The sequence below is a fragment of the Hyperolius riggenbachi genome, chromosome 10 (assembly GCF_040937935.1).
Source record: "Hyperolius riggenbachi isolate aHypRig1 chromosome 10, aHypRig1.pri, whole genome shotgun sequence".
NCBI lineage: Eukaryota > Metazoa > Chordata > Amphibia > Anura > Hyperoliidae > Hyperolius > Hyperolius riggenbachi.
The window spans coordinates 206,840,845-206,902,841 of NC_090655.1; the positions used below are offsets into that span (position 1 = coordinate 206,840,845).

The 61,997-nt window shown below is 48.6% G+C and overlaps 1 protein-coding gene across 1 annotated transcript; it reads right to left on the bottom strand.

Annotated features, from left to right (window-relative positions):
- Nucleotides 1-26,638: 26,638 nt before the first annotated feature.
- On the bottom strand, nt 26,639-59,158 carry LOC137534266 (oocyte zinc finger protein XlCOF8.4-like). The gene is made up of 7 exons (XM_068255675.1): nt 58,897-59,158; nt 52,889-53,006; nt 49,273-49,464; nt 39,514-39,637; nt 39,304-39,398; nt 32,598-32,709; nt 26,639-29,195 (listed from the first exon to the last, which is right to left on the bottom strand). Exons 2-7 carry the CDS (start codon nt 52,964-52,966, stop codon nt 28,360-28,362), a joined length of 1,437 nt encoding a protein of 478 aa, XP_068111776.1. The 5' UTR covers nt 52,967-53,006; nt 58,897-59,158; the 3' UTR covers nt 26,639-28,359.
- Between the last annotated feature and the right edge of the window lie 2,839 nt (nt 59,159-61,997).

Here is a 61,997-nt window from a genome sequence, read left to right on the forward strand (position 1 = left end):
AGACGCCCGGGCCAGGCTCAGCTGACGCCTGATTACATCTGCATGGCACCGCCCACCGCCGGAACAGCCGTCGAGCCTCCGCGCCGAAAAGAAAAGTAATGCAGGCTTCCGGCTCCCTGCATTCCGGCAACACGCTAGGAGAGAGTGTGGAGGGCAGAGGAAGTCAAGTCTCTAGCCTGGCAGGCTTGCTCTGGCTGTTTGAAAACACAGTGCGTTTATCTGCGTTCATCCTCTTTCCCCGTAAAACAGAGCGTCTGGACGTGCGGTTTGTGCCACAAGAGGAAGACACAGGCCAGGAAGCGAAAAGCCTAAACAGGAGATGCCATCCTACTAGCCTGCTACACATACACTCACTGCCTGCCACTGATGCAGGCACCTGAGCAGCAGGTGCTCACAGGAAGTCACCCGATGATGTCACAAGGGCTTGGGCACAGGCTATATAAGGGGCTGCAGCCAGGGCTCTGCCTGCCAGTCCGCTGGCAGCTCTCCAGGGGAGGGTTGCTGTCGCTCCTTTTCTTGCACTGAGCAAAGTGCAAACATGTAAAAAGTGGCCCGGTCATGGATTTTTTTGGGACACAGCAACTGGGTAGCGCAAGTAGAGTTCATCCAAAGTAAAATTTAAAAAAAAAAAAAAAAAAAAAAGTTTCGTTTTTTTTTTTTTTTTTGTCGTTTTTTTTCCCTACCTTCTTTTCTTGTCTGTTCTCGGGTTCTTATAGCCAGGCGAAATACAGACTCACTTAATAAATGACACAGATGCAGAAACGGAAGCAGACCAGACACGACACAACTTGCGTTTTTCCTATACTTAACATTGAGGCAGAAACGCATCCGCAATCCAAAATCTGCAGCAGCCCGGGAGTATGCGTTTCTGCAAAACGCCTCCCGCTCTGGTGTGCACCAGCCCATTGAAATACATTACCCTAGCGGATCCGCACCCACAAGCGGATCGTAAACCGCAGCAGAACCGCTCTGGGGTGCTCTGGTCCTGGAGGTACTGCAATGGGAACTAAGGCAAACTACCCTCAGTCTTAATGCAGCAGCGGCAAAAAGCGCACAGGACAGCCCTGCACGGCACAGCCGGCTAACCCCGGCCGGCTGCCAGGGGGGGCCCCCTTCCCACTGCCTCTGCAGGCCTGCCGGGCCACCGGGATGGGCGCACCTGTGCTAAACGCAGACGCCCGGGCCAGGCTCAGCTGACGCCTGATTACATCTGCATGGCACCGCCCACCGCCGGAACAGCCGTCGAGCCTCCGCGCCGAAAAGAAAAGTAATGCAGGCTTCCGGCTCCCTGCATTCCGGCAACACGCTAGGAGAGAGTGTGGAGGGCAGAGGAAGTCAAGTCTCTAGCCTGGCAGGCTTGCTCTGGCTGTTTGAAAACACAGTGCGTTTATCTGCGTTCATCCTCTTTCCCCGTAAAACAGAGCGTCTGGACGTGCGGTTTGTGCCACAAGAGGAAGACACAGGCCAGGAAGCGAAAAGCCTAAACAGGAGATGCCATCCTACTAGCCTGCTACACATACACTCACTGCCTGCCACTGATGCAGGCACCTGAGCAGCAGGTGCTCACAGGAAGTCACCCGATGATGTCACAAGGGCTTGGGCACAGGCTATATAAGGGGCTGCAGCCAGGGCTCTGCCTGCCAGTCCGCTGGCAGCTCTCCAGGGGAGGGTTGCTGTCGCTCCTTTTCTTGCACTGAGCAAAGTGCAAACATGTAAAAAGTGGCCCGGTCATGGATTTTTTTGAGACACAGCAACTGGGTAGCGCAAGTAGAGTTCATCCAAAGTAAAATTTAAAAAAAAAAAAAAAAAAAAAAAAGTTTCGTTTTTTTTTTTTTTGTCGTTTTTTTTCCCTACCTTCTTTTCTTGTCTGTTCTCGGGTTCTTATAGCCAGGCGAAATACAGACTCACTTAATAAATGACACAGATGCAGAAACGGAAGCAGACCAGACACAACACAACTTGCGTTTTTCCTATACTTAACATTGAGGCAGAAACGCATCCGCAATCCAAAACCTGCAGCAGCCCGGGAGTATGCGTTTCTGCATAACGCCTCCCGCTCTGGTGTGCACCAGCCCATTGAAATACATTACCCTAGCGGATCCGCACCCGCAAGCGGATCGTAAACCGCAGCAGAAGCGCTCTGGGGTGCTCTGGTCCTGGAGGTACTGCAATGGGAACTAAGGCAAACTACCCTCAGTCTTAATGCAGCAGCGGCAAAAAGCGCACAGGACAGCCCTGCACGGCACAGCCGGCTAACCCCGGCCGGCTGCCAGGGGGGGCCCCCTTCCCACTGCCTCTGCAGGCCTGCCGGGCCACCGGGATGGGCGCACCTGTGCTAAACGCAGACGCCCGGGCCAGGCTCAGCTGACGCCTGATTACATCTGCATGGCACCGCCCACCGCCGGAACAGCCGTCGAGCCTCCGCGCCGAAAAGAAAAGTAATGCAGGCTTCCGGCTCCCTGCATTCCGGCAACACGCTAGGAGAGAGTGTGGAGGGCAGAGGAAGTCAAGTCTCTAGCCTGGCAGGCTTGCTCTGGCTGTTTGAAAACACAGTGCGTTTATCTGCGTTCATCCTCTTTCCCCGTAAAACAGAGCGTCTGGACGTGCGGTTTGTGCCACAAGAGGAAGACACAGGCCAGGAAGCGAAAAGCCTAAACAGGAGATGCCATCCTACTAGCCTGCTACACATACACTCACTGCCTGCCACTGATGCAGGCACCTGAGCAGCAGGTGCTCACAGGAAGTCACCCGATGATGTCACAAGGGCTTGGGCACAGGCTATATAAGGGGCTGCAGCCAGGGCTCTGCCTGCCAGTCCGCTGGCAGCTCTCCAGGGGAGGGTTGCTGTCGCTCCTTTTCTTGCACTGAGCAAAGTGCAAACATGTAAAAAGTGGCCCGGTCATGGATTTTTTTGGGACACAGCAACTGGGTAGCGCAAGTAGAGTTCATCCAAAGTAAAATTTAAAAAAAAAAAAAAAAAAAAAAGTTTCGTTTTTTTTTTTTTTTGTCGTTTTTTTCCCTACCTTCTTTTCTTGTCTGTTCTCGGGTTCTTATAGCCAGGCGAAATACAGACTCAATAAATGACACAGATGCAGAAACGGAAGCAGACCAGACACGACACAACTTGCGTTTTTCCTATACTTAACATTGAGGCAGAAACGCATCCGCAATCCAAAATCTGCAGCAGCCCGGGAGTATGCGTTTCTGCAAAACGCCTCCCGCTCTGGTGTGCACCAGCCCATTGAAATACATTACCCTAGCGGATCCGCACCCGCAAGCGGATCGTAAACCGCAGCAGAACCGCTCTGGGGTGCTCTGGTCCTGGAGGTACTGCAATGGGAACTAAGGCAAACTACCCTCAGTCTTAATGCAGCAGCGGCAAAAAGCGCACAGGACAGCCCTGCACGGCACAGCCGGCTAACCCCGGCCGGCTGCCAGGGGGGGCCCCCTTCCCACTGCCTCTGCAGGCCTGCCGGGCCACCGGGATGGGCGCACCTGTGCTAAACGCAGACGCCCGGGCCAGGCTCAGCTGACGCCTGATTACATCTGCATGGCACCGCCCACCGCCGGAACAGCCGTCGAGCCTCCGCGCCGAAAAGAAAAGTAATGCAGGCTTCCGGCTCCCTGCATTCCGGCAACACGCTAGGAGAGAGTGTGGAGGGCAGAGGAAGTCAAGTCTCTAGCCTGGCAGGCTTGCTCTGGCTGTTTGAAAACACAGGGCGTTTATCTGCGTTCATCCTCTTTCCCCGTAAAACAGAGCGTCTGGACGTGCGGTTTGTGCCACAAGAGGAAGACACAGGCCAGGAAGCGAAAAGCCTAAACAGGAGATGCCATCCTACTAGCCTGCTACACATACACTCACTGCCTGCCACTGATGCAGGCACCTGAGCAGCAGGTGCTCACAGGAAGTCACCCGATGATGTCACAAGGACTTGGGCACAGGCTATATAAGGGGCTGCAGCCAGGGCTCTGCCTGCCAGTCCGCTGGCAGCTCTCCAGGGGAGGGTTGCTGTCGCTCCTTTTCTTGCACTGAGCAAAGTGCAAACATGTAAAAAGTGGCCCGGTCATGGATTTTTTTGGGACACAGCAACTGGGTAGCGCAAGTGGAAACAGTAAATTCGGGCGCCTGACGCTAGTGGACAAATCGGGCGCCGCCATTCACTCCTATAATAAATATCGTTTAATGGGCGCCCGATAGGAAAAAAGGGCGCCGGTGAAAAATAACGTTTTAAAAGCGGCGCCCGGAGACTTAATGTTTTATTACTGCTTCTCATGATTACACATTATTTAATGATTTATACATTTTTAAATATTATTTTTAAACGAAAAACAGTACAATATTTTTTTCAAACATTATTTTTAAACGAAAAAAACAACAGAGGGGTCTTAGGTTTAGGCACCAACAGGGGGGGTCTTAGGTTTAGGCACCAACAGGGGGTCTTAGGTTTAGGCACCAAAAGGGGGGTCTTAGGTTTAGGCACCAACAGGGGGGTCTTAGGTTTAGGCATCAACAGGGGGGTCTTAGGTATAGGCACTAACAGGGGGGTCTAGGGGTTAGGGGTAGGTACAGGGAGGGTTACTTAGGCACCAACAGGGGGGGTCTTAGGTTTAGGCACTAACAGGGGGGTCTAGGGGTTAGGGGTAGGTACAGGGAGGGTTACTTAGGCACCAACAGGGGGGGTCTTAGGTTTAGGCATCAACAGGGGGGTCTAGGGGTTAGGGGTAGGTACAGGGAGGGTTACTTAGTATTTTTTTTTTTTTAACGTTATTATACGTTTCAGTATTTTAACGAAAGATTAACGTTTTTACAATTGCCGATTTAATGCACATTATTTAATGATTTATAACTTTAAAAAACATTAATTTTAAACGAAATACCGTACAATACATTTTTAAACGTTATCCATGCTTATCGTTAAAAACCCGGCGCCCTTTTTTCCCAGCGCCCCTTTTTAACGTACGCAGCGCAAGTAGAGTTCATCCAAAGTAAAATTTAAAAAAAAAAAAAAAAAAAAAAAAAGTTTTTTTTTTTTTTTTTGTCGTTTTTTTTCCCTACCTTCTTTTCTTGTCTGTTCTCGGGTTCTTATAGCCAGGCGAAATACAGACTCACTTAATAAATGACACAGATGCAGAAACGGAAGCAGACCAGACACGACACAACTTGCGTTTTTCCTATACTTAACATTGAGGCAGAAACGCATCCGCAATCCAAAATCTGCAGCAGCCCGGGAGAATGCGTTTCTGCAAAACGCCTCCCGCTCTGGTGTGCACCAGCCCATTGAAATACATTACCCTAGCGGATCCGCACCCGCAAGTGGATCGTAAACCGCAGCAGAACCGCTCTGGGGTGCTCTGGTCCTGGAGGTACTGCAATGGGAACTAAGGCAAACTACCCTCAGTCTTAATGCAGCAGCGGCAAAAAGCGCACAGGACAGCCCTGCACGGCACAGCCGGCTAACCCCGGCCGGCTGCCAGGGGGGGCCCCCTTCCCACTGCCTCTGCAGGCCTGCCGGGCCACCGGGATGGGCGCACCTGTGCTAAACGCAGACGCCCGGGCAAGGCTCAGCTGACGCCTGATTACATCTGCATGGCACCGCCCACCGCCGGAACAGCCGTCGAGCCTCCGCGCCGAAAAGAAAAGTAATGCAGGCTTCCGGCTCCCTGCATTCCGGCAACACGCTAGGAGAGAGTGTGGAGGGCAGAGGAAGTCAAGTCTCTAGCCTGGCAGGCTTGCTCTGGCTGTTTGAAAACACAGTGCGTTTATCTGCGTTCATCCTCTTTCCCCGTAAAACAGAGCGTCTGGACGTGCGGTTTGTGCCACAAGAGGAAGACACAGGCCAGGAAGCGAAAAGCCTAAACAGGAGATGCCATCCTACTAGCCTGCTACACATACACTCACTGCCTGCCACTGATGCAGGCACCTGAGCAGCAGGTGCTCACAGGAAGTCACCCGATGATGTCACAAGGGCTTGGGCACAGGCTATATAAGGGGCTGCAGCCAGGGCTCTGCCTGCCAGTCCGCTGGCAGCTCTCCAGGGGAGGGTTGCTGTCGCTCCTTTTCTTGCACTGAGCAAAGTGCAAACATGTAAAAAGTGGCCCGGTCATGGATTTTTTTGGGACACAGCAACTGGGTAGCGCAAGTAGAGTTCATCCAAAGTAAAATTAAAAAAAAAAAAAAAAAAAGTTTCGTTTTTTTTTTTTTTTTGTCGTTTTTTTTCCCTACTTTCTTTTCTTGTCTGTTCTCGGGTTCTTATAGCCAGGCGAAATACAGACTCACTTAATAAATGACACAGATGCAGAAACGGAAGCAGACCAGACACGACACAACTTGCGTTTTTCCTATACTTAACATTGAGGCAGAAACGCATCCGCAATCCAAAATCTGCAGCAGCCCGGGAGTATGCGTTTCTGCAAAACGCCTCCCGCTCTGGTGTGCACCAGCCCATTGAAATACATTAGCGTACGTACGAAAAGGGCGTCGGGAAAAAAGGGCGCGTGGTATAAACGATAAATGGAAAATATCGTTTATAGAAATATTGTGTAGAATTTCGTTTATAAATAGTGTTTTAAGAATTTATAAATCACTAAATAATGTGTATGAGATCGGCAATTCTTAAAACGTTAATCTTCCCTATTTGTAAAGTGAAACTTATATTTACGTTTATTAAAAACCCTCCCTGTACCTATCCCTAACCCCTAGACCCCCTGTTGGTGCCTAAACCTAAGACCCCCCAGTTGGTGCCTAAACCTAAGACCCCCCTGTTGGTGCCTAAACCTAAGACCCCCCTGTTGGTGCCTAAACCTAAGACCCCCCTGTTTGTGCCTAAACCTAAGACCCCCCAGTTGGTGCCTAAACCTAAGACCCCCCAGTTGGTGCCTAAACCTAAGACCCCCCAGTTGGTGCCTAAACCTAAGACCCCCCAGTTGGTGCCTAAACCTAAGACCCCCCTGTTGGTGCCTAAACCTAAAACCCTCTATGGATAATAAAACAGACATTAATAAATAAAAAATGTAAAGAAAAAAATGTAAATTATTTTTTTGGGTGGATAATAATGTTTTAGAAATGTTTTAGAAATAGTGATTTAGTATCTTCATAAACGTTATTCGTCACGGGCTCATTTTGTAAACTTAAATCATCACAAACATAGTTATAAATCCTTAAATATCTCCGGGCGCCGTTATAAATCCTTAAAAATCTCCGGCGCCTTTTTTTCCCTGTTCAGCGCCCATTAAACGATATTTATAATGGAAGTGAATGGGGCGCCCTTTTTATCCACTTGTCTCATGCGCCCAAATCTACTGCTTCCGCCAGCGGATCCGCACCCGCAAGCGGATCGTAAACCGCAGCAGAACCGCTCTGGGGTGCTCTGGTCCTGGAGGTACTGCAATGGGAACTAAGGCAAACTACCCTCAGTCTTAATGCAGCAGCGGCAAAAAGCGCACAGGACAGCCCTGCACGGCACAGCCGGCTAACCCCGGCTGGCTGCCAGGGGGGGCCCCCTTCCCACTGCCTCTGCAGGCCTGCCGGGCCACCGGGATGGGCGCACCTGTGCTAAACGCAGACGCCCGGGCCAGGCTCAGCTGACGCCTGATTACATCTGCATGGCACCGCCCACCGCCGGAACAGCCGTCGAGCCTCCGCGCCGAAAAGAAAAGTAATGCAGGCTTCCGGCTCCCTGCATTCCGGCAACACGCTAGGAGAGAGTGTGGAGGGCAGAGGAAGTCAAGTCTCTAGCCTGGCAGGCTTGCTCTGGCTGTTTGAAAACACAGTGCGTTTATCTGCGTTCATCCTCTTTCCCCGTAAAACAGAGCGTCTGGACGTGCGGTTTGTGCCACAAGAGGAAGACACAGGCCAGGAAGCGAAAAGCCTAAACAGGAGATGCCATCCTACTAGCCTGCTACACATACACTCACTGCCTGCCACTGATGCAGGCACCTGAGCAGCAGGTGCTCACAGGAAGTCACCCGATGATGTCACAAGGGCTTGGGCACAGGCTATATAAGGGGCTGCAGCCAGGGCTCTGCCTGCCAGTCCGCTGGCAGCTCTCCAGGGGAGGGTTGCTGTCGCTCCTTTTCTTGCACTGAGCAAAGTGCAAACATGTAAAAAGTGGCCCGGTCATGGATTTTTTTGAGACACAGCAACTGGGTAGCGCAAGTAGAGTTCATCCAAAGTAAAATTTAAAAAAAAAAAAAAAAAAGTTTGGTTTTTTTTTTTTTTGTCGTTTTTTTTCCCTACCTTCTTTTCTTGTCTGTTCTCGGGTTCTTATAGCCAGGCGAAATACAGACTCACTTAATAAATGACACAGATGCAGAAACGGAAGCAGACCAGACACTACACAACTTGCGTTTTTCCTATACTTAACATTGAGGCAGAAACGCATCCGCAATCCAAAATCTGCAGCAGCCCGGGAGTATGCGTTTCTGCAAAACGCCTCCTGCTCTGGTGTGCACCAGCCCATTGAAATACATTACCCTAGCGGATCCGCACCCGCAAGCGGATCGTAAACCGCAGCAGAACCGCTCTGGGGTGCTCTGGTCCTGGAGGTACTGCAATGGGAACTAAGGCAAACTACCCTCAGTCTTAATGCAGCAGCGGCAAAAAGCGCACAGGACAGCCCTGCACGGCACAGCCGGCTAACCCCGGCCGGCTGCCAGGGGGGGCCCCCTTCCCACTGCCTCTGCAGGCCTGCCGGGCCACCGGGATGGGCGCACCTGTGCTAAACGCAGACGCCCGGGCAAGGCTCAGCTGACGCCTGATTACATCTGCATGGCACCGCCCACCGCCGGAACAGCCGTCGAGCCTCCGCGCCGAAAAGAAAAGTAATGCAGGCTTCCGGCTCCCTGCATTCCGGCAACACGCTAGGAGAGAGTGTGGAGGGCAGAGGAAGTCAAGTCTCTAGCCTGGCAGGCTTGCTCTGGCTGTTTGAAAACACAGTGCGTTTATCTGCGTTCATCCTCTTTCCCCGTAAAACAGAGCGTCTGGACGTGCGGTTTGTGCCACAAGAGGAAGACACAGGCCAGGAAGCGAAAAGCCTAAACAGGAGATGCCATCCTACTAGCCTGCTACACATACACTCACTGCCTGCCACTGATGCAGGCACCTGAGCAGCAGGTGCTCACAGGAAGTCACCCGATGATGTCACAAGGGCTTGGGCACAGGCTATATAAGGGGCTGCAGCCAGGGCTCTGCCTGCCAGTCCGCTGGCAGCTCTCTAGGGGAGGGTTGCTGTCGCTCCTTTTCTTGCACTGAGCAAAGTGCAAACATGTAAAAAGTGGCCCGGTCATGGATTTTTTTGGGACACAGCAACTGGGTAGCGCAAGTAGAGTTCATCCAAAGTAAAATTTAAAAAAAAAAAAAAAAGTTTCGTTTTTTTGTTTTTTTGTCGTTTTTTTTCCCTACCTTCTTTTCTTGTCTGTTCTCGGGTTCTTATAGCCAGGCGAAATACAGACTCACTTAATAAATGACACAGATGCAGAAACGGAAGCAGACCAGACACGACACAACTTGCGTTTTTCCTATACTAAACATTGAGGCAGAAACGCATCCGCAATCCAAAATCTGCAGCAGCCCGGGAGTATGCGTTTCTGCAAAACGCCTCCCGCTCTGGTGTGCACCAGCCCATTGAAATACATTACCCTAGCGGATCCGCACCCGCAAGCGGATCGTAAACCGCAGCAGACCCGCTCTGGGGTGCTCTGGTCCTGGAGGTACTGCAATGGGAACTAAGGCAAACTACCCTCAGTCTTAATGCAGCAGCGGCAAAAAGCGCACAGGACAGCCCTGCACGGCACAGCCGGCTAACCCCGGCCGGCTGCCAGGGGGGGCCCCCTTCCCACTGCCTCTGCAGGCCTGCCGGGCCACCGGGATGGGCGCACCTGTGCTAAACGCAGACGCCCGGGCCAGGCTCAGCTGACGCCTGATTACATCTGCATGGCACCGCCCACCGCCGGAACAGCCGTCGAGCCTCCGCGCCGAAAAGAAAAGTAATGCAGGCTTCCGGCTCCCTGCATTCCGGCAACACGCTAGGAGAGAGTGTGGAGGGCAGAGGAAGTCAAGTCTCTAGCCTGGCAGGCTTGCTCTGGCTGTTTGAAAACACAGTGCGTTTATCTGCGTTCATCCTCTTTCCCCGTAAAACAGAGCGTCTGGACGTGCGGTTTGTGCCACAAGAGGAAGACACAGGCCAGGAAGCGAAAAGCCTAAACAGGAGATGCCATCCTAGTAGCCTGCTACACATACACTCACTGCCTGCCACTGATGCAGGCACCTGAGCAGCAGGTGCTCACAGGAAGTCACCCGATGATGTCACAAGGGCTTGGGCACAGGCTATATAAGGGGCTGCAGCCAGGGCTCTGCCTGCCAGTCCGCTGGCAGCTCTCCAGGGGAGGGTTGCTGTTGCTCCTTTTCTTGCACTGAGCAAAGTGCAAACATGTAAAAAGTGGCCCGGTCATGGATTTTTTTGGGACACAGCAACTGGGTAGCGCAAGTAGAGTTCATCCAAAGTAAAATTTAAAAAAAAAAAAGTTTCGTTTTTTTTTTTTTGTCGTTTTTTTTCCCTACCTTCTTTTCTTGTCTGTTCTCGGGTTCTTATAGCCAGGCGAAATACAGACTCACTTAATAAATGACACAGATGCAGAAACGGAAGCAGACCAGACACGACACAACTTGCGTTTTTCCTATACTTAACATTGAGGCAGAAACGCATCCGCAATCCAAAATCTGCAGCAGCCCGGGAGTATGCGTTTCTGCAAAACGCCTCCCACTCTGGTGTGCACCAGCCCATTGAAATACATTACCCTAGCGGATCCGCACCCGCAAGCGGATCGTAAACCGCAGCAGAACCACTCTGGGGTGCTCTGGTCCTGGAGGTACTGCAATGGGAACTAAGGCAAACTACCCTCAGCCTTAATGCAGCAGCGGCAAAAAGCGCACAGGACAGCCCTGCACGGCACAGCCGGCTAACCCCGGCCGGCTGCCAGGGGGGCCCCCTTCCCACTGCCTCTGCAGGCCTGCCGGGCCACCGGGATGGGCGCACCTGTGCTAAACGCAGACGCCCGGGCCAGGCTCAGCTGACGCCTGATTACATCTGCATGGCACCGCCCACCGCCGGAACAGTCGTCGAGCCTCCGCGCCGAAAAGAAAAGTAATGCAGGCTTCCGGCTCCCTGCATTCCGGCAACACGCTAGGAGAGAGTGTGGAGGGCAGAGGAAGTCAAGTCTCTAGCCTGGCAGGCTTGCTCTGGCTGTTTGAAAACCGCTCTGAAGCTTCTGATGAGGAACTGTTACACCAGGGTCGCGTCACGTCCGGAGCGAGTGAGCGACCCGGAAGCACTAGGGAGGAGTTTCCACAGAGACGCCGCTTTGCTCAGCGGCAGGGCGGAAGAATCAGGATGGAGAGAGGCAGAGGAGGAGGCCGTGGCCAGCAGAGACACCGCGTACGCCGTGGACATGGCGGCGCGAGGGGCGCAACATACAGACAAACGGCCTCCTCAGACTCCATGACAGATGACTCTGGTGCTGAATACGAAAGAGTCACCCTAGGGAGCCAGACGAGTCGGGCCGTCATTGGTGCCAGCACTGACCCCACGGAGACACTGCCACCGCGAGAGGGCTACAACACGCGAAACCGGCCGAAGGTGAGCAATGTGATTAACATTTCAAACTATGCCTTATCTCCAGCTGAGGTGTCAGTGCTGGAAAAGGGACTAGGCTTTGTTCCTGTATATAGTGATCAGTTATTTGAGTGGGAAGTGGCTTTCTATAAGTTTATACGCACGTTGAAGCTGAAAGTGCACTTTAAAGACCAGCCACTAAGTACTGAACACAAGCATATGAACGTTACAAAGTATTTGAATAGATCAGATTGGATGCCGGATGTCTGTTGTCCAGCTATTGATGCGTTCGATAAGGCAGTGAAAAACGAGGTTAAAGCAAAGTGGGACAGTAAGAAGGCACACAGCAATCTTTCCATGGCAGAAAAGCAGGCACTCTGCACAATCCGAGATAATGACAGTATCATTATACTTAAAGCTGATAAGGGGGGTGCAACAGTTGTACAAGACAAGGACAGCTATGTACAGGAAGGATTGAGGCAAGTGGGTATCGTTGAGCATTACGAGTTATGTGATGATGATCCAACCATCAAGGTTAAATCCAAGGTGGACTTCCTATTAACATGTGCAGTTGAAGATGGGACAATCTCACAACAAACAGCAAGGGGCCTGACCACTGACCATCCTTGTGTCCCGTTGCTATACCTTCTCCCCAAGATCCATAAGGGGTTAAAGGACCCTCCTGGCCGCCCGATTGTGGCTAGCCGGGGGAGTGTCCTGTACCCATTAGCGGGGTATTTAGATGGTTACCTGCAGGAGATAGTAAGATCTTTCACTCATTGCCTAAAGGACACTACAGATTTATTATGCAGATTGGAGTCCTTGGAGGAGGTCCCAGAGGAATTGATTTTCTGTAGTCTTGATATACAAAGCCTGTTCACTGCAATTCCACAGGATGAGGCTATTAGCTGTGTAGAAAGTAATTTGTTAGATATGAATTTGACCAATGCTGAAGTGTACTTTCTTGTGGATGTGTTGGAGTTAATCCTCAAATGCAATTATTTTAAATTCCATGGCAGGTTCTATTTCCAGAGACAGGGGGCCAGCATGGGTTCACCAGCTGCCCCTTCGGTGGCTAATATATTTGTGGAGTCCCTTGAGAGGAAATTCTTTTTTGAGAATCCTAAATACAGTGAGCACGTCTATCGATATTTTAGATTTGTTGATGACGTGCTCATCCTTTGGAATGGTTCTAGGGAGCTTTTGGAGGAGATGGTAAATGAGGCCAACTTAGGCCACAGCACCATCAGGTTCACTATGGAGACGTCAAGTGAGATGGTTAATTTCCTTGACGTCACCATCTCCAAGCATGAGAACAGTTTGAGCACTAAACTTTTTAAAAAACCCACTGATCGCAACAATCTACTAAGGAAAGACAGCTATCACCACCCCCACACCACTAAAGCTATACCCAGGGGCCAATTTTTAAGGGCTAAAAGGATCTGCTCTACACCAGAGGATTATGCTCTGGCTGGGCAGGACCTGGTTGATAAATTTGTCACAAAGGGATACCCTAGGGAGCAAGTAGTTAGAATTCAAGAAGAAGTTGGGGTATTAAAGAGAGAAGATTTGCTGCGAGGTAGTAAGAAAACAGTGGGTGGAGGTAAACGCATACCATTTGTAATGCAGTTTGGGAAAAACACACCCCTAGTTAAAAAGGTAGTCAGGAAGTTTTGGCCGGTTTTGAGTAGCGATCAGGGGGTAGGAGATCTCTTCCGAGAGGAACCGTTGTTTGCCCTAAAAAGAGGGAGAACGATCCAGAATACAGTAAGGAAGGTGGACACGGCCACCATTACTAAAAAGTTGAACAAACAGAGGAATGGTACCTTTGCCTGTTGCAGTTGTAATGTGTGCTCAGCAATTGTGGGAGGCAACTCCATTTCCCACCCTCACACGGGTAGGCAAGTGCAGATCCGAGGTAGATACACCTGTGCCAGTACCCATGTGGTATATGGTTTAAAATGCCCGTGTGGTATGATGTATGTTGGCATGACCACACGGGCTGTGCGGGTACGAATCCAGGAACACAAGCGATTTATCAGTGGGTTCTTGGAAGGCAAAGGAATATATGAAACCTCTGTGTCCAGGCATTTTTGTGAAGCGAGACACAGGGCCTCACAATTAAGATGGATGGTGCTTGATTCCCTAGATTTAGAACGGTGTGGGGGAGACAGAGAAAAGCTCCTACTTCAGAAAGAGGCACGATGGATTAGCTACCTTGATGTGATGTCCCCAAGAGGGATGAATGAACATATGCAGTGGAAATGCTTTATATAGCAGCTTTTAGTAGCAGTATGGCAGCATGTTTGCAGCATTTTTACAGCATTTTTCAGCTGTTTTATGGCATTATGGCGGCATTTTTGCAGCATTTTTGCAGCATTTTTGCAGCATTTTTCAGCTGTTTCATGGCATTATGGCGGCATTTTTTCAGCATTTTTCCAGCCTTTTTCCTGCATTTTGTATAGCACTTATAGCAGCTAGGGTGCTTTTTTCAGCATTTTTTCAGCAGTGCTTTTTTCAGCTTTTTTCAGCATTTTTTCAGCATTTTTATAGCAGCTAAGGTGCTTTTTTCAGCATTTTTTCAGCAGTGCTTTTTTTCAGCTTTTTTTTCAGCTTTTTTCAGCATTTTTTCAGCATTTTTATAGCAGCTAAGGTGCTTTTTTCAGCATTTTTTCAGCATTTTTACAGCATTTTGTATAGCATTTATAGCAACTTAGGTGCTTTTTACTGCTATTTGTAATTAGACCAAGCTAAGCTAGTGGTGCAATGTATGATGGATTTTAGTGGTAGTGACTATAGTTACAGCCTTTTGCCTTTCTTTTTTTAGGTCGGAGTTCACGGGTAGCCCTAGTGGAGTGCCCTGGGATCACGGTCAGTTATAATATTTGTGTAATGGGTAGCCATATTTTGGAGTTCCCCTAATGTGTTACTGTGTGTAGAATTACAGAGATGCTAATGTGTAATAATGTGAATTTTTTGTAAACATTTTTTGATTGATTGTTCTATCTGATAAGTGGTGAAATGAGGAGTTGGAGTGTAATTGTGATAGCTAGGTGTGGTCTTTGTCTAGTTAAGATCACCACGCCCCCGGGCTAAGGGGTGTGGCTTTGAACTTGTATAAATATGTGGATTACATTTGGTTTCATTTTACACCTGATGAAGAACCGCGATGGTTCGTAACATGTAGTGTTGCTCCACCACCAATATACGCTTTAAATAGCAAAGCCGTTTGTGTGCCGCCTCTTCACTGTTTGCATGACTTTATCCTCAGGTGGGTGACCTGGGTGAGGCGTAGCACCGGCAGTTCAAGGATTTGTTTCCCTGAAGGGGTTCCAGGACCGTGGTTGTGTTCACAGGAGATGCCATCCTACTAGCCTGCTACACATACACTCACTGCCTGCCACTGATGCAGGCACCTGAGCAGCAGGTGCTCACAGGAAGTCACCCGATGATGTCACAAGGGCTTGGGCACAGGCTATATAAGGGGCTGCAGCCAGGGCTCTGCCTGCCAGTCCGCTGGCAGCTCTCCAGGGGAGGGTTGCTGTCGCTCCTTTTCTTGCACTGAGCAAAGTGCAAACATGTAAAAAGTGGCCCGGTCATGGATTTTTTTGGGACACAGCAACTGGGTAGCGCAAGTAGAGTTCATCCAAAGTAAAATAAAAAAAAAAAAATAAAAAAAAAGTTTCGTTTTTTTTTTTTTTGTCGTTTTTTTTCCCTACCTTCTTTTCTTGTCTGTTCTCGGGTTCTTATAGCCAGGCGAAATACAGACTCACTTAATAAATGACACAGATGCAGAAACGGAAGCAGACCAGACACGACACAACTTGCGTTTTTCCTATACTTAACATTGAGGCAGAAACGCATCCGCAATCCAAAATCTGCAGCAGCCCGGGAGTATGCGTTTCTGCAAAATGCCTCCCGCTCTGGTGTGCACCAGCCCATTGAAATACATTACCCTAGCGGATCCGCACCCGCAAGCGGATCGTAAACCGCAGCAGAACCGCTCTGGGGTGCTCTGGTCCTGGAGGTACTGCAATGGGAACTAAGGCAAACTACCCTCAGTCTTAATGCAGCAGCGGCAAAAAGCGCACAGGACAGCCCTGCACGGCACAGCCGGCTAACCCCGGCCGGCTGCCAGGGGGGGCCCCCTTCCCACTGCCTCTGCAGGCCTGCCGGGCCACCGGGATGGGCGCACCTGTGCTAAACGCAGACGCCCGATTACATCTGCATGGCACCGCCCACCGCCGGAACAGCCGTCGAGCCTCCGCGCCGAAAAGAAAAGTAATGCAGGCTTCCGGCTCCCTGCATTCCGGCAACACGCTAGGAGAGAGTGTGGAGGGCAGAGGAAGTCAAGTCTCTAGCCTGGCAGGCTTGCTCTGGCTGTTTGAAAACACAGTGCGTTTATCTGCGTTCATCCTCTTTCCCCGTAAAACAGAGCGTCTGGACGTGCGGTTTGTGCCACAAGAGGAAGACACAGGCCAGGAAGCGAAAAGCCTAAACAGGAGATGCCATCCTACTAGCCTGCTACACATACACTCACTGCCTGCCACTGATGCAGGCACCTGAGCAGCAGGTGCTCACAGGAAGTCACCCGATGATGTCACAAGGGCTTGGGCACAGGCTATATAAGGGGCTGCAGCCAGGGCTCTGCCTGCCAGTCCGCTGGCAGCTCTCCAGGGGAGGGTTGCTGTCGCTCCTTTTCTTGCACTGAGCAAAGTGCAAACATGTAAAAAGTGGCCCGGTCATGGATTTTTTTGGGACACAGCAACTGGGTAGCGCAAGTAGAGTTCATCCAAAGTAAAATTTAAAAAAAAAAAAAAAGTTTCGTTTTTTTTTTTTTTGTCGTTTTTTTTTCCCTACCTTCTTTTCTTGTCTGTTCTCGGGTTCTTATAGCCAGGCGAAATACGGACTCACTTAATAAATGACACAGATGCAGAAACGGAAGCAGACCAGACACGACACAACTTGCGTTTTTCCTATACTTAACATTGAGGCAGAAACGCATCCGCAATCCAAAATCTGCAGCAGCCCGGGAGTATGCGTTTCTGCAAAACGCCTCCCGCTCTGGTGTGCACCAGCCCATTGAAATACATTACCCTAGCGGATCCGCACCCGCAAGCGGATCGTAAACCGCAGCAGAACCGCTCTGGGGTGCTCTGGTCCTGGAGGTACTGCAATGGGAACTAAGGCAAACTACCCTCAGTCTTAATGCAGCAGCGGCAAAAAGCGCACAGGACAGCCCTGCACGGCACAGCCGGCTAACCCCGGCCGGCTGCCAGGGGGGGCCCCCTTCCCACTGCCTCTGCAGGCCTGCCGGGCCACCGGGATGGGCGCACCTGTGCTAAACGCAGACGCCCGGGCCAGGCTCAGCTGACGCCTGATTACATCTGCATGGCACCGCCCACCGCCGGAACAGCCGTCGAGCCTCCGCGCCGAAAAGAAAAGTAATGCAGGCTTCCGGCTCCCTGCATTCCGGCAACACGCTAGGAGAGAGTGTGGAGGGCAGAGGAAGTCAAGTCTCTAGCCTGGCAGGCTTGCTCTGGCTGTTTGAAAACACAGTGCGTTTATCTGCGTTCATCCTCTTTCCCCGTAAAACAGAGCGTCTGGACGTGCGGTTTGTGCCACAAGAGGAAGACACAGGCCAGGAAGCGAAAAGCCTAAACAGGAGATGCCATCCTACTAGCCTGCTACACATACACTCCCTGCCTGCCACTGATGCAGGCACCTGAGCAGCAGGTGCTCACAGGAAGTCACCCGATGATGTCACAAGGGCTTGGGCACAGGCTATATAAGGGGCTGCAGCCAGGGCTCTGCCTGCCAGTCCGCTGGCAGCTCTCCAGGGGAGGGTTGCTGTCGCTCCTTTTCTTGCACTGAGCAAAGTGCAAACATGTAAAAAGTGGCCCGGTCATGGATTTTTTTGGGACACAGCAACTGGGTAGCGCAAGTAGAGTTCATCCAAAGTAAAATTTAAAAAAAAAAAAAAAAAAAAAAAAGTTTCGTTTTTTTTTTTTGTCGTTTTTTTTCCCTACCTTCTTTTCTTGTCTGTTCTCGGGTTCTTATAGCCAGGCGAAATACAGACTCACTTAATAAATGACACAGATGCAGAAACGGAAGCAGACCAGACACGACTTGCGTTTTTCCTATACTTAACATTGAGGCAGAAACGCATCCGCAATCCAAAATCTGCAGCAGCCCGGGAGTATGCGTTTCTGCAAAACGCCTCCCGCTCTGGTGTGCACCAGCCCATTGAAATACATTACCCTAGCGGATCCGCACCCGCAAGCAGATCGTAAACCGCAGCAGAACCGCTCTGGGGTGCTCTGGTCCTGGAGGTACTGCAATGGGAACTAAGGCAAACTACCCTCAGTCTTAATGCAGCAGCGGCAAAAAGCGCACAGGACAGCCCTGCACGGCACAGCCGGCTAACCCCGGCCGGCTGCCAGGGGGGGCCCCCTTCCCACTGCCTCTGCAGGCCTGCCGGGCCACCGGGATGGGCGCACCTGTGCTAAACGCAGACGCCCGGGCCAGGCTCAGCTGACGCCTGATTACATCTGCATGGCACCGCCCACCGCCGGAACAGCCGTCGAGCCTCCGCGCCGAAAAGAAAAGTAATGCAGGCTTCCGGCTCCCTGCATTCCGGCAACACGCTAGGAGAGAGTGTGGAGGGCAGAGGAAGTCAAGTCTCTAGCCTGGCAGGCTTGCTCTGGCTGTTTGAAAACACAGTGCGTTTATCTGCGTTCATCCTCTTTCCCCGTAAAACAGAGCGTCTGGACGTGCGGTTTGTGCCACAAGAGGAAGACACAGGCCAGGAAGCGAAAAGCCTAAACAGGAGATGCCATCCTACTAGCCTGCTACACATACACTCACTGCCTGCCACTGATGCAGGCACCTGAGCAGCAGGTGCTCACAGGAAGTCACCCGATGATGTCACAAGGGCTTGGGCACAGGCTATATAAGGGGCTGCAGCCAGGGCTCTGCCTGCCAGTCCGCTGGCAGCTCTCCAGGGGAGGGTTGCTGTCGCTCCTTTTCTTGCACTGAGCAAAGTGCAAACATGTAAAAAGTGGCCCGGTCATGGATTTTTTTGGGACACAGCAACTGGGTAGCGCAAGTAGAGTTCATCCAAAGTAAAATTAAAAAAAAAAAAAAAAAGTTTCGTTTTTTTTTTGTCGTTTTTTTTCCCTACCTTCTTTTCTTGTCTGTTCTCGGGTTCTTATAGCCAGGCGAAATACAGACTCACTTAATAAATGACACAGATGCAGAAACGGAAGCAGACCAGACACGACACAACTTGCGTTTTTCCTATACTTAACATTGAGGCAGAAACGCATCCGCAATCCAAAATCTGCAGCAGCCCGGGAGTATGCGTTTCTGCAAAACGCCTCCCGCTCTGGTGTGCACCAGCCCATTGAAATACATTACCCTAGCGGATCCGCACCCGCAAGCGGATCGTAAACCGCAGCAGAACCGCTCTGGGGTGCTCTGGTCCTGGAGGTACTGCAATGGGAACTAAGGCAAACTACCCTCAGTCTTAATGCAGCAGCGGCAAAAAGCGCACAGGACAGCCCTGCACGGCACAGCCGGCTAACCCCGGCCGGCTGCCAGGGGGGGCCCCCTTCCCACTGCCTCTGCAGGCCTGCCGGGCCACCGGGATGGGCGCACCTGTGCTAAACGCAGACGCCCGGGCCAGGCTCAGCTGACGCCTGATTACATCTGCATGGCACCGCCCACCGCCGGAACAGCCGTCGAGCCTCCACGCCGAAAAGAAAAGTAATGCAGGCTTCCGGCTCCCTGCATTCCGGCAACACGCTAGGAGAGAGTGTGGAGGGCAGAGGAAGTCAAGTCTCTAGCCTGGCAGGCTTGCTCTGGCTGTTTGAAAACACAGTGCGTTTATCTGCGTTCATCCTCTTTCCCCGTAAAACAGAGCGTCTGGACGTGCGGTTTGTGCCACAAGAGGAAGACACAGGCCAGGAAGCGAAAAGCCTAAACAGGAGATGCCATCCTACTAGCCTGCTACACATACACTCACTGCCTGCCACTGATGCAGGCACCTGAGCAGCAGGTGCTCACAGGAAGTCACCCGATGATGTCACAAGGGCTTGGGCACAGGCTATATAAGGGGCTGCAGCCAGGGCTCTGCCTGCCAGTCCGCTGGCAGCTCTCCAGGGGAGGGTTGCTGTCGCTCCTTTTCTTGCACTGAGCAAAGTGCAAACATGTAAAAAGTGGCCCGGTCATGGATTTTTTTGGGACACAGCAAATGGGTAGCGCAAGTAGAGTTCATCCAAAGTAAAATTTAAAAAAAAAAAAAAAAAATTCGTTTTTTTTTTTTTTTTGTCGTTTTTTTTCCCTACCTTCTTTTCTTGTCTGTTCTCGGGTTCTTATAGCCAGGCGAAATACAGACTCACTTAATAAATGACACAGATGCAGAAACGGAAGCAGACCAGACACGACACAACTTGCGTTTTTCCTATACTTAACATTGAGGCAGAAACGCATCCGCAATCCAAAATCTGCAGCAGCCCGGGAGTATGCGTTTCTGCAAAACGCCTCCCGCTCTGGTGTGCACCAGCCCATTGAAATACATTACCCTAGCGGATCCGCACCCGCAAGCGGATCGTAAACCGCAGCAGAACCGCTCTGGGGTGCTCTGGTCCTGGAGGTACTGCAATGGGAACTAAGGCAAACTACCCTCAGTCTTAATGCAGCAGCGGCAAAAAGCGCACAGGACAGCCCTGCACGGCACAGCCGGCTAACCCCGGCCGGCTGCCAGGGGGGGCCCCCTTCCCACTGCCTCTGCAGGCCTGCCGGGCCACCGGGATGGGCGCACCTGTGCTAAACGCAGACGCCCGGGCCAGGCTCAGCTGACGCCTGATTACATCTGCATGGCACCGCCCACCGCCGGAACAGCCGTCGAGCCTCCGCGCCGAAAAGAAAAGTAATGCAGGCTTCCGGCTCCCTGCATTCCGGCAACACGCTAGGAGAGAGTGTGGAGGGCAGAGGAAGTCAAGTCTCTAGCCTGGCAGGCTTGCTCTGGCTGTTTGAAAACACAGTGCGTTTATCTGCGTTCATCCTCTTTCCCCGTAACCCTATTTTATACCACACTCCCTAATCATTGCTCAAGAAACACACAAGATCTATATCTGCATCGAGTCCCCCAGGTTTGAGTGACCCCATATTATGTATCCACCAGGTTTCCCTTTTAGACACCCCTCGAACAATATTTCCCCCTCGCCAATGTTTTTTAACCTTTCTAGTCCATAGAAAGAGACCAATGAAGGATTTGACCGGTGAGCCTCTTTAAAGTGAGCCGACAAGGTGTGCCCTGCTAGGCCCTTTGCAACATTCCGCAGATGCTCACCAATACGTTTCTTAAGAGGCTTAGTGGTGTGCCCCACATATTGGTACCTACATGGGCACCATATGAGGTACACCACATTCTTCTCATTGCATGAGATGAATTGTCTAATCCTTGTTGTCCTGCCATTTGCATGGCTAACAACCTCTGTCATTTTAGTTGTGTTAGCCTCCCGGCACCCCTTGCATCTCCTGCAAGGGAAGAAACCGGGTTGCTGCCAACCCTGCAAGCCAGGGCCCTGCCCTCCTGGTTCTATGCAGCTTAGGGCCAGATAATTTCTCAAATTAAGACTTTTCCTGTATATGAATTTAGGCTGTTGAGGCAACAATTTCCTTATTTCTATATCAGATAACAGAATGTGCCAATAATTATATTCTGTAAGGACCTGTGCTGGTTATTATAATCAGAAATAAATGCCATATCAAATTGATAACCCCTCCCCCCCCCTTCATGACCTCGTGCCCCTGTGATCAATGCCTGTCGATCCTGGTTCCTCACTTGATCCAGATCATTACTCAAAAATTCAGAGCTATACCCTTTCTCTTTAAATCTATCCATTAACACCCCTGATTGTGCCTCAAAGGGTTCAATATTCGTGCAGTTGCGTCTAATACGCGTGAACTGTCCTCTAGGGACATTCTTAATCCAGTTTGGATGGTGACCATTTTTTACTGAAATATATCCATTTCTATCTGTGCCCTTGAAGTGATTTTTTACACACAAGTGCCCCCATCCTCCACATACATAGTAAGATCCAAAAAATTAATCTCCCTTACATTTGCTTCAAATGTGAGCCTAATATTACGATCATTATTATTTAAAAATAAAAACCCAATGATTCCTTTGTGCCCTTCCATATACAAAATAGTTAATCTATATACCTTTTCCATTTCAACACTCCCTGTGATTCAGTGCTCATTAGCATATCTTCCTCCCACTTCCCCATGAATTGATTCGCCAACCTTGGGGCGAATCCTGCCCCCATGGCACATCTTTTCTGTTGCCTATAATATTCACCCGCGTGCCAGAAGTAATTTCTTTCCATGGCAAATTTATGAACCTTCATCAAGAACACTACTTGTTCCTCTGGTATTTGCCCATCTTTTTTCATAAAATATTCAACTACTTCCAGCCCCCTGTCCTGAGGGATACTCGTGTACAATGAGGACACGTCAGCAGAGACAAGCAAAGCCTGTTCTCCTACCAGTGTGCCCTCCAATGTGGCAATGGTGTGCTTTGTGTCCCTCATAACATGGGGAAATTTGGCCACAAATTGCTGCGAGAACTTGTCAAGATATTGACCCAACCTATGTGTAACAGAATCGATGCCACTAATTATGGGCCTCCCAGGAGGATTCTTAGCATCCTTGTGGACTTTTGGTAGATGATGGCATCCAGACCTTCCCTAAGCAGAGACCTCAACTCCCCAAGGTACGCAGAAGTGGGATCACCTCTCAGCTTTATATACGTTTCAGTGTCGCCCACTAATCTCTCCAATTCCTCTTTGTATTGTGTTTTACTTAACACCACCACACCCCCTTCCTTGTCTGCAGGACAGTCAAGTTGTTTATCTTCTACTGTGCTACGAGCCACATTTTTGACTCCTGGGTATCTCACCTCCGGCAATGCATTCACCTCATCCATTACCAGTTTCTTGAATACCCCTATAGCATGAAACCCCGTTTCCTGGGGGTTAAAGGTGGATTGATTTTTCAATTCCGTATGCACATACCGTGGTCCCTATGCCATACTTCCCACTGGCATGGTCCTCCCACCTGGACCCTCTCTTCTTAGGAAGTATTTCTTTAGATTCAATTTACGACTAAACTTCTCCACGTCAATGCATGTTTGAAATTTGTTTAGACCTTTCTTGGGGGCAAATTTTAAACCTTCATTTAAGATACCGGTACTTATCATTTTTTATTCAGGGGTACCCCACTTATGTTAAATATTCCTTGTCCTTCTATACTTTTTGGCGTTGCCTCCATCCTCCCCTCTTACCCCTTCTGCACCTCTTTTTCCTGGGGTATATCTGATATAGTCCTGACTTTCCCCCCAGTCGCTCCGTTTGTATCTCGGAGCCTCTTCAAAAAAGGTTCATACTGGTTATAATTATTAAGGGAGTCATATCGATTCTGCAAGGGGGTATTATATCCCGGTGGTCGTGGTCCATATCCACCTCCCCAGCCACCTTTTTGTACCCATTCTGGCCTGTTTCCGTATGGTACTGGTCTACGGCCATTTCCTCCTCTGCCTCTATTGGGTCCTGGGGTCCACCCCTAGTTATCCCCCCTGCTTGTCCACTCCTTGGTATACTTACCTCATGTGTGACAGGTTAACTTTGTGGCACCTGTGGCTTCACTGCATTCTGGATCTGTGTAGTTTCAGTTACTCGATTTTCATTATTTTTCCTAACTTGCCACTTATAAGCTTCTTTATTCTTGTGGGACTGAAAGTCCCTGAAGAATTTATTTTTCCCTTATCTTCTGCATTCTTTTATTGTATTCATCAGTATCTTTGTATATCTCCAATCTCTTTCTGATCTCTTCTATTTCACCACCCAATCTCTCTAATCTCTTGCTTTTCCTTTTGATCAAAAGTTTAACAAGGCCCACCCCACATTTATCAAAATATTCTTCCCAATCAACATTGTTTTCCTCACTATCCTCCCCATCATTAGCAGCAAGATTCCACCTTAAAGGGGAACTGAAGAGAGAGGTATATGGAGGCTGCCATGTTTCTTTCATTTTAACCTCTTGACGACCAGCTAACGCCGATTGGCGTAAACTGGTTGTCTGTGGGTTTCCATGGAAACCGTTTCATGTCAGTTCTCGGCTCGCAGGCGAAATGTAAACACGCGGGGAAGAAATCCCCGGTGTTTACACTGCACGGTGTTTCAGCTGCGCCGTAAAGGAGATCGGCAATCCCCGGCCTATCGCCGCCGTCTGATAGGCTGAAGCCTATCAGAGGCAGTACAGGACGTATCGCTGTCCTGTACCGCCTACAGAGCCAGGGAGAGGGAGGGAAGGAGAGGGAGGGGGGAATAGCGCTGCGAAGAGGGGCTTTGAGGAGCCCCCCCTGCAAGGCACAGCAGAGCGGCGGCGATCAGACCCCCCCCCAGCAGGACATCCCCCTAGTGGGGAAAAAGGGGGGGGGAGTCTGATCGCCCAGCCTGCAATACGATCTGTGCTGGGGGCTGAAGAGCCCACCCAGCACAGTTCAATAGGAAACCACTTGGTCGGCAAGTGGTTAAGCAATACCAGTTGCCTGGCAGCCCTGCTGGTCTATTTCTCTGCAATAGTATCTGAATAACGCCAGAAACAAGCATGCAGCTAGTCTTGTCAGACCTGACTTTAAAGTCTGAAACACCTGATCTGCTGCATGCTTGTTCAGGGGCTATGGCTAATAGTATTAGAGGCAAAGGATCAGCAGGGCTGCCAGGCAACTGGTATTGCTTAAAAGGAAATAAACATGGCAGCCTCCATATATCTCTCTCTTCAGTTCCCCTTTAACCTTTTCGGTATAATACCTTGTCACTGCTGGTGAATATTATAGGCAACATAAAGGATGTGCCATGAGGGCAGGATTCGCCCCAAGTTTGGTGAATCTATTCATGGGAAAGTGGGAGGAAGATATGCTAATGAGCACTGAATCACAGGGTGTTAAAATGGAAAAGGTATATAGACGACCTATTTTGTATATGGGCACGAAGGAATCATTGGGTTCTTATTTTTTATTTTTAAGAAGCTTAAAGTGAACCTTAAGTGAGGGAAAAAAATTGAGTTTTACTCACCTGGGGCTTACCTCAGCCCCCTGCAGCTGATCGGTGCCCACGACGAGTCGCTCTGATGCTCCGGGTCCCGCCGGCGGCCACTTCCGGTTTCGCCGTCAGGACCCGTCAGGCTGGTGACGCGGCTCATGCTACGCGTTCCCAGCCAAAATAGCACCCCCTATGCGGCCATATGTCCGCATAGGCACCCGTATGCGGACATATGGCCGCATAGGGGTGCTATTTTGGCTGGGAACGCGTAGCATGAGCCGCGTTCCCCAGCCTGACGGGTCCTGACGGCGAAACCGGAAGTGGCCGCCGGCGGGACCCGGAGCATCAGAGCGACTCGTCGTGGGCACCGATCAGCTGCAGGGGGCTGAGGTAAGCCCCAGGTGAGTAAAACTCAATTTTTTTTCCTCACTTAAGTGCCTCTTTAAGCCTAGCCGGATGGCCACCGAATGTGGAAGAGCCCTATAAAACTCTATGCTGTACTATATGCCGAGGAACATGCGAGTGTTCAATTTTAATACATTTCCGGATGGTTTACACCTGGTCTATAACATTCTGTAATAAGTTTGGTAAAGCAGGGGAAATTATCAAAAGATGCAATTTACAAATGAGTAGCTATGACTGACATCTTTCTCCTCTAAAGAGCTCTTCTCTGGATACAATTAAACTCCTGCATAATAATTCAAAAGGTTCCATCCTCACATCTAAAATACCTCACAGAATTACATTACCAACAGAAATCAGCTGATCTAATCTCTGTCAGAAAACGTGGGCGTGGTTAATCCTTATTTGCCTTTGTGAATTGCATCTTTTGATCATTTCCCCTGTTTTACCGACCTAATTACTGAATGTTTGAACAGGTCTAAAACATTACACCAAACCATCAGTAGACTAGTCTAAACTGCTTAGTGAATTGAGGCCAATTTTGTTGTAGGGTGGTTTCTTACGGGAAGGGACTGGATACAAATTACAGACGGGATCCTCAGGTGACAATGGTGTACAAATGTGTCATTAGCCTCCAGGCTAGCGAAGCATCCTGTTGCTATGGAGCGGGGAAGAGCAATGGCACGGCACACAACTGAGTGGCTTGGAGCAGGTGGTGTGAGTAGGAGAATACTCTCAGCTGAGTCAATCCACCATGTAGATAGCTCATCGATGTATCAAGAGAGAACACTAAATTCTCAACAGAGGCAGCCCTGACCAGCCGCCTCAGCTGAGAACCATCTAGTGTGTGTGGGCAAGGCTTAAGTCTAGGCTAAAAGTGCACCTTCCAACAAGACAACACCCCTAAGAACAGAACAAAGATGTGGCTTAGAGACCACCCTGCAAGTCCAGAAGTGGTGCAGGCACACCATTGTTAGGTTCTTAGTCCTTGACGACGTGACATAGGCAGTGTCACTCAATGAACATGTAAAACACAGTTCTTCAGTACACCAGGGGGTTGATTCACTATCAAAAATAGCACGAATAACCTCCTGTTACTCACGCAATTTAATCGGTGTGCCTTAAATGTAAGAGACTGCACGCTACACATGCTAGTGGTAGTGTAGTGTGCGTAATTACCCTCAGTGACAGGAGCGCATGCTATGCTGCTGTAGTGCAGCATAGCTAGCGCTTGTAACCTTACGACCGCTATTTGCCACTAACGGGTGCTCCACTCATCTCGCCCTGAGCCCCTTCTGGTTTAGTCACTTTAAAGGACGTGATCCCTGCACTTTGATTGGGCCAATAGGCTGCCTGTGACAGTTACTGGCAAATAGCGGGCGTAAAGTTACTAGTGCTTACTATGCTGCACTACAGCTCCTGTCACTGAGGGTAATGCAGTTTCTTACATTTAAGGCACGCTGATTAAACAGCACTTGTAACAGGAGGTTACTCACACTATTTTTTTTGTTTCAATATTTTTATTGAAATTTTTAACATATAAAAACAGTCAAAACAGTTGTACACATTTGTAAGTGTATCCCACGTTGGGGATCGCATTGGTGAACTAGACCGTGGTTGAGACAATCCGGCAGCGCGCGGCATCAGGTACCGGGGAATCACAACCAGAAGTATGAGCATGTACAAGTAAAACATTAACATAGAACATAGAAAACATGAACGCTCAAACCTGAGGGGTTTCTCGACGGGCAGTGTCGAGATCCCTTGGTCCTGAAAAGGCTATTGGAGGGAGAAGGGGAAAATCTTTCCGACTTCACCCTATGTGCCCCCACCTCTTGCCCAAGCAGGAGCAAGTTGGAGAGGGTATAGAGAGCAGGAAGAAGAAAGGATAGGGGAGAGAAAAGAGGGGGGGGGGGGGGGGTAAGAAAGAGAGAGGGGGGGAGGAGAGGGACAGGGAGTCCTATGGAGAGACACAAATAAGTTTAACAGGTCATATACAAATCAGTGTCTAATCCCGGAAATTCCAGGTCGATCCAGGGCTTACTCACACTATTTTTGATAGTGAATCAACCCCCAGATGTTTCAAATGCAATACACTTTTATTAAGCAGTAATCCACATGAAGACCAACATTTATTTCGGGAGCCTCACAGGGTCCCCCTTTCTCAAGGTATACTGCACAATAAAAGTGTGTTGCATTTGAAACGTCTGGTATGCTGACAAACTTTGTTTTACTAATGGCCTGAGCCCACTGACGCAGTTGTGTCCACTTTTCAGTTAAACATCAATGTAGAGATGCTGAAAAGTGGACAGAAGCGGATACAACTGCATCAGTGGGCTCAGACCCTAAGAGACCACCCTGTGAGGCCTTGTTCACATTATAGGCGTATTTGTAAAATGTTCAAAATCGCCCTGAAAGCGATTGTGCAATGATTCTCTATGAGAGAGAGTTCATATCTGAGCGGTTTGTTTGCGATCCCCTTCAAAAAAGCGGTGCTTGGGGCATTTTTGAGGCGATTTATTTTTTTCTGGATTTTTTTGGGATCAAAAGACAGAAGAGCTCTGCAAAAGCACTTACAAAAACGCCCACAAAAACGAGCGAACGCACAGAAAATCGACGAAAAAAAAAAACGCTTTAAAAAAAAGGCCCACCGCAGACGGACATGCAAGCAGCCAAACGCAATGCAAACAAGGCCTTATTGTCCTTCAATAGCACAGACAGAGCCAGCTATGAACCTGATCAGATGACTCTACAGAGACCTGAAAATATTTCCCCTATGGTCTCCACCCAACCCTGAGATGATCTGCAGGGAAGAATGGCAGTAGATCCCCAAATTCAGATACTATACTGTATATGAAACATTCTGAATGTAATGTACAGTAAGTAAATAACCACAACATACCTGACAATAGTAAAAAACAAACTAACAAAACATTTTTATTGGCAGTCTTTGATCTTACTACTTTCAGTGTTCTCCCCAGGCTCTTTTAGCCAGGTGGTCCACCCCGTTAATTTTGGTGAGCACCCGGCTGTCATCAGCTCGCCTCCTCCTCTGCTGTAAGCAGACTTGTGCAGAGAAGCACCGGCCTTCCATTATCTCATCTCGCATCACCCAGCTATTTTTTCATGCCACCTAGCTGGAAAAAATTTGTGGGGAGAACACTGACCTTGTATGTGCTATTCATTTTTTTCAACTTTTTTTCTAACTTTATATAAAAGGGGAATAGAGGTTAACGTTAGGTAAGAACAGGCTTCTCTGCTGAGTGTGATTTCTGATGATTATCAAAGTCCAATCTTTTAATAAAGCACTGTCCACATTTGGAACACGAATAAGGATTTTCTCCTTTATGAGTTATCTGATGTGTGATAAGAGTACTCCTCTGGGAAAAACACCTCCCACATTCGGAACAAGAGTAAGGTTTCTCCCCCGAGTGAGTTCTCTGATGTACAGCAAGTTCCCATCTTCTTCCAAAACATTTCCCACATTCTGAACATGAATGGGGCCTCGCCCCTGTATGAACAACCTGATGTGAGATAAGACTGCTCCTCAAGGTAAAAGATTTCCCACACACTGAACATGCATATGGCTTCTCCCCACTATGTGTCTTTTGATGTGTGGTAAGAGTGCTTCTCTGGGAAAAAGATTTCCCACAGTCAGAACACGAATACGGTTTCTCCCCAGAGTGAGTTCTCTGATGTTTAGCAAGGTTCCATCTTCTAGTAAAACATTTCCCACATTCTGAACATGAAAACGGCTTCTCCACTATGTGATCTTTTCGGTGCGAGATAAGTTCTTCCCATTGAGCAAAGCATTCACCACACTCAGAACAAAGGAACGTTTCGCCCCCTCTTTGACCTGTATGATGGATAACAGGAGGGGCATGATCAGGAAAACTATCCCCATGTGTAGAGAGGTCAGGTAACAGATCTGCACTGGGAGGTGTTTGGCGGAGATTTGCGGTGATGGGGTTTTCTTCTGAAGAATCAGATGTGACGTCATCATCATCTTCTATTTTACAATATGGAGAATCAATGGGATGTCTGTCTGGGCGTTTCCTGATGTATTGTCCATCTAGGAAAAAAAAGAGGAATTTATAAACTCAAAGCCTAGGTCCAGGAAGGTAATAAAAACAATATTTTGTATTTTGACAAGTTCTAATTCTATTGCAGCATATTTCAGTTGTAATAAAGCAGCCACATACCTACAGTGAGTATTTATCTATTGCAACACATAATCACAATTCTTGTTTTGATTTCAAATCATGCCATCTAGGAGATGGCACTATGTGTAGTTAGAAGGTAATCCCTGCATCTGCTTCAGGCCATGAATGGGGTGGAGTTATCAGGATTCTACATACTGTCAGTCAAAACACTGGTTTCTAAGAGGACTTGGTGAGTTCTGGCTCGTAATAAGGTGCAGCTAGGTGTTACTGTGATCAGTTGATAGCAGTCCCATCACATCATAGGGTCTACATGCTCCCACTGGGCAAAATAATCCAGAACTATGGCCTAGGATACCATTGTTATGCAGATGACACACAACTGTATATGTCCTTCAAGCCTGGCACCTGAGACCCATCAGCATCCATAAATGCGTGTCTAGTGGATTTACAAAACTGAATGAACACCAGCTGGTTGAGGCTGAACTCTTACAAAACAGAGGTGTTGGTGGTAGGTGGTCCACACATGATGGATAAAGTTCAAAACGCTCACCACCTCAAAACCACCTCAAACTAGCAATTCGGGGAGATACCGTACAGTATAAAGACTGTGCGAAACCTTGGGGTAATCCTGGATGGAAATCTAAAACTCAGACAGCAGATATCAGCTGTTGTCAAGTCTTCCTTCTTCCATCTAAGAAATATAGTTAGAATCAAACACCTTATCCCAGGTGAAGACCTACCTGCCCTGGTTCACGCATTTGTATCCTCCCGCCTAGACTACTGCAACGCCCTGTTAATCGGATCTACAGATAAGGTTCTGCGCCCCTTACAGCTAGTACAGAATGCTGCAGCCAGACTCCTAGCCAATGCCCCCCGCAGCTCACACATCACTCCAGTACTGCAAACTCTTCACTGGTTGCCAGTAAAATGGAGAATCCATTTTAAAATCTGCCTGCTGACATTCAAGGCTCTAAACCACATGGGACCCAAATACATGGTGGATCTATTGGAACTTTATGCCCCTCCACGCACCCTTTGCTCTGCCAACAAGATGAAGCTGGTTATTCCCAGTATACACCTAACATTTGGTGCTCGGGCCTTTTCCTAAGCAGCCCCTACTCTATGGAACTCACTTCCACAATCAGTACGAGAGGCTCCTTCTCTGGACAGCTTTAAAAGAAAGGCTAAAAACTCACCTCTTTTCCCGAGCCTTTGAGACTGCATAACGCAGGGTCACAGCGCTTTGAGTCCCCAGGGAGAAAAGCGCTATAAAAATATTGTTATATTTATATCTCCAGAGCCACTCCGGGTGTTACCATACTAAGGGTAACACCCAGCTCCAGCCTTTGCAGTGGCAGTGGGGTGATGCAATGCATTCCTCCCTCTCCATGGGACTCCTCATGTGTCCTACTGCAGAGTATGGGTGAAGTGGTGCATCTTGTGAGTCTCTCACCTGATCCTGATATCTCCATGCTTCTTTGCGGCTGGTGGTTCACTCTACTTCCTTTTTCCTGCATGTCACATAATTAGACTCAACATGCAGAGATCGGGTGGGCAGAGAGCGGCTGGCTGCCGTGGAGCATGAATGCATCAGAAGCAGGTGAGATATTCGCAAGACGCACCGCAACATCCATATTTTGCAGGGGGACACGGTTAGAGGTAAAATTTTCTGTATTTCATGTGTCAGAAGTAACATTTGCTGCATTTCATATGTCAGAGAAAACATTTTGGTGCATTCCATGTACTGGAGGTAACGTTTGCTGCATTTCATGTTTGAAATGTAACTTTTGTCTGCATTTCATGTGTCAGAGGTAGTGTTTGCTCCATTGAATGTGTCAGATGTAACATTTGCTGCATTGCATGTGTTGGGGGTAATGTTTTCTGTAATGCATGTGTCGAAGGTAACATATGCTAATACGTGAACCGAAAGAAACACAACAGGAAACTTGATATATTGTGCTGGCCACTTTAAGAGGTATGTCTTGCTAGAACGGAGTTTGGCCCCTTTTTGCCTTCAGAAATGCCTTAATTCTTCATGGCATTCCTCAGTGATTTTAGTTAATATTGGCACGGTAGCATCACACAGTTTTCGCAAATGTATCGTATTCTTTCGGGTGGGGGGGGGGGGGGAGATGTTGTTTAATTACCTTTAGGGCCGTTTTGTCTAATTGTGTTTTAACCTCTTGACGACCAGCTAACGCCGATTTGCGTAAACTGGTCGTCTGCGGGTTACCATGGAAACGGCTGCTCGATCGAGCGGCCTTTCCATGTCAGTTCACGGAGGGTGTCTCCGTGAACAGCCGGAGAGCCGCCGATCGCGGCTCGCCGGCAAAATGTAAACACGCGGGGAAGAAATCCCCGCTGTTTACATCATACGGCGCTGCTGCGCAGCAGCGCCGTAAGGCAGATCGGCGATCCCCGGCCTCTGATTGGCCGGGGATCGCCGGCATATGATAGGCTGAAGCCTATCCTACAATGCGCAGGGCGGATATCCGTCCTGCGCAGCTCAGAGGGGAAGGGAGAGGGAGGGAGAGGGACGGAGCGCTGAGAACGCTGCGGAGGGGGGCTTTGAAGAGCCCCCCCCCCCGCAAAGCGCAGCAAGCCGGCGGCGATCAGACCCCCCCAGGAGGACATCCCCCTAGTGGGGAAAAAAGGGGGTAAGTCTGATCACCCTGGCTCTATCCCGATCTGTGCTGCGGGCTGGAGAGCCCACGCAGCACAGATCATAGGAAAAGCCACTGGTCGTCAAGTGGTTAAAAGGAAGCTTGGACCCACACAGTTGGCTCTGCCCACATCCTATCACGGCCATGCCATGCACCTTCACATCTTTATCCCAAAATGTTACTACAATGCACTTATTGCAACCCCCCATCTAAAAAACAAAACAATATTTGATTGAGGTGTGTGGGTTTCCATAATATAATCAGCACCGGGTGTCAAATACCCTAGCTACGCCACTGTGTCACATGACAAGTACCAGCAGACAACGTGATCACAGTGCCAAAATCAGAAATGATGTGATAGTCGAATTACAGAGGAAAGGACCCGGGTGTATATGGAAGCAACAATACACTATTCTGTGTGCTTTTCAGGATGAGGTAGCATCAGCAGGAGGATGGGAGGCAGAATCAGTCACCTCTACAGTACCAGCAGCCTCTTAACATGTCTACTGTGCCTACTGGCAAATCTTGCCATGCCATCACACCACTCACTTATCCGAGAACTGAGGGATACAGAACACCTCTTCAGTTGTGCAGCTGCACTCCACAAGAACATGCAAGGAAAGTCTGATCTCTGTTTGAATTCCTCACCTGTGCTGATCTCTATGGGAATCTCCTCCTCCTTACACAGCTCATCGTCCCTCACACACGCCTCTTCTGCCTCCTCTTTCACCTCAACTTTAACATGAATGGGATTTTCATCCTGATACACAAATAGAAACAGATAACATTAAAGCCCATCTCTAGATACACATCTAAATATACCATCTGGTAGCTTAGTATGCATTGTGTCCTTTGTGTAAAAGAGGCTTCTGATGCGGTGTAGATTCTCACTTCCGCAGTCCCGAACCAGATAAAATAATCGTGTGAGAGTTTAAAACGGGCCACTGACCAGTTTTTACATTCAGAGGCTTAAAGGACACCTGAAGTGAGAAAGATATGAAGGCTGGCATATTTATTCCTTTTAAACAATACCAGTTGCCTGGCTGTCCTGCAGGTCCATTTCCTGTAATACCTTTAGCCATAGACCGTGAGCGAGCATGCAGATCAGATGTTTCTGACATAAATGTCAAGATTAGTTCATACTTGTTTCGGGTATGTGAATAATCAGCAGGACAGCAAGGCAATTGGTATTTTTAAAAAAAGAAATTAATTTGGCAGCTTCCATATACCTCTCTGTTCAGGTGTTCTATAATCCTCTTTCAGGGGAACTCACAAAATCACTGACTATATGAGAATCAACCCAGTCAATAAAGTTCCTCCACTTTTAACCACTTAAGGACTGCAGTCTTTGCACCCTTAAGGACCAGAGCCTTTTTTCCATTCAGACCACTGCAGCTTAAATGGTTTATTGCTCAGTCATACAAGCTACCATCTAAATGAATTTTACCTCCTTTTCTTGTCACTAATACAGCTTTCTTTTGGTGCTATTTGATTGGTGCTGCGATTTTTACTTTTTATTCTATTCATCAAAAAAGACATGAATTTTGGCAAAAAAATGATTTTTTTAACTTTCTGTGCTGACATTTTTCAAATAAAGTAAAATTTCTGTATACATGCAGCGCGAAAAATGTGGACAAACATGTTTTTGATTAAAAAAAACCCATTCAGTGTATATTTATTGGTTTGGGTAAAAGTTATAGCGTTTACAAACTATGGTGCAAAAATTGAATTTTCCCATTTTGAAGCATCTCTCTCATTTCTGAGCACCTGTCAGGTTTCATGAGGTGCTAGAATTCCAGGATAGTATAAATACCCCCCAAATGACCCCATTTTGGAAAGAAGACACCCCAAAGTATTCACTAAGAGGCATGGTGAGTTCATAGAAGATTTTATCTTTTGTCACAAGTTAGCGGAAAATGACACTTTGTGACAAAAAAAATAAATAAAAAAAAGTTTCCATTTCTGCTATCTGGTGACAAAAAAAAATGAAATCTGCCACGGACTCACCATGCCCCTCTCTGAATACCTTGAAGTGTCTAGTTTCCAAAATGGGGTCATTTGTGGGGTGTGTTTATTGTCCTGGCATTTTGGGGGGTGCTAAATTGTAAGCACCCCTGTAAAGCCTAAAGGTGCTCATAGGACTTTGGGCCCCTTAGCGCACCTAGGCTGCAAAAGAAATGTCACACATGTGGTATCGCCTTACTCAGGAGAAATAGTATAATGTGTTTTGGGGTGTATTTTTACACATACCCATGATGGGTGGGAGAAATATCTCTGTAAATGAGATTTCTTTTGATTTTTTTACACACAATTGTACATTTACAGAGATATTTCTCCCACCCAGCATGGGTATGTGTAAAAATACACCCCAAAACACATTATACTACTTCTCCTGAGTACGGCGATACCACATGTGTGACACTTTTTTGCACCCTAACTGCGCTAAGGGGCCCAAAGTCCTATGAGTACCTTTAGGATTTCACAGGTCATTTTGAGGCATTTATTTTCTAGACTACTCCTCACGGTTTAGGGCCCCTAAAATGCCAGGACAGTATAGGAACCCTACAAGTGACCCCATTTTAGAAAGAAGACACCCCAAGGTATTCCGTTAGTAGTATGGGGAGTTCATAGAAGATTTCATTTTTTTTTCACAAGTTAGCGGAAATTGATTTTTATTGTTTTTTTCACAAAGTGTCATTTTCCACTAACTTGTGACAAAAAATAAAATCTTCTATGAATTCCCCATACACCTAATTGAATACCTTGGGGTGTCTTTTTTCTAAAATGGGGTCACTTGTGGGGTTCCTATAATGCCCTGGCATTTTAGGGGCCCTAAACCGTGAGGAGTAGTCTAGAAACCAAATGCCTCAAAATGACCTGTGAAATTCTAAAGGTACTCATAGGACGTTGGGCCTCTTAGCGCACCTAGGTTGCAAAAAAGTGTCACACATGTGGTATCGCCGTACTCAGGAGAAGTAGTATAATGTGTTTTGGGGTGTATTTTTACACATACCCATGCTGGGTGGGAGAAATATCTCTGTAAATTAAAATGTTTTGATTTTTTTTACACACAATTGTCCCTTTACAGAGAGATTTCTCCCACCCAGCATGGGTATGTGTAAAAATACACCCCAAAACACATTATACTACTTCTCCTGAGTACGGCGATATCACATGTGTGACACTTTTTTGCAGCCTAGGTGCGCTATGGGGCCCAACGTCCTATTCACAGGTAATTTTGAGGCATTTGGTTTCTAGACTACTCCTCACGGTTTAGGGCCCCTAAAATGCCAGGGCAGTATAGAAACCCCACAAGTGACCCCATTTTAGAAAGAAGACACCCCAAGGTATTCCATTAGGTGTATGGTGAGTTCATAGAAGATTTTATTTTTTGTCACAAGTTAGTGGAAAATGACACTTTGTGAAAAAAACAATACAAATCAATTTCCGCTAACTTTTGACAAAAAATAAAATCTTCTATGAACTCGTCATACACCTAACGGAATACCTTGGGGTGTCTTCTTTCTAAAATGGGGTCACTTGTGGGGTTCCTATACTGCCCTGGCATTTTAGGGGCCCAAAACCACGAGGAGTAGTCTGGAAACCAAATGCCTCAAAATGACTGTTCAGGGGTATAAGCATCTGCAAATTTTGATGACAGGTGGTCTATGAGGGGCCGAATTTTGTGGAACCGGTCATAAGCAGGGTGGCTTCTTAGATGACAGGTTGTATTGGCACTGAAGTGCAGGAATGTTCTCAAATCATGACCTGGACATGGCAATTAAGTCGTACCAGCAGTGATCAGAAAAAAAATTTCTGTCACTGCGGTGGGGCGGGTGAGGGTTTGGCCGGGTGATCAGAAGCCCGCAGGGGGCATATTAGGGCCTGATCTGATGGGTAGCAGTGACAGGTGGTGACAGGGGGTGACGGGGTGGTTGATAGGTGATCAGTAGGTGATTACAGAGGAGAATATATGCAAGCAATGCACTGGCGAGTTGATCAGAGGGGGTCTGGGGGGCTAATTTAGGGTGTGGGCAGGTGATTGGGTGCCCGCAAGGGGCAGATTAGTGTCTGATCTGATGGGTAGCAGTGACAGGTGGTGACGGGGTGATTGATGGGTGATCAGTGGATGATTAGAGGGGAGAACAGATGTAAACAATGCACTTTCAGAGGTGATCTGAGGGTGGGTCTGCACGCAATCTGAGGGTGTGGGTGGGTGATCAGGTGCCCACAAAAGGCAGGTTAGGGTCTGATCTGATGGGTGGCAGTGACAGGTGGTGACAGGGGGTGATTGATGGGTGATTGACAGGTGATCAGTGGGTGATTATAGGGAAGAATAGATGTATACAGTACACAGGGGGGAGGGTCTAGGGAGGATCTAAGGGTGTGGGGGGGGGTGTGTTCAGGAGCCCCCAGGGGGCAGTTTAGGACCTAATCTAAAAAATAGCGTTGAGATAGTGACAGGGAGTGATTAATGGGTGATTAGGGGGGTGAATGGGTGCAAACAGGTGTCCCAGGGGTGGGCAGGGGGGGTCTGATGGGTGCAGTGGGCGATCAGGGGGCAGGATCAGTGTGCTTGGGTACTTACTAGGAGGGCTGCAACCTGCCCTGGTGGTCCCTCAATCACTGGGACCACCAGGGCAGGAGGCAGCCTGTATAATACGCTTTGTATACATTACAAAGCGTATTATCCGCTTTACATGCGGAAGATCGGGGGTTAACAACCCGCCGCCGCTGCTAATTGGCTGGCGGGTTGACGTCGCGGGTGGGCACATCCAGCGTGCGATCCCCGGCAGCTAGTCCGCAACGAGCCGCCGCCGATCGGCGTATTGCGCGGTCGTTGCGGGCTCCACTTTGCCGCCGCCCCTAGGTAGGGGCGGCCGGCAAGTGGTTAAAATCACAATCCAGTAATATATATATATATATATATATATATATATATATATATATATATAGATCTATATATATATATCTATATATATATAGATCTATATATATATAGATCTATATATATATATAGATCTATATATATATAGATCTATATATATATAGATCTATATATATATAGATCTATATATATATATAGATCTATTTATATATATAGATCTATTTATATATATAGATCTATATATATATATATATATATATATATATATATATCTATATATATATATAGATCTATATATATATATATAGATCTATATATATATATATATATATATAGATCTATATATATATATAGATCTATATATATATATAGATCTATATATATATATATAGATCTATATATATATATATATATATATATATATATATATATATATATATATATATATATATATATATATATATATATATATATATATATAGATCTATATATATATATATATAGATCTATATATATATATATATATATATAGATCTATATATATATATATATATATATAGATCTATATATATATATATATATATATATATATAGATAGATCTATATATATATATATAGATCTATATATAGGTGGTTGGGAGGGGATCAAGGGATACATGGGGAGGGGGAGCTGGAAAAAAGTTTATTTTTACACTAAAATCGCACAGCCTGTCACGGCTGCAGGCTGTGCGTCTCTCCCTGTCACACAAGATCCACAGTGACAGGGAGAGGGAGGCGGAGAGGGAGGCGGAACGGCAACTATGTTGCCTTTCGGAGGGTGATCGCTGTGATTGGCTCACAGCGATCACACGGCAGGGAGCCAATCAGTGACGGCTCCTGCCGATACCCGGAAGCCTTAGCTGTCATAAGACAGCTAAGTGCAGCCGGTTCGGTGCGCGCGATCGCGGCGGGGAGCGGCGGCGCCGGTGATAGAGATCTACGCCTTGCCAGCCAGGAGCCCATCAAAACAGGGCGTAGATCTCTATCACTGCGGTCCGGAAATGGTTAAAGGGAACCTAAAGGGAGAGGGATATAGGAGGTTGCCATATTTATTTTCTTTTAAACAATGCAGATTGCCTGGCTGTCCTGCTGATCCTCTGCCTTTAATAATTTTAGCCATAGACCCTGAACAAGCATGCTGATCAGGTGCTCTGACTGAAGTCTGACTGGATTCGCTGCATGCTAGTTTAGGTTGTGCGATTCAGACAATATTGCAGCAAAAAAGATCAGTAGGATAGACAGGCAACTGGTATGGCTTAAAAGAAAATACATATGGAAGCCTCCCTTTAAGATCTCCCCAAATCGCGACCGATTTCCCGCAGCACAAAAATGCACGGTAAAATGCACATAATGCTTCCTAATGCAGAATCACAGTGAAGTGTGAGTAACATGTTTTCTTCCTGCTGTGGGTAAAAAGAAATTACCGGCTTTGCTGCTTTTTCTCGCACAATGTGTGTGATACCCTTTTGCTGGCAGTCAGCGGTTGTCAAAAGTCAGCAGACACTGCAGATTCGCTCACGGAAAATCGCTGCCACTTTCGGCAGATGCAAGTGTCATCCCTGCCGGAGAGTTCAAGCAACTGGGGGCTCAGAATAAAACTAGCCCTCCATTCCCCACAGAGCGAACGCTGAGCAACATGCTGTAGAAACCACTTACCAGAGCGAAGGTCCTCGTCACTTCCTGCAGCTGCTAACTGCATTGTTGTATCCTCTACTGTGCTACGTGACATATTGGGGGCCATACAAGGATGAACCAGAGCAGCCGTCAACTGTAAAAGTGAAGAGGACCGGTGCCCAAAGCTATTGTTACAGGTTTCTACTGCACTACAAAATGAGAGGGAGTGTGGCATGCCACCATGGCTACCCCATTTACTGCCGGTTGGTTGAGACTGCCGGTTGGTAGAGACCCAGTTAACCGGGACTCTACTGTCCTAACCTAAGTGGAGGGAAGCCTTTGAACGGTACAGAGGTTTCCCATGTCCTATTCAGTTTGCCAGCACCCTCTTCTTTTTTTCGGCCGTGCTCCCTTGCGTGTATGAGTGCGGCAATACAACACATGCGTATGTACAGCCACCCTTGTGCACAAAGCGCAGCAGAGTAATGCAAACATATCTGGCAAGATCTTGTGGGATAGGTTCAGAGGGCCCTGTGCAGCAATGGTGGGCTTGTGGATCAGAGGATTCCCTCTAATTAGGTAAGTATGTCACTTTTTGGGGGGAATCCTACAGGTTTGCTTTAAATGAACGAATAAAGATTTCATAATCAAAATAGATTCAGACAAAGGGGCCACAAAATAATGTAAAAATTAAGACAGAAACATCTTCATAATTAAGTAGCAGTCAGTATATGTAAAGAAGTGACAACCTTTCTCCCATCCAGTGTGAATACCACAATTTTATTATTGTATAAGACCTTGTGTTCCATGTACCCAAGAATCCTGTGAGCCCTTCTGATCTTCCAGAGCAGAACCCTGAGACTGAAGAGGACCTTTACATCTCTCTGGTGGGTTTCTGCTGGATCTATCTGTAGGAAACACACACACGCAGGTTATGTTGTTTTTATGTCCTTATATCAGAGGATGTAGGTAGATGATTTGCACTGCTTTTTACATCATAATAGAATGAAAGTCTCTTCTTACCTGGTGATGTTAGCAGAGACTGGTTCTTCATCACAATGTCAATGTAGACATTTTTCTGTCCTTCTAAACAGTTCTCCTTCTCCTTGGATAGACAGACTGTGACATCCTGACATCTAATAGGAACCTGACACACACAATAATACAGTCACCATACAGACACTTCCTTGATGTTACTGGATAATATACCATAATTCCCAGCACTAGAGTTAAAGAAGGCATAAAAAGAAAAATGGCAAGGAAAGCTGCAGAAAGGGCTTCAGTTTCCCCAAGACTGTGCAACTGCCTGCAGGACAATGGGCATTTTTAAGAAGTTGGGGTGGGAGTGCATTGACCATCTAACCTACTCAACCGATCTTGCCACCTGTTTTCTGTTCCCTTATCTTTAAGAAAAATTGAAAAATTCAAATTTCAAATGATTCATAGGTAATATCAGAATCTTAGTGGTAATTCAATGGTCAGAAAGCAGAATGTTTATTTCAATTGTTAAAGGGCACCTGGAGCAAGAGGCATATGGTAGTTATGCCTCTGCCTAGCTCTGCTCACCTCTCCCGTCAAAAGCTCATTAGTTATGCCTCTCCCTAGCACTGCTCACCTATCCAGTCAGAAGCTCATCAGTAGTTATACCTCTGCCCAGCACTGCTCACCTCTCATCCCAGCAGCTTGGTAGTTATGCCTCTGCCCAGCACTGCTCACCCCTCATGCCAGCAGCTCGGTAGTTATGCTACTGCCTAGCACTGCTCACCTCTCCCACCAGCAGCTCGGTAGTTATGCCTCTGCCTAGCACTGCTCACCTCTCCTGCCAGCAGCTCATCAGTAGTTATGCCTCTGCCTAGCACTACTCACCTCTCCTGCCAGCAGCTCGGTAGTTATGCCTCTGCCTAGCACTGCTCACCTCTCCTGCCAGCAGCTCATCAGTAGTTATGCCTCTGCTTAGCACTGCTCACCTCTCCCACCAGCAGCTTAGTATCTATACATCTGCCTAGTAGTGCTCACCTCTCCTGCCAGCAGCTCATCAGTAGCTATGCCTCTGCCTAGCACTGCTCACCTCTCCCACCACCAGCTCATCAGTAGTTATTCCTCTGCCTAGCACCGATCACCTCTCCCACCAGCAGCTCATCAGTAGCTATGCCTCTGCCTAGCACTGCTCACCTCTCCCGCCAGCAGCTCGGTAGCTATACATCTGCCTAGTAGTGCTCACCTTTCCTGCCAGCAGCTCGGTAGTTATGCCTCTGCCTAGCATTGCTCACCTCTCCTGCCAGCAGCTCATCAGTACTTATGCCTCTGCCTAGCACTGCTCACCTCTCCCACCACCAGCTCATCAGTAGTTATTCCTCTGCCTAGCACCGCTCACCTCTCCCACCAGCAGCTCATCAGTAGCTATGCCTCTGCCTAGCACTGCTCACCTCTCCCGCCAGCAGCTCGGTAGCTATACCTCTGCCTAGTAGTGCTCACCTCTCCTGCCAGCAGCTCGGAAGTTATGCCTCTGCCTAGCACTGCTCACCTCTCCACCCAGCAGCTCAGTAGTAATGCCTCTGCCTAGCACTGCTCACCTCTCCCACCAGCAGCTCATCAGTAGTTATTCCTCTGCCTAGCACCGCTCACCTCTCCCACCAGCAGCTCATCAGTAGCTATGCCTCTGCCTAGCAAAGCTCACCTCTCCCGCCAGCAGCTCGGTAGCTATACCTCTGCCTAGCACTGCTCACCTCTCCTGCCAGCAGCTCTGTAGTTATGCCTCTGCCCAGCACTGCTCACCTCTCCGCCCAGCAGCTCATCAGTAGCTATACCTCTGCCTAGCACTGCTCACCTCTTCCACCAGCAGCCCATCAGTAGCTATGCCTTTGCCTAGCACTGCTCACCTCTCCCGCCAGCAGCTCGGTAGCTATACCTCTGCCTAGCACTGCTCACCTCTCCTGCCAGCAGCTCAGTAGTTATGCCTCTGCCTAGCACTGCTCACCTCTCCCGCCAGCAGCTCGGTAGCTATACCTCTGCCCAGCACTGCTCACCCCTCATGCCAGCAGCTCGGTAGTTATGCTACTGCCTAGCACTGCTCACCTCTCCTGCTAGCAGCTCGGTAGTTATGCCTCTGCCTAGCACTACTCACCTCTCCTGCCAGCAGCTCGGTAGTTATGCCTCTGCCTAGCATTGCTCACCTCTCCTGCCAGCAGCTCATCGGTAGTTATGCCTCTGCTTAGCACTGCTCACCTCTCCCACCAGCAGCTTAGTATCTATACATCTGCCTAGTAGTGCTCACCTCTCCTGCCAGCAGCTTGGAAGTTATGCCTCTGCCTAGCACTGCTCACCTTCTCCACCCAGCAGCTCAGTAGTAATGCCTCTGCCTAGCACCGCTCACCTCTCCCACCAGCAGCTCATCAGTAGCTATGCCTCTGCCTAGCACTGCTCACCTCTCCCGCCAGCAGCTCGGTAGCTATACCTCTGCCTAGCACTGCTCACCTCTCCTGCCAGCAGCTCGGAAGTAATGCCTCTGCCAAGCACTGCTCACCTCTCCGCCCAGCAGCTCATCAGTAGTTATGCCTCTGCTTAGCACTGCTCACCTCTCCCACCAGCAGCTTAGTATCTATACATCTGCCTAGTAGTGCTCACCTCTTCTGCCAGCAGCTTGGTAGTTATGCCTCTGCCTAGCACTGCTCACCTCTTCTGCCAGCAGCTCATCAGTAGCTATGCCTCTGCCTAGCACTGCTCACCTCTCCCACCACCAGCTCATCAGTAGTTATTCCTCTGCCTAGCACCGATCACCTCTCCCACCAGCAGCTAATCAGTAGCTATGCCTCTGCCTAGCACTGCTCACCTCTCCCGCCAGCAGCTCGGTAGCTATACATCTGCCTAGTAGTGCTCACCTCTCCTGCCAGCAGCTCGGTAGTTATGCTTCTGCCTAGCATTGCTCACCTCTCCTGCCAGCAGCTCATCAGTACTTATGCCTCTGCCTCGCACTGCTCACCTCTCCCACCACCAGCTCATCAGTAGTTATTCCTCTGCCTAGCACCGCTCACCTCTCCCACCAGCAGCTCATCAGTAGCTATGCCTCTGCCTAGCACTGCTCACCTCTCCCGCCAGCAGCTCGGTAGCTATACCTCTGCCTAGCACTGCTCACCTCTCCTGCCAGCAGCTCTGTAGTTATGCCTCTGCCCAGCACTGCTCACCTCTCCGCCCAGCAGCTCATCAGTAGCTATACCTCTGCCTAGCACTGCTCACCTCTTCCACCAGCAGCTCATCAGTAGCTATGCCTTTGCCTAGCACTGCTCACCTCTCCCGCCAGCATCTCGGTAGCTATACCTCTGCCTAGCACTGCTCACCTCTCCTGCCAGCAGCTCAGTAGTTATGCCTCTGCCTAGCACTGCTCACCTCTCCCGCCAGCAGCTCGGTAGCTATACCTCTGCCCAGCACTGCTCACCCCTCATGCCAGCAGCTCGGTAGTTATGCTACTGCCTAGCACTGCTCACCTCTCCTGCTAGCAGCTCGGTAGTTATGCCTCTGCCTAGCACTACTCACCTCTCCTGCCAGCAGCTCGGTAGTTATGCCTCTGCCTAGCATTGCTCACCTCTCCTGCCAGCAGCTCATCGGTAGTTATGCCTCTGCTTAGCACTGCTCACCTCTCCCACCAGCAGCTTAGTATCTATACATCTGCCTAGTAGTGCTCACCTCTCCTGCCAGCAGCTTGGAAGTTATGCCTCTGCCTAGCACTGCTCACCTTCTCCACCCAGCAGCTCAGTAGTAATGCCTCTGCCTAGCACCGCTCACCTCTCCCACCAGCAGCTCATCAGTAGCTATGCCTCTGCCTAGCACTGCTCACCTCTCCCGCCAGCAGCTCGGTAGCTATACCTCTGCCTAGCACTGCTCACCTCTCCTGCCAGCAGCTCGGAAGTTATGCCTCTGCCAAGCACTGCTCACCTCTCCGCCCAGCAGCTCATCAGTAGTTATGCCTCTGCTTAGCACTACTCACCTCTCCCACCAGCAGCTTAGTATCTATACATCTGCCTAGTAGTGCTCACCTCTTCTGCCAGCAGCTTGGTAGTTATGCCTCTGCCTAGCACTGCTCACCTCTTCTGCCAGCAGCTCATCAGTAGCTATGCCTCTGCCTAGCACTGCTCACCTCTCCCACCACCAGCTCATCAGTAGTTATTCCTTTGCCTAGCACCGATCACCTCTCCCACCAGCAGCTAATCAGTAGCTATGCCTCTGCCTAGCACTGCTCACCTCTCCCGCCAGCAGCTCGGTAGCTATACATCTGCCTAGTAGTGCTCACCTCTCCTGCCAGCAGCTCGGTAGTTATGCTTCTGCCTAGCATTGCTCACCTCTCCTGCCAGCAGCTCATCAGTACTTATGCCTCTGCCTCGCACTGCTCACCTCTCCCACCACCAGCTCATCAGTAGTTATTCCTCTGCCTAGCACCGCTCACCTCTCCCACCAGCAGCTCATCAGTAGCTATGCCTCTGCCTAGCACTGCTCACCTCTCCCGCCAGCAGCTCGGTAGCTATACCTCTGCCTAGTAGTGCTCACCTCTCCTGCCAGCAGCTTGGAAGTTATGCCTCTGCCTAGCACTGCTCACCTCTCCACCCAGCAGCTCAGTAGTAATGCCTCTGCCTAGCACCGCTCACCTCTCCCACCAGCAGCTCATCAGTAGCTATGCCTCTGCCTAGCACTGCTCACCTCTCCCGCCAGCAGCTCGGTAGCTATACCTCTGCCTAGTAGTGCTCACCTCTCCTGCCAGCAGCTTGGAAGTTATGCCTCTGCCTAGCACTGCTCACCTCTCCACCCAGCAGCTCAGTAGTAATGCCTCTGCCTAGCACCGCTCACCTCTCCCACCAGCAGCTCATCAGTAGCTATGCCTCTGCCTAGCACTGCTCACCTCTCCCGCCAGCAGCTCGGTAGTTATACCTCTGCCTAGCACTGCTCACCTCTCCTGCCAGCAGCTTAGTAGTTATGCCTCTGCCTAGCACTGCTCACCCCTCATGCCAGCAGCTCGGTAGTTATGCTACTGCCTAGCACTGCTCACCTCTCCTGCTAGCAGCTCGGTAGTTATGCCTCTGCCTAGCACTGCTCACCTCTCCTGCCAGCAGCTCATCAGTAGTTATGCCTCTGCCTAGCACTACCCACCTCTCCTGCCAGCAGCTCGTAGTTATGCCTCTGCCTAGCATTGCTCACCTCTCCTGCCAGCAGCTCATCAGTAGTTATGCCTCTGCTTAGCACTGCTCACCTCTCCCACCAGCAGCTTAGTATCTATACATCTGCCTAGTAGTGCTCACCTCTCCTGCCAGCAGCTTGGTAGTTATACCTCTGCCTAGCACTGCTCACCTCTCCTGCCAGCAGCTCATCAGTAGCTATGCCTCTGCCTAGCACTGCTCACCTCTCCCACCACCAGCTCATCAGTAGTTATTCCTCTGCCTAGCACCGATCACCTCTCCCACCAGCAGCTCATCAGTAGCTATGCCTCTGCCTAGCACTGCTCATCTCTCCCGCCAGCAGCTCGGTAGCTATACATCTGCCTAGTAGTGCTCACCTCTCCTGCCAGCAGCTCGGTAGTTATGCCTCTGCCTAGCATTGCTCACCTCTCCTGCCAGCAGCTCATCAGTACTTATGCCTCTGCCTAGCACTGCTCACCTCTCCCACCAGCAGCTCATCAGTAGCTATGCCTCTGCCTAGCAATGCTCACCTCTCCTGCCAGCAGCTCATCAGTAGCTATGCCTTTGCCTAGCACTGCTCACCTCTCCCGCCAGCAGCTCGGTAGCTATACCTCTGCCTAGCACTGCTCACCTCTCCTGCCAGCAGCTCAGTAGTTAAGCCTCTGCCTAGCACTGCTCTCCTCTCCCGCCAGCAGCTCGGTAGCTATACATCTGCCTAGTAGTGCTCACCTCTCCTGCCAGCAGCTCGGTAGTTATGCCTCTGCCTAGCATTGCTCACCTCTCCTGCCAGCAGCTCATCAGTACTTATGCCTCTGCCTAGCACTGCTCACCTCTCCCACCAGCAGCTCATCAGTAGCTATGCCTCTGCCTAGCAATGCTCACCTCTCCCACCAGCAGCTCATCAGTAGCTATGCCTTTGCCTAGCACTGCTCACCTCTCCCGCCAGCAGCTCGGTAGCTATACCTCTGCCTAGCACTGCTCACCTCTCCTGCCAGCAGCTCAGTAGTTATGCCTCTGCCTAGCACTGCTCTCCTCTCCCGCCAGCAGCTCGGTAGCTATACCTCTGCCTAGCACTGCTCACCTCTCCTGCCAGCAGCTCGGTAGTTATGCCTCTGCCTAGCACTGCTCACCTCTCCTGCTAGCAGCTCGGTACTTATGCCTCTGCCTAGCACTGCTCACCTCTCCTGCCAGCAGCTCATCAGTAGTTATGCCTCTGCCTAGCACTACTCACCTCTCCCACCAGCAGCTTAGTATCTATACATCTGCCTAGCACTGCTCACCTCTCCTGCCAGCAGCTCATCAGTAGTTATGCCTCTGCCTAGCACTACTCACCTCTCCTGCCAGCAGCTCGTAGTTATGCCTCTGCCTAGCATTGCTCACCTCTCCTGCCAGCAGCTCATCAGTAGTTATGCCTCTGCTTAGCACTGCTCACCTCTCCCACCAGCAGCTTAGTATCTATACATCTGCCTAGTAGTGCTCACCTCTAATGCCAGCAGCTTGGTAGTTATGCCTCTGCCTAGCACTGCTCACCTCTCCTGCCAGCAGCTCATCAGTAGCTATGCCTCTGCCTAGCACTGCTCACCTCTCCCACCACCAGCTCATCAGTAGTTATTCCTCTGCCTAGCACCGATCACCTCTCCCACCAGCAGCTCATCAGTAGCTATGCCTCTGCCTAGCACTGCTCACCTCTCCCGCCAGCAGCTCGGTAGCTATACATCTGCCTAGCACTGCTCACCTCTCCCACCAGCAGCTCATCAGTAGCTATGCCTTTGCCTAGCACTGCTCACCTCTCCCGCCAGCAGCTCGGTAGCTATACCTCTGCCTAGCACTGCTCACCTCTCCTGCCAGCAGCTCAGTAGTTATGCCTCTGCCTAGCACTGCTCACCTCTCCCGCCAGCAGCTCGGTAGCTATACCTCTGCCTAGCACTGCTCACCTCTCCTGCCAGCAGCTCGGTAGTTATGCCTCTGCCTAGCACTGCTCACCTCTCCTGCTAGCAGCTCGGTAGTTATGCCTCTGCCTAGCACTGCTCACCTCTCCTGCCAGCAGCTCATCAGTAGTTATGCCTCTGCCTAGCACTACTCACCTCTCCTGCCAGCAGCTCGTAGTTATGCCTCTGCCTAGCATTGCTCACCTCTCCTGCCAGCAGCTCATCAGTAGTTATGCCTCTGCCTAGCACTGCTCACCTCTCCCGCCAGCAGCTCGGTAGCTATACCTCTGCCTAGCACTGCTCACCTCTCCTGCCAGCAGCTCAGTAGTTATGCCTCTGCCTAGCACTGCTCACCTCTCCTGCCAGCAGCTCGGTAGCTATATGTCTGCCTAGTAGTGCTCACCTCACCTGCCAGCAGCTCGGTAGTTATGCTACTGTCCAGCACTGTTCACCTCTCCCACCAGCAGCTCATCAGTAGTTATGCCTCTGCCTAGTACTGCTCACCTCTACCACCAGCAGCTTAGTAGTTATGCCTTTGACTAGCACTGCTCACCTCTCCTGCCAGCAGTTCAGTAGTTATGCTTCTGCCTAGCACTGCTCATCTCTCCTGCCAGCAGCTCATCAGTAGTTATGCCTCTGCCTAGCACTGCTCACCTCTCCCGCCAGCAGCTCAGTATCTATACATCTGCCTAGCACTGCTCAACTCTCCTGCCAGCAGCACGGTATTTATGCCTCTGCCTAGCATTGCTCACCTCTCCCGCCAGCAGCTCATCAGTAGTTATGCCTCTGCCCAGCACTGCTCACCTCTCCCACCAGCAGCTCATCAGTAGTTATGCCTCTGCCTAGCACTGCCCACCTCTCCTGCCAGCAGCTCGGTAGCTATACCTCTGCCTAGTAGTGCTCACCTCTCCTGCCAGCAGCTGGGTAGTTATGCCACTATCCAGCACTGCTCACCTCTCCCGCTAGCAGCTCATTCGTAGTTATGCCTCTGCCTAGCACCGCTCACCTCTCCTGCCAGCAGCTCAGTAGTTATGCCTCTGCCTAGCACTGCTCACCTCTACCACCAGCAGCTTAGTAGTTATGCCTCTGCCCAGCACTGCTCACCTCTCCTGCCAGCAGCTTAGTAGTTATGCCTCTGCCCAGCACTGCTCACCTCTCCTGCCAGCATCTCAGTAGTTATGCCTCTGCCTAGCACTGCTCACTTCTCCTGCCAGCAGCACGGTAGTTATGCTACTGCCCAGCACTGGTCACTTCTCTCTGCCTAGCACTGCTCACCTGTCCCGCCAGCAGCTCGGTATTTATGCCTCTGCCCAGCACTGCTCACCTCTCCCGCCAGAAGCTCAGTAGTTATGCCTCTGCCTAGCACTGCTCACCTCTCCCGCCAGCAGCTCAGTAGTAATGCCTCTGCCTAGCACTGCTCACCTCTCCTGCCAGCAGCTCTGTAGTTATGCCCCAGCACTGCTCACCTCTCCTGCCAGCAGCTCATCAGTAGTTATGCCTCTGCCTAACACTGCTCACCTCTCCTGCCAGCAGCTCGGTAGTTATTCCTCTGCCCAGCACTGGTCACCGCTCTCTGCCTAGCACTGCTCACCTCTCTTGCCAGCAGCTCGGTAGTTATTCCTCTGCCTAGCACTGCTCACCTCTCCCACCAGCAGCTCAGTAGTTATGCCTTTGCCCAGCACTGCTCACCTCTCCCGCCAGCAGCTCAGTAGTTATGCCCCTGCCTAGCACTGCTCACCTCTACCACCAGGAGCTCAGTAGTTATGCTTCTGCCTAGCACTGCTCACCTCTCCCGCCAGCAGCTTGGTAGTTATGCCTCTGCCTAGCACTGCTCACCTCTCCTGCCAGCAGCTCGGTAGTTATTCCTCTGCCTAGCACTGCTCACCTCTCCTGCCAGCAGCTCGGTAGTTATTCCTCTGCCTAGCACTGCTCACCTCTCCCACCAGCAGCTCAGTAGTTATGCCTTTGCCCAGCACTGCTCACCTCTCCCGCCAGCAGCTTGGTAGTTATGCCTTTGCCTAGCACTGCTCACCTCTCCTGCCAGCAACACGGTAGTTATGCCTCTGCCTAGCACTGCTCACCTCTCCTGCCAGCAGCTCAGTAGTTATTCCTTTGCCTAGCACTGCTCACCTCTTTCTGCCCAGCACTGCTCACCTCTACCACCAGCAGCTCAGTAGTTATGCTACTGCCTAGCACTGCTCACCTCTCCTGCCAGCAGTTCGGCAGTTATGCCCCTGCCTAGCACTGCTCACCTCTACCACCAGCAGCTCAGTAGTTATGCCTCTGCCTAGCACTGCTCACCTCTCCCGCCAGCAGCTTGGTAGTTATGCCTCTGCCTAGCACTGCTCACCTCTCCTGCCAGCAGCTCGGTAGTTATGCTTCTGCCTAGCACTGCTCACCTCTCCCGCCAGCAGCTTAGTAGTTATGCCTCTGCCTAGCACTGCTCACTTCTCCTGCCAGCAGCTTGGTCGTTATGCCTCTGCCTAGCACTGCTCACCTCTCCTGCCAGCAGCTTGGAAGTAATGCCTCTGCCTAGCACTACTCACCTCTCCTGCCAGCAGCACGGTAGATATGCTACTGCCTAGAACTGCTCACCTCTCCTGCCAGCAGCTCGGTAGTTATGCCTCTGCCTAGCACTGCTCACTTCTACCGCCAGCAGCTCAGTAGTTATGCCTCTGCCTAGCACTGCTCACCTCTCCCACCAGCAGCTCGGTAATCTTGTTGGTAATTTCCAGAATCTTCTTGTCATTGTTCCTGTCAGGTATGCAGATGGGAGGTGGAGGTCCCAAGATGTGGCTCTGCTTCCTGATCCAACCCTCCAAAGCATGAAGATGGCTACTGGGTGTCACATGGTCACTAGAGGTCTTCTTCACTAGAGTGTACGCCTGTGTTTTGAAAAATGAACAAAGTTAACTATACAGAGAGACTAATGCAAATCTCATCTGAATAAAGTTTCCATTCTCTGATGTTCCAGTCATGTCTGTATAAGGTGATGTCATGTGACATTCCCAGAATACTCTACACCTCTTTAGAAACACAACGATGGAAAGAGGTGCCCAAAAAGTATAGACAAATTTAAAAACCAATAAAATAGGAAAATAGGAGGTAGCTTACCTCAATGACGACACTATGTACACTTGTAACAAAAAGACATTTATGTACATGATCACTTAGACAATGGCGACGCGTTTTGTGGGCTGACATCCACTTCCAAAATTTGGGCCGAAAAGCAATAGTGAGTTGAGCTCTGAGCGCCTCTTTCGAAAGTTTCATATTGATACACAGAGCCAAGAGTGATGTCATGTGGCATTACAGATACACTCACCTTTCAGTCCAGTTCACATATACACATTGGTCTCATGCATGTGTTTAATGCAATGGATACATGTCTCTGTTGTAGGTCCATTGAACATCCATGCAGTCATCTGGCATTTATTTGGTGAATAGCAGTGCATTTTTCTGTCCCAAAAAATGGGCAGTGCTGGATTGCAATACACTGGTGGTAACGGCAAACACACAAATGTGAGTTGGTCCATGTGAAAATATGAGTGTGTTACACATGCCTGTTGCATGTTCATCATGCTCTGTTGCAATAAAACACAATGGACACAGAGTGCATGGGCCTAATGCCTGGTACATACCATGCAGTTCCGTCAGACGGGTCGAATTGATTATTTCTGACAGATCCGACGTGATTTCCGATCAATTTTGTATAGAAGTGTTCAGAAAATCGATCAGAAAGGATTGGAAATCAGATCGGACCTGTCTGAAATAATCAATTTGACCCATCTATCTGACAGGAAATTGCATGGTGTGTACCAGGTATTAGTAATAAACATAACTGTATTGTCAAAGGACACTCCCAGAATCTTTCTTAAAGAGACTCTGAAGTCTCTAAAAAAAAAATCAGTTTTTAATTACAAAATCCACTTTAACATAATAGTCCTACCTAAACCGCTGCATCCACTCCACTCTAATCTAACTAAATCCCCCCCAAACTCCCTGGGGGGCACTCCGGTCAGCGCTTCCATGTGAGGCAGAGCTATGAGCTGCAGCCCTGCCTCTCAGCGCATCTGTCAGCCCGGATCGCCGCCTCTCCCCCGCCCCTCTCAGTCTTGCTTCACTGAAAGGGGCGGGGGAGAGGCGGAGATCCGCCGCTGATAGACACGTGTGTTCATAGCTCTGCCTCACACGGAAGCGCTTAGGGCAGCAGAATCCACGACCAAGAAAGTTGTGGATTTTGCAGGGGAGAGGGAGGGGGCGTTAGGGGGTATTTAGATAGATTACAGCCGTGGGGATGCGGCGGTTTAGGTAGGGCTAATATGTTAAAGAGGATTTTGTTATAAAAAACTGATTTTTAAGAGACTTCAGTGTCTCTTTAACGTGGCCATACATCAGGCGTCTTGGTGGCCGATCGACCATCCGATTATTATAATTGAATCGGATGAAAACCATGCCTGGCAGACAATGTGACCTATTTTGGTCCTAAAATTGGTCGCTTAGTCCCTAGGTTTTCAACGTGTGGTACGCGTACCCCAGGGGGTACTTCTGATGGTTCCAGGGGGTACTCGGGCTTTATATACTTAACCAAGAATAGCAAATTTAGAGTTGTAGAAAATGATAAATCCTATTTCAACAACATCAAATTAGTGTTTTAGCTATTTAAAAGCAATAGTAAAGGCTTGGAAATAGTTTAGAACCAATTATCATGTACTAGCTTTAAATATATATTTGTCAAGGGGTACTTGTGATAATGTTTACCATGCTAAGGGGTACTTGGTGAGTACAGGAATTTAAAAGGGGTACATACCAATAAAATGTTGAGAAACAATCGCGCATGCTGCAAGATGCTGGGCCGACTTTCTCAATCAGGTGCGCAGCGGTACCAGCATGCAATTTTGGGACGATCAACGAAACCCCGGCGCTGTCCCTCCCTAATGTTAAGTGTCCTCCCGGTGCCCAGTGCATATTATACATTACAATCGTTAAGTATATCAGCGCAACCTAAATAAAAGTCCAAAATGAGAAAAAGCAGCTAAAGTCCAACACTCCAGTAAAAAGTGTCTTCACAGAATATAATATAACCTTCAGCGCTATTTTCAATATTTCAATATTTCCACCACCATGTTATACATTACCTGTTCACGGCTTCCGCTTGTCCTCCACTGCTCCGGGCTCACTCCGCTGTCCATACACACGTGCCCTTATTAGGCAACCACATGGGGCGTGCGTATGGATAGCGGAGTGCGCCCGGAGCAGCAGAGGACAAGTGTTAGCCGTGAACAGGTAATGTATAACATGCACTGGGCACCGGGAGGACACTGAACATTAGGGAGGGACAGCGCCGGGGATTTTGTTGATTGACAGGCGCCACACACACACGGCCACGTTACTATGCAACCACGTGGTGCGCGTGTATGGAGAATCCCGGAAGCAGCGGGGGACAAGCAGTGATCGCAGACAGGTAATGTATAACATGCACTGGGCACCGGGGGTGGGATTTTGCTGACACACTTAACATTAGTGGGATGGCGTTGGGGCGGCCAGATACAGGATTCCGGATCAATTTCAGCACGAAATTGATCGGGAATCTGCCTGCGGTGTATTGGCAGCTGACAGATATCTCTCTAATCCGATTTGATTAACCCCCCTGGCGGTTTGCAAAAAATCCGCCAGGGGGCAGCAAATCTTTTTTTTTAATTTTTTTTTTTTTTTTTTCATGTAGCGAGACAAAGTCTCGCTACATGATAGCCGCTGCTCAGCGGCATCCCCCCAGCCCCTCCGATCGCCTCCGGCGATCGGAGATCAGGAGATCCCGTTCAAAGAACGGGATCTCCTGGAGGGCTTCCCCCGTCGCCATGGCGACGGGCGGGATGACGTCACCGACGTCATCGACGTCGTGACGTCAGAGGGGACTCCGATCTGCCCCATAGCGCTGCCTGGCACTGATTGGCCAGGCAGCGCACGGGGTCTGGGGGGGGGGGGGCGGCCGCGGCGAGAGGAATTGCGGCGGATCGGCGGGTAGCGGCGGCGATCAGATGCTACACGCAGCTAGCAAAGTGCTAGCTGCGTGTAGCAAAAAAAAAATTATGCAAATCGGCCCAGCGGGGCCTGAGCGGTGCCTCCCGGCGGCATAGCCCGTGCTCAGCACGGGCTTACCGCCAGGGAGGTTAAGAGAGAGATTTGTCTCTAGGTCGAATCTGCCCATCATCGCTAGATGTATGGCTAACTTTAGCTGTCCAGTCAGATGTTTGTTTTGTTTATAGAGATAAGAGTGATGTCACAAAAAACTCCCAGAATCCTCCTCACCTCTCCAGTCAGCAGGTAGATGATCTCCAGGGTAAGGTCTAATATCTTCTTGGTCATTAGACTCCTGTCTCTCTCCATTTTCTGGTGTTTCACTCAGAGAGGTTTCCACAATGAAGTGCTTAATGGAGAAAAATGCCATTATAAAAGTCATATTTTCCAGCTGTAGAGTGTTAGAGGCAGACAGAATGAAAAAGAAGGAAAAAGAGAAAGAAAAGCAAGCGAGAAGGAATAAGCGAAGAAGTGTAAAAAGGAAAGAAATGAAGTTAAGAAAGGCTGAGGCTAGGAGCACATATAGTGGCGCTACCTGTTGAGTTGGGTTCCAGGTGATGCTGATACTGAAAATAGCGGTAATCTGTTGTTACTGATATTTATGATATTTTCCTATTGACTTACCCAGTGCCCACAGTGACCCTCCCTGCTAATGCTAACTATCCCACCCCTCCTGGTACCTGACACTATACCCCCCCCCCCCCCCCCCAATGTAGCTGATTGGCTACTAATTGCCAAATGCTACTATGGGGCACCAACTCATTGCCTTGGTGCCGTATACTCACAATTTACATTATGGTGTATCGGCGCAGAAAGCTCTTTACAACCCAGCTCCTTGGTATAGAAATACATGCATTTCCAGATACCATCCTACACACAATCTCCGCTCTACTAGCAATATTTGCCTGTCTCCCTGTCTGGTCACTTCTTCTCACTCCCTCTTACAAGACTTCTCTCGATCCTGTCCCCTCCTTCGGAACTCCCTCCCTCAACACGTCTGCCACTCACCCACACTTACCCTTTTTAGGTACAGCCTGAAACCACTAATCACTATTTTTACTATCTCATATACAGCTTCCCTTCACCTACTGCCCTATCTCTTAACCCTTTAGATTGGAAGGCCTTTTGGCCAGAACTCTCCCTTCTGTCTCTCAATGCTGTGTAATGTATGTACATTTCTTCCACACTATGTAAAAGTCTGTCGTTCATTGCATCAGCTACAATCCACCACATTCTTGTATTGTTAACTTTTGTATTGTTTGTTTTGCATTGGTATACCTTGTATTCTGTTGTACAGCACCACGGAATATGCTGACTAGGGGCGCCCAAATGAACTGCTTCAAAGGCTAGGGACTTGAGATGCAAATAATTCCGAGTTGAAGAAGGTTTTATGGCAATTATTATGCAAATATATACAGCTTGGAAATGGACTCATGGAATGAAACCGCTGAGGGGTTTAATTGGTCCTTTTCAAGCTGTATAAATTTCCATAAATTAGCATAAGAATTTGCATCAACTTGGAATTATCTGCATCTCATTGACCATCCCTAGCTCGAGTAGTAAAGGAAAGAGAATAAAAAGTAGAGTGACATAAGGAGGGAAATAAAAAGGAGGAGAAAGACAGACTCTGATTTACTAAGATCCTCAAGGATCAGAGATCATAAGAGATCCAATAAATCTAACCTGAATTTATTTAACATTGGGCTTGATTAATTAAGCTGCGCTGCTAAAGCAAGGCAGCTTAATGTGAAAGAGTGGCCGCTAATGCATGCTCTACATAGCAGCACTCGCTGCTATGTAAGGAGCGTGCCTTCCTTAGTTACATGCCTTGCTTACATAGCAACACGCGTAACTTTAAATGTGGGCGGTCCTGGGAGGTATCTCTTCCGCTATACTTCACTAGTGGCCGCTACTATGTTAATTAACACATTTAAAGTTATGTGAATTGCTATGTAAGAAAGACGCGTAACTAAGGAAGGCACGCTCCTTACATATCAGAGAGCGCTGCTTCGTAGAGAGTGCATTAGTGGTTGCTCCTTCACATTAAGTTGTGCTGCTTTAGCAGCGCAGCTTAAAGAGACTCTGTAACAAATTTTTCAGCCTTAGTTCTTCTATCCTATAAGTTCTTATGCCTGTTCTGCTCTGGCTTACTGCAGTCTTTCCTAACTGCGCTGTCTCTGTAATAAATCAATGTATCCTTCCTCTGTCCTGTTTGTCGGGCTAAGGCTTGATTGTGTGGAATGTGCAGGGCTGCTTGTGATTGGTAGAAGCGATACACACCCTCTGCAGGCCCCCTGCACACTCTGAATGACTCACACACTATGCTTAGCTGAGCCTATTAGAAGCTGGTTAGTTTGTTTGTAAACACTGCCTAAAACTGTTAATTACAAGCCAGGATTGCAGCAGAGAGTGACAGAAACAGCACAGAGGGTGTCACGGACGATTGCGGGGACGCAGGCGCGTCCTGGAACCGCCCGTGAAGAAAAGAACGATCGCACTCGATTCCTGCATCGATTGCGCTTCAAAACGGTACAATCTGGATTTATTGTGTAGGAGGTCTGCAGTCCTTTTCTTAGCAAAGAGAGCACCATTCCAAATGCTGGTTGGCCCTTTTGATATGCTAATGAGCCTGGGCCCAGAGAGTCCCTGGCTTCAAGCTGTGCTGATGGCCCATCCATCAGGTATAAGGTGACAAACACCATGACAGAACCAATTTAGAGTGAGGGAACTCAGACACTCCGACTCCTTTTCCCAGCAGGGAGCCGACATGTGGCTTGCTGCTGCCAACTTCAAAGAACCTTTGCCTGGGAATGACCTGGTATAAATCCCAGGGGTCTCTCATATTCCATAAACTGCTATATGTATCATATTTTCTGTGTTGCCAGGCTGGCAGACCCTCCAAACTAACAGAGCAGGTAGGGCCCTGCCTGGCGTTGGTTCTGAGCACATTTCAGAACCTTCTGAGGTAAAGACTGCCCGTTAGGCAGTTCAACAGTGCCCTAATGGTACCACAGGGGTCCCACCCCTCATGTTTGGTATCAGACTGCTGGGTACATCGAGGCCGACCTGAAAATATTAGTAAATCTGCCCTGACCTGTACGGTTCTGTGAGATAGAGCCCATATATGGTTAAGGCATGATTTCTGGTCTCCAGGACAAGGGCAGGACTCATCTCATGTTCTAAGGGGGTGTGTGGGCCCGCCCTCACTTCCTCCTACTGAATCAGGGGCATAAGAATGGGAGAGGAGCCAAAACTCAGAGTCCTCCACACTGAACCATCTTGCACTCATCAGATGCCAGCTTGAGGATATGCTGGTATCCACCTGGTCTGAACTCTGAACTCTGGACTTTGAAACCAAGGACTTTATGATTCTTCCCACAATAAGGACATCTTTCCAGGAACTAAGTATTTTTCTCCCTTCTTTTATTTTTCATACTGGCTATTACTGTTTTCATAATTGTTGATTTTCATAATTGTCTGTATATATTAATTATTTATATTGCGTGAATAAACGACTTTTCCCAAGTCATTCACTGTTTCGCTACCCTGCTTATCAGCACACACAGAAATGATCCCGGGTCTCTGAAGATACGCTACTGTTTGTTTGTTGTTGGCTAGACAGAATATCGTGTGTTTAACCGTTTTATTCGCAGGATTAGTCAGTCAGTTAGTGGGCCCCACGGTCCCATAGTAACCGCGGTGGTGGCAGTTTACTCTGAACCAGTAGGTGACGTTGTAATCACCCGTGTCTCACAGGCTCCCTTCTGAGTTGTCTGCGGCTAATTCTTAACGGTTCCTGCGCATTGACTGCGACCAGAGTTCGCACGATCTGTGCGCTGGCACCGTTTAGAAGGCAAAGTGCGGTCAGCCACTGAGGGCTCCTGTGACAGAGGGGCACAGGAGAAAATAATGAATAGAATGGTATGCTTTTTATTGTAAGAATATTAGAGTACAGATTCTCTTTAATGAATCAAGCCCATTGTCTGCTATTAGGTGACAAATATCTGCAACCTTCTTCTTGGTCATAACCTGGAGCAAGCAGAGGAATATCTCAAAGTCATGGGGGCACCAGCCTTAAAGTGTACCTGTCGGCCATAAAATCAAAAATCAATTCTTTAGGTTTTATCTGGTAAACAAGTAATAAGGATGCTAACCAGGCAATCCAAAAGTTAAAATCACTATTACTGTTCTTGTTGATAAATGATCATTTCCCAGTTTACCTGACTCTTATTTGGGACACACAAAATTTGATACGCACAAAGGAAGTTGCAGGGCATGGTGGGTTGTCCTTTTTTGCTTCTCTACTTTCCCCTCAGATTAAAGCCTGACTGGCTGAAGCCTCTTTCCCTCCTGTTTTCCCCTCTCACACCGCTGTTCCTCTCTGATTGGCCAATATTTCTCATGCTGAGACAATGCACTTTCTATAGTTAGGGACGGGCAAATCAGGCAGAGGAGAGTAGGGGAGGAAATTACTCCAGGATTGGCTTAAAAATAGCCACAGTTAAAATGGGAAATGCTAAGAAGGATTTGTCTCTTTTATTACTGTAGAGAAATCACTAAAATCAAAATGTGGACAGTGCAATACATATGTTATGGATGTAGAGCAAGTATTTATCTACTTATATATGTGTTTTTATTCTGAGATAGTATGGCTGACAGCTCCTCTTTAAGATAAGAAAACATCTTACATTTCTGTTGCCCTGGACAATTATTCCTGATTGTTTCAGGAGATTATCCCCAATCATTGTATAAACATGTATAAATATGCTACTGTATAAACATGTATACAGTATAAAAATGTATTGTATGTATAAAAATATGTTATTGTATAAACATGTATAAATATGCGAAGAAAAAAATTGGTAAATTGGTAAATTTTATCCCAGTTTAAAACTTCTTCACTAATTCAGTTGTTGCAACAGACACTGGACAGAATAAACACCTTGGCACGGGTCTAAAACGATTCCATGTTTAACATAAAATCTATGTCCACTGTGGTCCGTTCTGTGAATCAGAACATTTTTAGGCTTAACGACCCTTAGTGCTGTATAAATAAAAGATGATGATTATGATGATCATAAAACTATAATTATAATGGTGCAAGAGCTGAGGAAAGTTAGCAATAAAAGGAACCTTAAAGTGGAACTCAACTCTTGCACAGAACAGAAGGAAAACTTAGAGAAATGCACCCTTTATGTATTTAGAGAGTTTAGCCTGTCTAATTCCCCCACATCTGTGACTAAGCACAAGCTGCAATTTGATCCCCAGCTGTCAGCTGGCTGCCATGGCAGAGTGCTAATTGGCAAACACAGGATGTTGACAATATGTCTGCTTCCGTGAAAGCAGGAAGTAGACAATTCAGATTTATTGCAGGATTTGGTTATTATGTTGTTGCTGATCTTTTAGAGCAGAGAGGAAGTTCTGAGTTCAGGTCCGCTTTAAGTGACCCAAACACATTCAGTTTAACTTACCTGAGGCTTCTTCCAGCCCCCTATGGTCTGTTAGGCTCCTCCCACCCTGCTGCATTCTGTTCCTCCCACAGGCTACTGCACATGCGCGTATCAAGGAGTGTTCTGCACATGAGCAGTTTGTAAACATTGCAACTGTAGTAGACAGCGACTGGGCTCAGTCAAACAGCTTTCAGAGAGGCAAAGCAGGTGGACACAACGGACTTTTGGGACAGCTAGGAACCCCTGGTAAGTAAAGCTCAAATTCTTTAGCTAAGTTAAGATTTCTTTTAAATTTCAATTTTTTTATTGACTTTCTCTCTATGTCACTGTTCTCAGCTACAGATGAGTAACTGAGATTCATCTCCCCTGACCTTTCTCCACTGCTACAGCTAAACCACTCTTGCCTCTGCCTGGTCCTGCTGTCAGTTTATTAACCAATACCTTTTAGAATATGATTATGTGCAAAGTTCTGATATAACCCCTGGTATTGGTATAACCCCTGCTGTATCAGGTACATGTTATTCTGAAACACGTTTCAATCTGGGTAAATGTATTCTGTGTGGTAGCCAGGCCTAATTCCCGCACAGTCAACATCATCATCTGATCAGATGAGAATCAGTTCTGGCAGGGGTTCTATTTAGCTACTGAAGAATAGCTCCTGCTTCCTCCATGCATGACACCCACGTGACCTGACTGACAACATCACATGACTCCTCCACACCTTTTCTACAGACGTGCGACCTACTATGAAACAAACCCAGATAAAAAGAATATAGAAATAAGTATTACCTCCTTCTGAGAGGTACACCAGTCTCTAAACCAACACCCGCCAGTACAGTGATTCTGCTTCCTTTCTCCTCCTATTTCTCCTCCTCAGACTACAGCAAAATGGCCACCGACATTCAGTCATGTAGTCTAAATACACGACTACACAGTATTGCATATTTGTATAGACTTAGACTGGGGTTGCCACCCAGCCGGGCTCTGACCAGCCCGCTTGGTAAATCTCTAAAATGCTGGCACTGGTATTTAATTATTACCAGCACATTATTCGCTGGTAAAATTAGCCCCAGGGATAGGCTGAGCACCCTGGAAACACAACTCCCTCCTCTCTTCTTGGATTGGCTGGCCAGGTACTGCCAGCCAATCACCAGAGTAGCTGTATTTTCTCGCCCTGAGGACTCTGGAAGAAGAAGGAGTCTGGGTGTTCTGCTCAGCTTGCCTGAGTTTGCCTCATACTCATAGGTCCCAGCAACAGATGATTTATAACACGGCTCACACACTCCAGAGCCGTGGTATGTTTTACACATGAAGTAACTCATTAGAAGCCTGTTTATTTATTTACTTTATAGCTACATGTGAAAAGCAATTTGGGCTTTGGAGTGTGTGAGCCATGTTCTAAATCAACTGTGGGCAAAGAGAGAGAGGCGTCTGCTAGCAGAGAGCAGGGAAACAGCCCAGCCAGGAGAGTATAATTGGTATTTTAATCAACCTTTATGGTGACATTTATTTATGCTGTCTATATTAGATAACTGATGGTGGGGATAATAGAACAGCATCATTTTCGCCATAATGCCCCTTTAAAGCCATGTTCATGTTAGAGCCAAAAAACAGTGTTGGGCTGTGATAAGGGAACTGAAGTGAGAGTGATATGGTGGCTGCCATATTTATCTACTTTTAGACAATACCAGTTGCTGGCCTGTCCTGCTGGTCTATTTGGCTATAATAGTGTCTGAATCACACCAGAAACAAGCATGCAGCTAATCTTGTCAGATCTGACAATAATGTCAGAAACATCTGATCTGCTACATGCTTGTTCAGGGGCTATGGCTAAAAGTATTAGAGGCAGAGGATCAGCAGGATAGCCATGCAACTAGTATTGCTTAGAAGTAAACATATGGCAGCCTCTACGTCTCTCACTTCAGTTGCCCTTTAAGATAGACACTGGCCTCAATTCACTAACCTTAACTCCTGTCTTTAATAACTCTTCTGAGCTGTTTTACAGTTATCACCATGGTGATATAATTGTGATAACTGTAAAACAGCTCAGAAGTGTTATTAAAGACAGGAGTTAAGGTTAGTGAATTGAGGCCATTAATGTTACTAAAGTTTCTGATCCAAATATTGTGTACTTAAAAGACCCCTGGAGTGAGAGGGATATGGAGGTTACCATTTTTTTTCCTCTTTCATCTTAAATAATGCAGATTGCCTGGCAAATGCCCCCCCCCCCCCCTGCTGCCAGCCACCTGTGCAGCGGCCACCTTACTGTCTGTGCACGTTGGCATTGTAGCGGGCAGCTACGGACTTGAGCAGCATTGGAGACGGAGGGTAAGAGGACGGTTCTGCACTGGAAACGAGCAGAGAAGTGAGTGACACTGATGACTGCTGCGGTGTGGGGGCAAGCTGTACTGAAAGGTGAGAGGGATTAACGGAGTCATCAGGCTACCTATACTAGAGGGAAAGAGGGGAGGGGTTATCTGGCTACCTATTCTGGAGGAGGGTCATCAGGCTACCTATACTAGAGGGAAGGGGGGGGGAGGGGTTCTCCTGACTACATATACTGGAGGGAAAGGGATAGGGGCCATCTCGCTACCTACCTATACTGAAGGGGGGGCGGCTGGTGACATTGGCCTTGGGCAATAATGGGTACAAATCCGGCCCAGGGAGCACATTGTTGGTGGCATTCGATTGCATGACTGATGTTACTCTCCCCTGTCAACTTATTTATAGCAATGAAAGCGCACTCTCTCTGACTTCTCCCCGAGTAAGCAGATGAATAGTTCAGACCACGTATCCTGGGTATCACAGGATCTTCATATAGCAATAAGTCTGTAGAGATCCGCACTGCTTCAGTATTAATCTTAGTTTATTGAATGGTAAAATGACATACAATTAACAAAAAAGAACTGTGGCGCAAGACTGCGGTTTCAGGCTCCCGCCTTTCTTCAAGTTGACCAGTTCTGATGTGAAATACACACACACCCACACCATGTGCACCAATCAGGATCCAGATGTGAATTAGTGGACCTGATGGGGAACTGCTATTCAATATGCAGACCACTCCCCAGAAGTACACAAATCCCATCCTATTGGTCGGCAGAATTGTACAATAAAAACATCAATATGGAGCAATAAAATATCACCATATCAATCAAATCTACCTTACCAAGCAGGAGAGATGAATATCAACTGGCCGCATAAATCACAAAGTGCCTGTGCCGTGCAGATCGTTCAATGTATCCCGGCATTTGTAAACAAAAGAGGCTTCCCTCTTCCGAGGTATCTGATTTTTTTCTCCTTGAAAACGTAGAAGTTGCTTTAAAATGTACCTGAGATGGTTCACTAGCCTCTATTTATACTTACCTGGGGCTTCCTCCACCCCCATGAGCACCGTGGCTTCCCTTGCCATCTTCTTCAGCATCTCTGTTCTGCCGCTATGACTCCCAATATTCTGGGCAGTTATGGGCGTCTGCGCATGTGCAACTTGGCTGCGCCCCTCACCGCCCCCGCGCACATGTCTCCTGGATGCTCCAGGGGATGGCAGCATATTGAGGCCGTGCATGCGCCGACTGACCAGATTACCTGGGGTCCTAGCACCAAAACGGAGGAGCTGAAGAGCACGGCGAGGAAAGCCACGGTGCTCACGGGGCTGGAGGAAGCCCCAGGTATGTATACAGTGTACTATCTCAGGTTCACTTTAAGCCCGATATGCACACTGGATGGAACTTAGCCAAGGAGGCTGTCTAGTACCATCTCAACCGATAACCTAGCTCTGTGTATATAGGGGTCCTTCAGGGTCTCCTGAAGATCAGGCATACTGGATCTTTAAATGACAAAAATGTCTAGGCCAAGCTTTCTCCCCCTACCGGAAACGACTCCATCCCTCCTAT

What these genes read in the sequence shown, in the direction of transcription:
- LOC137534266 (XM_068255675.1), bottom strand. Translation starts at nt 52,966, where the DNA reads ATGGAGAGAGACAGGAGTCTAATGACCAAGAAGATATTAGACCTTACC. An exon ending in CCGAGCTGCTGGTGGGAGAG is followed by an intron (nt 39,638 to 49,272) that starts GTGAGCAGTGCT and finishes TGTGTGTGTCAG; the next exon opens with GTTCCTATTAGATGTCAGGA. An exon ending in AGGGCTCACAGGATTCTTGG is followed by an intron (nt 32,710 to 39,303) that starts GTACATGGAACA and finishes TTTGTGTATCAG; the next exon opens with GATGAAAATCCCATTCATGT.